Below are 72,089 nucleotides of genomic sequence, written 5' to 3'. Positions count from 1 at the left end.
AAGAGAATATAAGATAAAGGAAAAAAATTAAAAGAATTCAAAATCAATAAAAGTTTGAAATAAGTAGCACAATTTTTAATATCTATATTTCACATTAATTAAACTTTTTTCTATAAAATATAAGATCATGGTCTTTACAAATGAATCTTGTAAATAAACTATAGTCTCTCATATTTGTAATGCAATTTGTTCAATAAAATTACTTATTTAGTTCTAACTTATTATTTTATAGTGTGTGTATAAAAATAAAAAATATATATATACGGGGCGGATCGGGTACCCGCGGGTTTTTAATTATGTGACCCTAACCCGCCCCGCATCTTAGCGGATACCCGACCCTATTTTGACCCGATCAAATAATAAAAATCGAATATCCTAATTTTCGGATCGGATATGACAGATTTTCGGGTTAGCGGATAATTTTACCCACCCCTAACTACAAGGAATGGAAGAAAAAAAGACCACTGGTACCGGTTGGACTTTTGTGGAGGAGCAGCATGTTTGCTATTTGGCTCAATGGAGCTTTTTGAGGTTTTAGGAGAAAGTGGAGAAAGATTGTTATGTTCGTGAAATTTATTGGGATTCGTCCAGACTTTTGTGAATTTTGACCTATTGAAATTTGTTGAGACTTTTATAATTTTTGCCCATTGGGACTTTTGTGAATTTGGCCCATTTGGGGCCTTCCAATTTTGGCCTGTTAGAACTCATTGGGCCATATGTGATCTTGACTGGTTAGGGTCTACCAGAACTTTTGTAGAAAAAGTGAATTGATTGTACTATTTGTCGATATTGGGTACACATTAAAGTGAAGATTTGTTGAGTTTATATTTGTATTATATCAAAAGTTTTAAAATGGTTATAAATATACTGGATTTAACTAAATTCAAGCGTGTGAATGCACCACCCAAGAAAAGTTTCTGGAGGAGGCAAGACCACAGTCTAAGAAAGGTTTTGGATAAGCACTAAACCAAGAGAGCAAGTTAGAGGGTTATTTTGGACATTTGGGCCGTTAAACATTTTGTAATGTTTTAGACACTCCTCTGTTTTTTGAAATAAGTGCTTTTGATTCTAGTAACACTTTCCTAGAGATTGTAGCCTATTCCTTATGGTGATAGTATGTTACTCCTTTGCTCATTGGCATATATCAATTTGATCGAACCAAGTTAATCTGGTGTCTCTCTACTTGTTTAATTGTCATTTCTTATTATTTTTCAGGGTTTTTAGGTACCCCATAAATTTCCTAACACCAGGCGTAACTGTAAGTTTCCTAAGATTCAATAACTATTAATTGAATAAAAAATAAATACATCAATTTCAAAAAAGCAATATATAATAGAAAATTAAAAAATATAGCAGAAAATTCATAAAAAATCTCATTTTTTATGCATTTTGATTTTTTGAGTTTGTTAAATTTTGTGTATTACTCAATTAATAGTTATTAGATCTTAAGAAAATAAAAAAGAATTAAAACATGATGTTTATGACGGAGAAATAGCAATATAATAAAAAGTGGCACAGAGAGTGGCACAGAGTGTGGGACAGAAGATCCGCTGCGCAACATAACTTAGATTTTTTGCCAAAAATGTGAATAACATTTTTTGCATTTGGTCTTGAATAAAGAAAAAGACTTTTTTTTAAACCTGGCAAAATTCCAAGTGTGGAGTAGCATAACATTACTTAAATGTTACTTCATGCTGCACCAACAAAAGCATTACCAGCATTAACTATTGAACGTAGGTCTCCACGGTGAAGTTCAAATTTCGGCCTTGTCCTCAATAGTTGCTTGTGGAGTCTTGGGGTTACTATGGCATAGGCAACGTACCAACAGAAAAAATGAACTTATGACCACATTTGAAGAAAATTGTATGGTTATCTAGAATTAGTTATACATGTATTCAATGATATTAAGTCTCAAAATTAGGCTGAACTCAGAGAGCTGGTTAAGGGTTCAATGCGCAACTTCTCATAATTAATATGAAATCTTATACACAATTTATACATTTTCTTTCAGAAAATATAATTGAGAATAACACTTTGGTGAAAAGGAAACAGTCTAATTAACATAAAGTATTACATACGATTTGATTAAGAATGTAAATTCTTTTTCAACAGGTTACCTCTTTGTAATTGGACAATTCTTTGCAATTATTTTACAACAGCACAGCTTCCCACGTACAATAATTTTAATTTTGACCAGGACAAGGCCTCCATCTTTTGCTCCAATGAAAAATGTTGGCAGATTTTAATCAGTAAAGGATCTCCGTTTGAATGGTTAAACAGCCTGAAGAATTCTCATTCATGTATCTGAATCAACAAGAAAAGTCTTCAATCATGCAAAATAACAACATAACTTTCAGCGCGTCAATGTTCTCTGCCGGGCCTTCATTCTTTGTTTAATTTCATCGATTGGACGCCTAATTGATATGATAGTTGGCAACTTGAATTAAACTAATGAATATGGACGCATTTGATCCAACATTCCGTTTTCTTGAACATGTTTATTTACTTTTCTATGTGATTAAACATTATCTATATAGGTATGACCAACACACTCAGATTAAACCTAAACAACATTATTGCTAAAATTTATAGATAAACACTGGAATCTAATTAAATAAACTCACGGTTAAATATACATGAACTCAAGATGTCTAATTCTTGAGACTGAAAAATTGATGGCTAAAAAATTAAACCAAGGCCTCATTGGCAACTGATAATATTCTGTTGTGTACCATGTTTTTAATGAAGATTTCTCGCCCCATCTTCCTTCGAAAACTTTGTATCATACATAGATGACATTTGTACTTGTCCTTTCGCTTTTCTTTTTTTTTGGTTTGACTTTACACACTCTTTACAATTTTAGGCAAGTGGGGCTGTATCTAACACAAAATATTGCACTTGAAAAGCGGTTACGTGACAAACTTTTTCTTTTTTTCCTTTCCTCTCTCTCTCTCTCTCTCTCTCTCTCTTAATAAATTTCTGTTCTCCCCAACTGCGGTCCTATAAAGTATATATAGTCCTCATCAGCTTTATACTTCAAACCACACCAACTTGTTCCATCTTGCTTCTCCTCCTTTGTTTCGCTTTTCCCCGTAACGAAACAATGGCAAAGAGTTTAGCCATAGCATCCCTCCAAATTCTCAGCCTACTTTTACTAGCAAGCTCGGGACAATCAAGGGCATTGTTCACAAATTTGACGGTGTACGTCCATGAATTTCGAAGTGGAGAAGGTCAGAGTATTTTCCCAGTTGCAGGTCTCTCCAACGTAACTTGGGGCTTTAACCAATTTGGAACTGTTTTTGTCGTTGATAATACCTTGACACAAAGCGTTTCAGTCAAATCCGCACTAGTTGGTCGTTTGCAGGGCATTGCTGCAGTAGCATCCCTTGATAACACCAACATAGAGCTTGCGGAAACGTTTCTGTTCACTGATGGAAAGTACAATGGCAGCACTCTGGAAATGAAAGGAATTCTTATACAGTCTATGCATGTCAATGAAGTTGCAATTGTGGGAGGAACCAAACAATTTCGGCATGCAACGGGGTATATTACCTTTGAGACGGTCCGCACAACAGAAGATTATATTACTGTAAGGTCGAACCTCCACATTAAACAGGACATATAGGATGACTACCCTGGTATCGCTCTTCATTAATAACTGATGCAAATAAACTTGAGCCTGGGCCCTATAAGTCATCAGGTCAAGAATTTCTTCATGTATATATTATTAAAATGTATGCTGTGAGCTGTATTCACTCTATCACTAAAACAGTATGATTAGCAATATTTTTGAATAATTTGGTGTAACTATTGCTAGATCTTTCCTCGTACAATCCAAGGCAAGAATGTGTTCTAAGTTTCTTTTTCTTTACTAATTAAAATCTGAATAGTCTAGCTCAAAAAATTTTTGAATAATCTACATACGATTATAGTTGTTCACCTAGTTATTCAATATGAAGGATCTTTTTTGCTCTTCTTTTCTAGGTAGACTTGAGACTTTTATTATGTTTACCATAAAAAATTTAATACTACTGCAAATTTGTGTCGAATGTTTGTATTCTCAATAATTTAGTGATTTAAATGAATTTTGCTAATATTAGAACCAAGTAGTAACAAACCACCTACGGCATTCAAGTTGAAAGTTTATAGAAGCATAGAATATATTAATGAAATGAAAAGCACTACTGGACTTATTGTGATGCAGATAAATGGTACCCAAGAGTCAAGATTGATGCTAAACTTGTCAAAAATGGATGCTGTAGTTACATCAAGATGTAACCCATGGATGCGAAGGAAAAAAAAATTTGATTCAACGATCTTATTAATTTGCTTCCGACAATGTCTTGCTTCCGTTAATTGAGATGTAAATAGTATGAATAATTCCAGAGAGCATGGTATGAGTTGTAAAATTATTTTCCCCTTGAGCAAAAAATAGATTCTTTCGCCAACAATTTGAATAACAATTTTTACCCCAGATCTTGAATAAATGAAATATATATATATATATTTTACCTTGCAAAATTCCAAGTGTTGAGTAGCATAATTATTGCTTAACTATTTTCCTATCAGACAACCAAAAACATTACCAGCATTAAGTATTGTACATAGGTCTCGATCGTGAAGTTCAAAGCTCGGCCTTATCCTCAACAGGTTCTTGTGGCTCCATTTGAAAGGCAACGCATAGTTTGTTGGATATTAGCCAAGAATTGAGAAGAATATTTTGAGTTTCTCATTCATTGATTTCTTTTTCCGTTAATTATCTTGGAATTTACAGGACTTATTTATAATTGTAAATACATCATTCTAGATTCATTGGAGTACATGAAAGTAATTCTAAACAAGTCACTTGCCAACTAACTCATTAACTTGATTTGCCAACGAACTAATTAATTAAACACATTATTCAACACATTCCCCCCCCCCCCGGATGTGCTATTTTTGAACTCTAAGCTTTTCTCGAAAATAGCTGAACTTGTTTTTTGGAAGTGCAATGGTAAAGATATCTGCAACTTGGTTTTGACTCTTACAAAATATCAGTTCAATTTCGCCATCTTCAATTGCATCATGAATGAAATGATGCATGATAGCAAAGTGGCGAGTTCTACTATCATAGATTGAATTTTTGGCAATGTCGATGGCTGATTTACTATTATGAAATATCACTGTAGTTTTCTATTGCTTTCACCAATGTATTCAAGAATTTTTCCAAACCAAATGACTTGTGATGTTGCCAATCTTGTGGACATATATTCAGCTACAATGAATTATTGTGCCATACATCATTGCTTCTTTGATACCTGATAAAATACTCTCGAATCAAGTGAAAAATAATAGTTTGACGTGCTCTTCATATCATCAACACAACCACTCCAATCACTATCACAATAACCACACAAATTTGTGGAAGCTCCTTTGCTAAATTTGATACCATAGTTGAGTGTCTCTTTGTTGTGTCCTAACATTCTCTTAGTTAATCCAAGATGTAATTGACTAGGATTGTACATAAACCTTGATAATAAGTTTGAAGCAAGCATGATGTTCAACCTTGTAACTGTGAGGCAAAACAAATTTCCCACCAAGGTTCTATACAAAGTGAAATCAGCTCTCTTTTCTCCATTTTCTTTAACAAGTTTTTCACTCACAACAAGTGGTGTAACCATAGGTTTGCAATCAGACATGCTGAGTTTCACAAGAATATTTTCAACATATTTCTTGACAAACAAACACTCCATTATCATATTGATAATTCTCCATGCCAAGAAAATGATATAGCGGTCCTACATCATTCATTTCATATCTTTTCATCATGCCTTTCTTAAGATCAGTCATCTTTTCATTGTTACTGGTGTAAAGCAAATAAACAATATATGAAGCAACAATGAGAATATCTGAGTTACCTTTAGACTTCACATACAATGTTGGCTCACTTTTGCTCTTCTTGAATCCTTACTGCATGAAGTAAAAATCAACTTAGCTATACCAAACCCTAGGAGCTTGCGTCAATTCGTACAATACTTTATTCAACTTATACACTTTGTTTTCTTCTCCTTCTTTGATAAAGTCTTGAGGTTGTTGAACATGGCACTTTTTCCTTCAATTCTCCATTCAAAAATGCAGATTTGATATCAATTTGATAGAGATTCCAACCTTTTTGGGCTACCATGTCAATAAAAGTTCTAGTTGTATCAAATTTTGCAATCAGTGCAAAAGTGTCATTGTAGTCAATTCCAAACTATAGCGAATAACCCTTTGCAACAAATCTTGCATTCTTCTTTTGGATTGAGCCATCCGGATTTAGTTTGACTTTGTGAACCCACTTGACACCAACGATTTTCTTGTCTTGAATTTGTTCAACTAACTTCCAAGTCCTGTTCTTTTCAATTGCATGAATCTTCTCTTCCATTGCCTTCCTCCAATGATTTTCTCCATATGCTTCTTCAAAATTTCTGATTCAAGAATGCAAAAGTTACATCTTGCATAAAACATCACTCAAACTCCTCATTTGATAAATAAATAAATAAATAGACAAAAGTAAACTGTGCATGGAAAATTACCATTTTCTACTAATTTAAGTAGCTGTTGGTGCATGTGCTTACATAGGCATTAAGAGTGTCTATCTAGTCATGGTGGCTTCTTCTGGCTTTCACTGCCAAATAAAAAAATTAAAAACAAAGAATGTTATAGAATATGCGGTATTGTCTATTTATATCAGCTATGATTCAAGTGATCTTGTTAAGAATCTAATGAATTATGGGAGTAAACCCAACTAATCAGACATATAATACCCTGTCAGAGGACATGTTCATTGGTCTCACGTACTTAAATAAGTGTGAAGTTCTCAAGGGAAATATTTGATCAGATACATCATCCATGGCGCCTGAGAAAGCGTCTCCAGCCACCCCATCTTCTTGATCCTTGACAGTTGATTATAAATGTTTATTTGGTAACTTTCTTTTATAGGGCACGTGGGTCCATATCAAATATGACAACGCAATTGCAAAGAGGTTGTCTCGCCAAATTTTTTATTTTGAGAACGTTCGATTTTTTAAAAGTTAAAAAAAAAAGAAAATTAATTTGCTCAACTCATCCGATTCCTGTCAATACATATGATGGCCGAGTTAGGATCTTTATTTAGGGGATGCAATAATTTTATGTTTGATAAGTGACTAATTTACGCTATATTTGAATAATATTTTATGTTATTTTTAGTCACTTTGGCAATATTGTAGGAAGAAAATGGATCATTTTGTCTATAATTAGTGTAAAATACTCTTAAGTGATTAAATGAGATTTATGTCACTTTTTACTTGCATTTTGTCCATAATTTGTATAGGAGCTGGAAATATACTTCATTTGGATGAAAAAGGAAGTTGACAGTTTTGACACATTTTTGTATTTCGGCTATAACTTGAGTTACAATGATCGGATTGAGATGATTCTAAACCATTTTGAAGATAAGAGATAGATCTACAATTCATGTGAAGACATCGAAATCCAGTTTGAAGGTTTTCCAGGTCAAAAAGCTGAATTACAGTAGCTAATTTTCTATGGTCGAAGCCGAGACAAGGCAGTAAGCAGTCAAGGGTATTTCTATCATTTCTCTGCCTACACAAATCCAAATGAGGTGATTCTCAATGAAGTGGAAAGCTAACTTAAAGGGCTACAAGTTTCATGTTTTGGTCAAGAGTTAATTCAACTTCTATCATCAAGAAAAGTTCAGTTGAAATTGAGACAAAATTGGAGCAACATTGAAGATTGGACAGAAATTGCTAAGAATGGCAAGGGAGCAATCCTGCCAGATTCTGGCCGGATTTGTGGCCGGATTCTGGTCAGAAATGGCTGCTCCCCACTTGTACAACTTGTTTCCTCCTCCAATAATTCACAGTTATTGATGAACGTGTGACACCAACTTTGCAGCTATAAAAGTGATGTTTGAAGTCTCATTTCTTGACTAAATCATCTATAAATAGCCATGGACTTGCAAAGACAAAGGAGCTTGGAGAGTACAAGAAATACCATAAAAATGTAGTTCTTACATTCTCTTAGTGTTAGGTTAGTATAGTATAGGATAGTTTAACTAGTAGTTCATCCTTCTTGTTTATTAGCTAGGCAAAGATGAAGATGGAGATGAAGAAGGCAAGGAAAGAACTCATGTGACAAGGGTTACTTTACCTTTCCAACTCTTTATCTTTTGTACTTGATTCTAAGTTTAGTTAATATACAAGTTTTAGATGTTATGTTTATTATGTGTCTTTAAAGTTTATGCCTTGGGTTTGGTTGAACTTTCTATGATTGTTTGTGTTTATTATTTGGCTATTTGATGCTATTATTTTAAGCAAGTTATTTAGTATTTTAACTCTTTAAATCATAATTAACTTGGTACCATTAATTGTGATTATCTAAAGGTGTTGTTTCTTCAATGAAAATTGAGATTTAACACTAGTTCAAGAAGTGCTAAACCTAGGGAGTACACTCACGAGAATAGAGGTGCACCTATGTGGTTTTAGTGATTCATTTCATGTAATTTCATAGAAGAAATGAACTTATAACTAATTTCATAACCAGGAGAGTAGGTATGAATTAGCTATAAGTATAGTTGATTCAGTACGAAAGTAGGTTTCACATACATAAGGAAATTATGCCATAACTAGCCAAGATAGTAGTACTTAATGATCCAAAAATAGCACTTGCATGAGTAGTTAGGGATACCATAACCTTAGGAGCTTTTATTTACTATTTTCTTGCATAAGTTTAGCATAGTTTTATCTCTTTTAATTCATTGATCGTCTAAATAATAGAGAAGATTTAGTAGTGCCGGTAATTGTCCAATCTTCCTCGTGGGATCGACCCGGTATATGCCCTAAACTACTAATTTGACATGTATACTTGCAGTCAAAATGGGTATATTTCGGAATTAAACTTGTACTTATATAAAAATTTCGTCAAGTTTTTGGCGCCGTTGCTGGAGAAGATTTGTGGCAATATCGGCGTGAAAAGTAACTTTATTAGTTTGGACATTTTATTAGTTTTCTAGTGTGTTAATTAAGTATAGTTTGTTGTGTGTTTATTGAGTTAGTCTTGAATGTTATTTTCTTTTATTTTAGTGTTTATTATGTGTATGTGTTTTATAACCTATTCTTCTTACTAATCTTGCTCTTAAGTTGTTTAAAAGCAATTTTAGATAATGAGGAGAGTAGGTCAATATGGAGGACAATGCATGAGAAGTAGAAAATCGACAATGGATGGTTACTACATGCAAAGCTCCTTGAATAGAGATAACCAAGAAATTACCGAAGGTATGTCATTTGAAGATGGTTTAAGGTGCTTAAAGACTAAACTTGATGTTATAACGTTACAAATTCAAATGGATGCCATTATGCATGAAATTGAGCAAAAGAGGAATGTTAATGTTTTTAATTCTAATCATGTGATTTATGACTTGTGTGGAGGTTATCATGCTACTTATACATGTATGCAAGTACAAAATGTGGATTATTATGATGAATTGGGGCATTATAATTCTTGTTTTGATCAATATGGTGCTAATAGGGGCAATTCTTCTACTTTTGGTTGGGATAATCAATGTACTTATAGTGATTCTCCATGTTTTTATGATTATCCACCCGAATGTGTCCATTATGAATCAAAACCATTTTGGGAATTGGCAATAGAAAGGTTAGTTAATGCACTTTCACCTTTGGAATTAGAAAGTGAACCAGTAGCTAATGATTCTAAGCCATATTGGGAGTTAGCTATAGAAAATCTAGCAAATGCGACCTTCAACCGTTTTGATAGGGTTGAGGAAATGTTAGATGAATTAGCTTCTCACTTTGGTAGAATACAAGAACAATTATATGCATTGTGTGAAGTTATTTCCTCTAATGATATGCAAAATTACCCTATTATGAATGGTGGGAATGTTGTATGTGATAATGGATTAAATTTTGATCAAAATAATGAATCTAATTTGAGTTTCAATGAAAAAATATCCATTTCACATGATAGTACCTTTGGAACTAATCTTGAACCTCAAGGGGTGAGCCTTAATGACTCATTTGTCACTCATCTTGAGGAATGTGTTGATAGTATCACTTGAGATCCTCGGTGACATATTTTCTATGCCAACTCAATGCCACCAATAATGTTGTGCCAAGTGTCATGTTATTATTTACATTTTAATTTTCTAATCATTTAATTTGGCTTGATTTAACACAAGGGTAAATAATAACATGACACTTGGCACAATACTATTGGTGGCATTGGATTGGCATAGAAAACATGTCACCGAGGATCTCAAGTGTGATAGTATAGGTTCTAAAGGTATTATAACTCAAGAAAGCCATGTAGATGTTCCTTTGGTGAGTTCTCAAGTGATACACATTCAAGGTAATATCTATGAATCACTTGAAATAGGTAAGTCACTTTCAAATCTCACATCATTAGAACATGTGACTTTTGCTATTAAGCCACATTTTAATGATCCACCACGACAAAAAATGGTGGATTATTCGTTAACTAAACCTCCTTGATAATGAGGTTATATAGTCAAGCTAATGACTATAAAGAAGCGCTTGTTGGGAGGCAACCCAATGATTTCTTGTTTTAAGTAGGTTTTAGTCGTTTAACTAGTGTTTTTGTGTGTTTTATAGGTGGCAATAGCAAGGGTTCATGCAAATTGTTTCAAGTGCAAAAGAGCGTAGAAGGAAGCATAAAGGGAGTTTTCATGTTCATTTGATGCATTTGATGCATTTAAAGTGATTTATGCTAAAATTATATTTATGCATGATTTCATGTTTCTAAGTGCATTTGGTTGAGAAAAGCACCTTTTTGTGGTTTAAAGTGAATTTTTTTCTTAAAGAACATGAAAACAGTCGAAAACCGAGTGAGTGTGGAAACTTGATCACGCAGGGAACTAGAGGAAAAAACTGTAGAAATCAGAGATTTCTGCATGAAATCCAGCCAATTTTAGGCCGGATTCACTGCCGAATTGACAGGGGACTTCAAAAAAAATTTTCTAGTTCTCTGGCCAGTATCCGGCCAAAAATCCGGCCAAAATCGCGCACAACAGATTCCCCATTTCCTTCTTCCTTTCTTCTTCAACTTTAACACACACTCATACCCCAAAACACACACTCATACCCCAAAACACACACTATTCACCAAAATCCCTCTTTTCAACATCAAATTTTCAAACTAACTTCACCAAAACACTTGCCTTTACCTCTAGAGATGATTTCACAGTTTAAACTTCTTCAAAAACAAGATTTAATTCGGATTTGAGCTTGGCAAGAACAAAGTTTCAAATTTTTGAACTCTCCATTTGAGGGCCGAATTAGAGTGAGATTTTAGGGGGTTTCTTCACCATTTGCATCCATAATCATCAAACAGCAAGTTGAGGTAACAAATCTTCACCAAATGTTATCATTTAAATTTTGCCATTTTTCATTTTTTTCTCATTTTTTGGGCAATTTCAAATTTCTTTATTTTAAGATGTTTGGTGCTTTACATTGTGCTTATTGAGGTTATTGATGATTATTGGTGATATTTAACTCAAGGGTTTGTGATTAATTGGTGAATTTATCAATTTTTAGCTAATTTTGAGGATTAATGTGACTTGATAATTATTAGTGATAAGTGACTAATTTACGTAATAATTGTATGATATTTTATATTATTTTTAGTCACTTTTGCTATATTATTGGAAGAAAATGAATTATTTTGGCTATAATTGGTGAATAAATGTTTTTAAGTGATTAAATGAGGTTTTTATCACTTTTTTTACTTGGATTTTGTGTATTTTGACAGTTTTGATACATTTTCGTATTTCGGCTATAACTTGAGCTACAGTGATCGGATTAAGATGATTCTTGAACCAATTTGAAGATAAGAGATAGCTCTACAACTTTGGTGAAGACATATAAATCCAGTTTGAAGGTTTTCCAGGTCAAAATGCCGAATTACAATAGCAAATTTCTACTGGTCGAAACTGAAACAGGGCAATGAGCAGTCAAGGGTATTTCAGTCATATCTCAGCCTACACAGATCCAAATGAGGTGATTTTTGATGCATTGGAAAGATAACTCAAAAGGCTACAACTTTCATGTTTTAGACATGAGCTGGTTCAGCCTCTAACATCAAGAAAAGATTGGTTGAAGTTGGGCCAAAAACAGAGCAAGTGATCCACACTCGGATCCACTATTCATCCGAACCCTCGGTTGTTTCTGGGTTAGTGGATCCGAGGCACTATAGCAGCTCGGATCACTGTAGCAGCCCAGATTTATTGTAGCAATCCGACCGGAATTTGGCCGGATTTGTGGCCGGATTCCTGGCCGGATTGTGGTCAGAAAAGGCTGCTCTGTACGCGTAAAACTCAATTTCACTCCCACCAACTCACATGCGATGCTAGACATGTGAGAAACATTCCCAGCTGTAAAAGGGTGATGTAATCCTCATTTCTTGACCACCTTTCATGATAAAAGAGCCAAATTCATTGCAACAAAAGAGAAAGATCATACGAAAGAGATGGAGTTCATAGCAGAAATAGAGAGTGAGCTACGGGAAAAAGCTTGAAGAGTGCAGAAATGTAGCTCTTCCATTTCTTTAGTGTAGGATAGTTTAGCTAGTGTAGTTCATCCACTCTTGTATATTGCTAGACTAGGATTAAGATGGAGATGAAGAAGGCAAGGTGATGAGCTCAAGTGACATGGGTTACATTCCTTTCCAAATCTTTATCTTTTGTACTTGATTCCAAGTTTAGTTAATATACAAGTTCTGGATTTTGTGTTTAATATGTGTATCTAAAGTTTAAGCCTTGGGTTTGGTTGAACTTTCTATGATTGTTAGTGTTTATTATTTGGTTATTTGATTGCTATGATTTGAGCAAGTTATTTAGCACTTTGACTCTTTAAATCATGATTAATCTGGTACCATTAATTATGATTATCTAAGGTGTTGTTTCTGCAATGAAAATTGAGATTTAACACTAGTTCAAGAGGTGCTAAACATAGGGAGTATACTCACGAAAGTAGAGGTGCACTTATGTGGTTTTTAGTGATTCATTTCATGTAATTTCATTGAAGAAATGAACTTGTAGCTAATTTCATAACCATGAAAATAGGTATGGATTAGTTATGAGTATAGTTGATCCACTACGAAAGTAGGTTTCACATGTTTAAGGAAATTACACTATAACTAGCTTAGATGTAGTACTCAAGGATCCAAAAATAGCACTTGCATGAGTAGTTAGGGATACCACAACCTAAGGAGCTTTCATTTGTTATTTTCTTGCATAAGTTCAGTAAGTTTTACTTGTTATAATTCATTGATAGTCTAAATAATAGAGAAGCTTTAGTAAGACCGGTAATTGTTCACTCTTCCCTGTGGGATCGACCCGATATATACCCTAAACTACTAGTTGATCTGTATACTTGCAGTGAACGGGTGTAATTCGGTATTTTTTAGCTTGCACGTATGTAAAATACCCGTCAATTAGCTAAATTCTTGAGCTAATTGGATTGAAGGAAAATTAATGAGATTAATGGATTGCTCTAGGATATTTGCACGCTAAATTTAGGCTTAATTTACTTATCTCTTGATTTTTGGCATGTTTATTCTAGAATCTTTGGTGAAAAGTGAATTAATGACCTTTTAAAGCTTTAAACTCATGGTTAAGGTGTTATTTAGCATTTAATTATGCTTATTTAAGTCATTAAGATGGGAGTGAGTTATGTGTTTGCTTAATTACTTCCTTTAATTATATGGACATTATATGTTCAAATGTTTCATTTGGGAAAAATATAAGAGCACTTGTCGTTGATAATCGATTTTAATACTTACTTATGATGTTGATTGCTACTTATTATGTAAGTAAGTTAATGAGTTTGTCTCTTTAAAGATAAAGGTAAATGCGACCAAGTGTTCGTTATGCTTTATTTAACAATGTACCTATTAGTTGAAGTTAATGCTTAAAAATTTTATTTAGGTGCAATGGCTCGCACTAAGAAAGTCGGAGTGAAATCTCCACCTCCCAAGAGGAAAGGAGAAGCCTCTATGTCTACTTCTAGACCACCGCGTATGAAGAGAAAAGAAAGGAGACGACTTGTGCTTGAAGATGAACCATCACCTGAAGAGGAGATTCAATAACACGAAGAGCAACAAGTGGAGCAAGTTCCTTATGATAGGTCGCGCTTTACCTCCGCCAAAAATGAAGCTTGGTATAATTCGAGGAGGGGAGCTAAGGTATTGGTGGAGAAAGATATCACTCCGGATGTTGAGGAGGTCTACCATCTCAAGGCCTCCTTTGCCAAATTGGGATGGGAGAATTTCTTCAACATCCCAAATATTTATTACGAGGAGCTTGTCTGAGAATTTTACGCCAATGTGGAGGTCAAGCAGGCTTTTCACTTCGATATGGAAGTGATTACAAGTACAATGCGAGGAACCAGAGTTCGAATCCATAGAACTCATTTGGAAAGCTATCTTCAAGTTTCTGACGTTGGGTATAAGGTAAATTTGAAGAAAGCATTCAAACCCCGTGATTTGGACTCTTGGAACATGCTAGAGGCACTTTTACGCTTGGGAGTTGAGTACAAGTCTATTTGAAAGATTGGGCAACATTCTGTGTTGACTTCTTCCTTTTCGGAGTTGCATCGTCTTCTTATCTACTTGTTTGCCTCCAATATCATTCCGAGAGCAAGTGGAACCAATAAGGCACGCACAAGTGACATCTATTTTTTGGATAAAATGGAGCATGGTTTAGGCAACATCCAAGGTATTCCATTGGGAAGTATTATCACCAACCACATGTGGGCTATGGTTTGAAATAACGATGTCAAACATGCTTTCCCATATACTCGGTTCTTGACCTTAGTGTTTCAAAAGGCTGGAGTTAATTTCTCTAATCCTATCCCTACATGCCTCAAGAAGAAGGACATCTTCACATTGGATTGTTGCAGGTTTCTTTTGAAAAGTAAAGATGTGGGTAGTCCTTCAACTCAAGGAGATGCTCAAGGTGACATTCGGCAAGAGGAAGAAGCTGAAATTACACGTATTGAGGAAACTCAAGGGGTCGAGACAACTGTCCCGCCGGTCTCAACTGATCCATCCTCCTCACGTCGCCCATCTTCACCTTAAGACACTCGGTCATTTCTCAAGAACATAATGGATAAGTTGCTTTGCATAGAGGCCGAAGTGAAGAAGGGTAGACAAGAGAACAAACGAAATTCCGAGCGTCTTCGTCGCATTGAGGCCAAACTTGGCATTGAATCTCCTCCCGACTCCACCCACTTCACCTGATCAAGCGGCTACTTGAGGGAGTGCTAGCACCACTTGACATTGTTGCTATTTTTCTTTTGTTTTCCTTAGTGCTTTTGATGTTTATCTTTTAGTGGTTTTTCTTACTTCTTTTGTATCAACTCATCCAAGTGATCTTCATTTACATTGTGATTTTAGTGCTTCAAGACTTCTTTAGGTTGGAAATTCATCACTTGGCCATGGATTTGGATAACGCAAGTTCATATCGGGAGTATTTTCTCTTACTCTTTATTTATTTTCCTTTTCTCACACTGAAGACAATGTGAAGTTTAAGTGTGGGGGAGAGAAATATTTGAACTTGCATTCTAATACCATGTGATGATATTTTATGGATTTAAATGCTTAGAAATGTTGGAATCGTGCTTTGAAATATTACCATGTGGATAATTTTCTTGAAATTGGGTTTGTTGGCAGGGAGTTTCGTCCATTTATAAAGGGAAACTCTATCAAAATTTTTCTAAAATCTTTTTCAATATTTCACTATGGCCCAAAAATTCTTCAAATTTTTACACTTTTATTTAAAAAAGGGCCAAATTGTTTCAACTTTAAGTGTCTAATTCTTCCACTTGTTGAAACTTTATATGTATTTTGGAAGATTTGGTCCTCATTTGACTTGGAAATGGTTATTATGCAATTAGGATTTTTGCATTTTAGAAAGTATATCTAGTAAAATGAGGAAAATTATATTTATAATTTTGCATGTTTAACGAGATTTCTCCTCTTTACTTAATTTTGCAAGTAAATTATTGATATAGTCAATAAAGGCTATAATCTTCCTTTGATTATTCTTGTGTACTTGTTAAGAGGGAATATCTATTTATTGTCTTTTACTTTTGTAAATGAAGAAAAAAAAGGAAAAAAGAAAAAGAGTTTTTGTTCAACTCCAATGACTCATGTACCGAGTAACCGAGGGTTGGCATCTACAAATGTTGATATTCATGTAAAAAGGTACTTGAATTAAGAGTATGCATAGCAACTTAAATATGTGAAATGTTGAATAACCGGGGATCTTCACCTAAAAGTGTTGATTTTCACGTCAAAAGGCATTTTCACTATTTGAGTAAAAATCAATGTTTAAACATAGAATATGTGTTTTGTGGGCTTTTAGCGCAATTAAATGTTTCTTATATACAAATTTATTCAATATTGCAAAAATAAGATAAAAATTTGTATATATTGTGATTCATTATTTGTAGCAGTTATCAGGGTCATTTAATGGCATAAAATTGTAAAATCGTTAACATAAGATGTAAAACTATAACATGTATATGCAAATATATAGAATAGACAATCAATGTATATTTAGTCAAATAAATAAATGAATATTTACTTCACTAGTAAATTGTATAGTTAGACATATAAATGGAGTTCAATATTAAGCAAATAAGATTTATCAGAAAGGAAATACAAATAGCATCATTTTTTTTAAAGATTTTATCATAGAAATGGTGAAGGAAACTATAAAAAAATTTCAATAGTTTTGGGGGTGCAGTAGTGGAACAAGATAGAATATTTTGAAAATTCTAGAGGGAGAGGGGAGGAAGGAAGGGTAAAAATTTGGCAATTATAAAAACCTAAACTTTGTATAGGTTGTTTTATAGCTTTTAAAAAGTGAACGGGTGCAATTTCAACCCCTAAAAACAATGTGTCTCTGCCCCTAAATATATAGTCCTCACCAACTTCTACGAACTAGGGGTAGATGAAGTTGATATTTGGTGGGACTTTATGTTTGTTAAATTCTTTGCTTGATTTAGTGCATCATCAAATAACTTTGTTGTACTCTAGCAAACTAACTTAATGTACAAAAAAATCACTTATTCTGTAAGTAATACTAAATGTAAGTGTACACTAAATCTCAGAAGAAGTGAAACAACAGTATACAACCGTATTGAACTCAATTGCACCTACATCCCCAAACTTATATTTTGTGAAAATGGGTTTACAAAATCAAGACCCACTTTGATGAAACTGTTGAGTGTTACGAAGCTTGCTTAGTAGCCAAAGGGTACACTCAAGAGTATGGCATAAACTATATAGAAACTTTTGTTCCACTAGCTCGATTGACATCTATCCGCAGTCTCTGAGCTATTGCTTCAGTTCGTAAATAGAAGCTTTTCCAAATGGTTGTTAAAATCGCCTTCCTTTATAGTCATTTAATAGAAGAGGTTCATATGCATCCTCCTGGCTATCATTCTCCTCATAAGGTTTGTAAACTTTGACGAGCCTTGTATGGACTAAAGCAAGATCCCAGGGCTTGGTTTGCCAAATTCAGTTCCACTCTTGCTCAATTTGGTTTTGTTTCTAGTTGATAGGGTGTAAATTGTAGTTCATTTATTGGTATAAATTGCTAGTTAATTATGTTATTTGAGCTTTATATTGGATAGAAATTACTTAATTTTTCTTGTATATTTTTCTAAAAGGTTAAGAGCTCAATTGAAGAGAAAATGGACTAAAAATGTGGTGTGAAGTAGCAATAAAAAGGGAAAAAGTCAAGAGGAACGGGTTTGGCAGGATTGATATGTTTTAGGATTTGGTGATAACTTGAGCTACACAAAGCGGGTTTAGATGATTCTTAATTCAATTTGAAGCTAAGAGAATGCTCTACAACTCGTATGAAGACATCAAAGTTTGGTTCTCTCATTTTCATAGTCAAAAATGCAAATTACTGAAGTACAAGTGCGCTGCGATGCTCTTACAACCAGGTCTCAATATTTTAGGAATATCTTAGTGTCTAGACCTCCAAATGACTTGATTCTTATGGAATTGGAAAACGTGTTAAAAGGGCTACAACTTTCATGTTTTGATCAAGAACTGATTCAACTTATTTGATTGAGCTTTTGAGGCTCAAAGTCAAGCATTGGACTTGGCACCGGATTTCACGCCGAACATTGCCAGATTCTTTTATGCTACTTGCTTGGCCCGAAGACCAGCGCCGGATGCTGGCCTATCATCGGGCTTCGGGCTGGTCTTCATTGAGAAAAAGTGTGGAAATGTGATTTTTTTAGTGTAATAAAGCTTATTCCTATCCTAGTTAGGATATATCTCCAAGAAACTATAGATAGGGGTTCTTTAGATCATTTTTAGGGTGGAAAACATTAGTCTAGACAAGTTTTAACATCTTTTCCTAGTTTCTTCTTGAGAGATCAAGATCAAATAAAGGCAAATCAGGGAGCGCGCAAGAAGATAAGATTGGAGCGAGCAACTGAGAAGTTTTCTTACTCTTTCTCGCATCTTTGCAGTAACTCTTTGAATTTGTGGTTATAATTGTCAAATCATGTTGAACTAAATTGTTTCTAGAGTTAGAGTTTTTATGAAAGAATTTGATTCATTCTTTTAGTTTAATTCCTTGTCTTTTACTATGATTTATTTATCTTGTTCTTAATGCGTATTTATGCCTGATCGCTATGATTATAAATGTTGGGTTTGTGTCAAATTGAGAAAGGAGATACAACCATGCACTAGATAGATAAATACACGTAGACTAATCACAAGAGTAGGTTAAGATATGCATGATGCATCTATATCACTGAGAATCTTAATAGGTTTAATTGAACTTTTATGACCATCGAGAGAGGCGTAGGATTTAATTAAACATACTTTAGATGCATCGAGAGGTGGTCTAAAATATATTCATGTGATGCATTTATAGTTTATTAAGAATTTAACTAGATAATTGATTCAAATTCTAGATTAAAACATGAAACCTTAAACTCGCGTCTATTGTTTTCTCATCACTACTTTATTTGGATTGTTAATTTTATTGTTTAGTTAGAAAATGAAACTCTTGAATTTGAATTTTATTATTTTGTTAGAATAATTAAAGTAGAAAATTAATTCGTCCTGTGGGTTCAACCCTGGAATACTCCAGATAATTTATTACTTCAATCGACCCTGTGTGCTTGCACGAATTCATCGATTAATTTTTTGGCGCCGTTACCAGGGATTATTTTATTTTATCTTATCTTATTTTATTTCTAGTTCTTCACTTTTAGTTTTGACTTTTCTTGTTTAGGTGTTTGGTGTATGACCCGATCTCAAAAAGGTAATTTGAATTTTGACCCAGAATTTGAAAAAACTGCGAAGTACTTGAGGAAACAAACTCACTTGCAAAAATAAACTTTTGTAAGGATCGAAGACAACCTAAGAGGGGGGTGAATTAGGTTTTCTAAAAACCAGCTGAGATATAAGTCACTCTTTTTTCAAGCCTACCCTGCTATTCTCAAAGACCACTCAATGGATCAGATTACAAGAAAATACTGATGTTCGTGAGATGAAAGTGTGAACAGATTATATAGTTAAAGCTGTAAATGAAGATAGAGAAAAAAACAAACCAGACTTCAAACTCCACTTGAGTTTGAACAGAACTTTATATAACCAGCTACTTCAAGTTGAACAAGCTTGCAACCAATTTCTTGTGTACAAAGGATGGATCACTTCCTTGTTGCCCCAAACCACACTTGGTCAAGTAAGGAAGTTTTACACACTTTGAAAACCCTCACAAAGCTACACTATTGAAGAAGCTTAGACACACTTGAAAAGCTACAAGAAAATTGAACAAGCAAGGAGTACAAACGTTCCTTTGGAGTATTCTAGCACTTGAATCACTCACTATCTGATGTAGACTTGATGTGCAAAGTTCTTTTTCGGTGGTTGACTTTTTCCTCTTTATAGGAGACCAGAAAATTCTTCAATTAATGCTGTCAACGGATAGAAGGAAACTGAAGAGTCAACTAGCCGTTGGTGCTGTCGGACGTCCGACACTCAGTTTTCATGCGTCCGAATGAGATCAATGATTTCTGGAAGTTTTCTTGAATCTCTTTAGAACGTCCGATCCCTCATCACCATGCGTCCGAGGGTAAGATGCACACTGGGATTTTTCTCTTCAATACCTTCGGACGGCCAATGTGTCCAGAGTGTTGCGTCCGAAGTGCAGCAACGCTTGTCGGACGTCCGATACATAGATGTTGAGCGTCCGATCCTGAACAGTAATCAAGTAACTCCTGGCTTGTCTTCTTTGAACATCCGAGTCTGAGTTCTTTACTCGTTCGAAGATACTCAAAGAATGTCGGACGTCCGATACTCTCCTTTTGTGCGTCCGACATCATTCTCAGCAGACTTCATTCTTTTTTGATCTTCTTTTTCTGCTTTAAATCCACAGACCTGTTTGGTTTATTTCTGAAAAGGATCTTTATAAAAGGTATTAGAAACATCCAATTGTTTTGTAATCATCAAAAGATATGAGTTGAGATAAACAATCTCCCCCTTTTTGATGATGACAAAACAATTGGATAGAGCAAAAATATAACAGCTCCCCCTAACGAAGTGCATGAGTAGTATACAGGAAGAAACGCAATCCACATCATCAGTGCTGATCCAACTCAACTCCCCCTGAGACTGACTCCCCCTAACTAGTTACTCTATACCATTTGTGTTAAACCAAATCCAATCCAATTCCAATTCTCCCCCTTTTTGTCATCACAAGATTTAGTATCAATTTAGGTACCAGCAATGTATCTTATCAGAAACAATATCAGTATACACATTTACAATGTACAGCACAGTTTGGAATCAATCATTTAGCTGATATCAATCAGAACCATTCATTCAATCAGCAGATTTCACAAACACATAACCAATCATATCACCCATTCAAAACATTCATAACAAAACACTTAGTTATAACATTCAAGAGCAGTAAAAAAATATCCAGTTGTACAGACCATGTGTTCAGCACTTAATACAAAAGTGCAATGCAAAAGATGAACTATAGTCCTAGATAAAGGTGCAGTGACCTAGTAGTGCCTAGATGGTGATTTTAGATGATCCAGGCCTTCTCCTTGCCAGACGATACTGTGCAGGATCCTCTTCTTCTTTAGTTTCCTCATCACTATCTTCATCTGATTCCTCAGTTGCTGGAGCCTTGCCTTTATCCTTGGGCTGAGAACTGGAAGCTGGTGTAGTCTCAGCACCAGTAGTTGGTCCTGTGGGCTCAGTTCTTGGCTCATTTACATTGTCCTCAGGTGTTGGAGGGACAAGAAGGTTTCTTTTTTCAATGAAGGAGGATTTTTGGTCAGAGGTCATGGTCATCATGAGACCTTCTTCAATAAGCAAGACATGCTGTTTAAGGTCTTCAAGCAAGGAGATGACTTCAGAATTTGATGCGAAGGACCTGCTAGTAGACTTCCTAGGATGAATGGTGAAAGGGGAGACAAAATCTGACTGATCACGAGGAGTCCTAGGAGTGACAGGGGTTTCATGAAAATTTTTTCTTTTAGACTCAGCAACAGTCTCCTTATAGCACCAATGGCCTTCAAAAAATTTTAAATTCTTTCGTTCAAAATAAGCTTTTGAGAAGACTGATGAAGCACTGTCTTTGGGAGATTTTTCAGAAAAAGGAATTTCAAAATGGGCAAAGATAGGGGTCAGAAATCTGCCATAAGAGAGCTTCCTACGGCTATCAGTGCTAATTTTGAGCAAAAACTTGCACATTACAAAACCAAAGTCAACGCGAATTTTTTCAACAAAGCAGTAGAACAGATAGAGTTCCATTTTGTTTGCATCTGTTCTGTGGCCATCAATCAGCACTAACAGATTTGAAATGATGGTGAAGATGATCAGGTTCTGAGGACTAAGATCATTCAGTCTTGCCTCAGCAGGAGTATTGAATGTGGTTTGAAAATATGTCATGAGTTTAGCATTGTAAAAATGATAGTAGGTAGAAGGAAATTCCTCATATGAAAAGAAATTTGTAATTTTTCCTTTGAAGCTAGGTTCAATACTGGTTTTCAGAATGGAATTCACAATGTCAGGAGTTAACATGATGTCTACAGAATTGACCCTAGAGATGAGTTCAGTGTGTGATTTACCCTTTCTAAGATTAGCAAAAAATTGATACAGCATGTCAGGGTAAAAGACATTAGGAATGGTCAAAAGATGAGTCCATTTCTGGAAATCAAACAGTTTGATGACAGGTTCAAGATCAAGCTTACGAAATTCAAAGGGAATGATGAGTCTTTGGGTGATGAACCCTTTTTGAGAGACTAACTCAAATCTGTCTCTGGCTTCATCATCAATGAACTTTGGTAGAGGACTGGGTTCAGGTATGGGCTGAGATACTGGATTCTTCCCAGAACGTGTCCCTTGTGAAGTTTGTGTGGCAGATGCCTCAGCATTTTGAGTCTCAGTCCGTGTTCTTGGAGATTTCCTAGTAGAGGGTTCAGGAGTTTTCTGACTCCCAGTGGTGTTTCCTTCATTCTGCTGATCATCAGAGGGATCAGCAAACTGCTTTTTCTTGGATTGAGGAGTGCTCTTCCTCTTTGCAGACCTCTTTCTTTTAGCAGAGGACTTTGTGACAGCTTTATCACCCCGGACAGCCTGTTCTGGTTCCTTGTTTCCACCAGCAATGTTTTCTTCAGAGCTCTGTTCTTCCAACTGTTCATCAGATGATTCAACAGTTGGAATATCCAGTTTTCTTTGGGCAGTTTACTTCACCTTACCACCACGGGTTACAATCTTCTTTTTGGGAGCCACAAGAGGTGGTTCCAAAATTTCAATGTTTTCATCCCTAAGTCTAAAGGACCGCCCGGCACTGGTAGATCCGCCTCTAATTCTAACCATGATACAATGTAGATATGATTTTGAATAAGGAATGTGGTGTGCAAAGAAAGAGTGCAGTAAGAACCAACTAATGTGCACTGAGATGCCGCAAGGAGGGAGTTATGGGAAGTTAGGGTTTCGTATGTAAATTGGGAGTTTTGGGGTAGTTGGGGGTTAGGAGTGATTTTTATGAGTGATTGAAGAGCGACAGAGGTGTAATTGAGTTGGTTGGTTCAATTCCTCGGAACTTGGTTTGAGGAGAGAGGAATTTGAATTTTAAATATTGGAGGAAACTGAACGGTTGCGTCCGAGACTTAAGAAAAAATGAACTGAGAAGAATGGGTAACTGCCTTATAAGACTCAAGTTTTTGAGTGTCGGACGTCCGAACGAAGTGAAGCGTCCGACACAACCGTCCGAACCAGGGTTTTTTCTGAATTTGGACGAAGAACACTGTTGGACGTCCGTTCCAATTCATTGGACGTCCGATAAAGATTGACTAAAAATAAAACTTAGAATATTTTTTTTGAAACACCCAATTTTGTTCTCAAGGACACGAATTGATCTAACGGAAGAGCTTTTGTGAGGATATCAGTGATCTGATCTTTAGAACAAACAAACTCAACACGGATTACCCCCTTGGAGACAAGATCGCGAATGAAATGATGCTTTACATCAATGTGCTTAGTCCTAGAGTGTTGAATGGGATTTTTTGTCAGATTAATTGCACTAGTGTTGTCACAATACATAGGTACACATTCATATACTAAACCAAAATCATTCAATGTGTTTTTCATCCATAACATTTGAGCACAACAAGCACCAGCAGCAACATATTCAGCTTCAGTAGTGGACAATGAGATAGCATTTTATTTTTTACTAAACCAGGATACCAAGCAATTTCCAAGAAAGTTGCATATACCAGTAGTACTGTTTCTATCTATCTTACAACCTCCAAAGTCAGCATCTGAAAATCCACATAAAGGAAGTTCATGACATTTTGGATACTACAGGCCAAAATTTAAGGTTCCTTTAAGATATCTCAAAATTCTTTTTACTACAATCAAGTGAGATTCCTTTGGATAGGATTGAAATCGAGCACATAAGCATACAGCAAACATGATGTCAGGCCTACTAGCAGTTAAATAAAGTAAACTTCCAATCATACCTCTATACTTCTTTTCCTCAACTTTTGTACTTTCTTCATCTTTGTCAAGTTTGGTAGATGTGCACATAGGTGTTCCAACAGCCTTTGAGTCCTCCATTCTGAATCTTTTCAGCAGCTCCTTGGTATATTTTGTTTGATTTATAAATGTTCCATCTTGTGTTTGAGTTACTTGGAGTCCAAGGAAGAAGTTCAGTTCTCCCATCATGCTCATTTCAAATTCTTTTTGCATTATGATGGAAAAGTCCTTGCATAAGCTCTCATTAGTAGCACTAAATATGATATCATCCACATATATTTGCACAATTAAGAGATCTCGTGAGCTTTGTTTTGTGAAAAGTGTAGTGTCTATAATCCCCCTTTTAAAACCATTTTCAATCAGAAATCCACTCAGACGTTCATACCAAGCTCTAGGAGCTTGCTTTAATCCGTATAAAGCTTTTGAGAGTTTAAAAATATGATCTGGATAAGATTCATTTTCAAAACCAGGAGGTTGGTCAACATAGACTTCTTGATCTATAAAGCCATTTAAGAAAGCACTTTTAACATCTATCTGAAATAATTTAAAATTCTTGAAACATGCAAATGCTAAGAACATTCTTATGGACTCCAGCCTGGCCACAGGTGCAAAAGACTCATCAAAGTCTATTCCCTCTTCTTGAGTGTATCCCTTAGCCACCAACCTGGCCTTATTTCTAACAACCTCCCCTTTATCATTCATTTTATTTTTAAAAACCCACTTGGTGCCAATGATAGGATGACCTTGTGGTCTGGCAACCAGGGTCCAAACCTTGTTTCTTTCAAATTGAGTTAACTTCTCTTCCATAGCTAAAATCCAGTGCTCATCACTCAAAGCATCAACAACATTTTTAGGTTCAATATGTGATATAAAAGCAAGATTATCTACTAGGTGTCTAGAGGAACGAGTTCTGACCTTTTCAGATGGATCACCAATTATAAGCTCCCTAGGATGATTATGAACAAATTTTCCAGGCTCTTGAAAGATCATTGGGAGTAGTGGTATCTCTGTCATTCACTTCTTCAGCTGGACTGACCTGAATATCAGCATCCTTTAAATCAGTCTCTGGTGAAGCAGAGTCATGATCATTGACTGCTAACTTCTTTAGTTCTTCTTGAACATCTGTATCATCATCTTCACCACCATTCATAGAAATGTCACCATTAGATTCATCAAAAGTAATATGTATAGTCTCTTCTATAATCAATATTCTACGATTATAAACTCTAAAGCCTCTTTTGTTTTCACAATATCCCAAGAAAATTCCCTCATCAGATTTCTTATCAAACTTTTCAAGATGCTCCTTGATATTCAAAATGAAACATTTACAACCAAATACTTTGAAGTAACCAACAACAGGCTTTTTGTCAAACATGAGCTCGTATGAAGTTTTGTTCAAAATTGGTTTTAAGAGAACTCTGTTCATGGTATAACATGCTGTGTTTATGGCTTCAGCCCAAAAATATTTTGGTAAATTGCATTCACTAAGCATGGTTCGAGCAGCCTCTTGGAGAGTTCAATTTTTTCTTTCTACAACTCCATTTTGTTGAGGGACTCTAGCAATAGAAAATTTATGAGTAATGCTATTATGATCACAAAATTCTGGAAAGCCACAGAACTTGAATTCTGTCCCATTATCGCTTCTAATCCTGACAATTTTCAATCCAAGCAGATTTTGCACTTTAGCAAATAATGAAGTAAAATTCTTAAAAGCATCATCTTTATGAGCAAGGAATATCACCCAAGTATATCTAGTATAATTATCAACAATCACAAAACAATATCTCTTACCACCAAGGCTTGTAGTTTGTATAGGACCAAACAGGTCAAGATGTAAAAGTTCAAGAGGTTTTGAAGTAGACACACATTTCTTGGGTTTAAAAGATACTTTGATTTGTTTTCCAAATTGACAAGCATCACATATCCGGTCCTTTTCAAATCTGATTTTTGGAAGACCTCTAACTAGTTCCTTTTTAGAGATTTCTTTTAGCAAATCCATATTGAAGTGACACAGCCTTGTATGCCATAACCATGGGTCCTCATTTGCTACTTTAAGACATTTAAGATAGGAGGAATCAATTTTTTCAAGAACAACTACATAAACATCATTAACTCTTTTTCCTTTGAAAACAATGTTGAACTTTGAGTCAAAAATGAGACATTCAAGCTTTTTGAACAATACAAACAGATTCCTATCACACAATTGGCTAACACTTAATAAATTGTAGCTCAGATTGTCAACGAGAAGAACATTATGAATAAAGGTTTGACCATTCCTACCAACATACCAATGCCAACAGTTTTGGCTTTGTTATCATCTCCAAACGTTACCTTTTCACTTGCTTTTTTCTTGAGTTTAACGAACTGTGATGCCTCGTCAGTCATATGTCTAGAACATCCACTATCAATGAACCATTTTGATTCTTTAGTAATGTTATCCTGGTTCACCTACACACAAATTCACAAGATAATACTTGGTACCCTTTACATGTTGGGTCCTTGAGAGTTAGTCTTATGTCTAACTACCCACATGCATCTCATGCCATTCCTCATGTTTTTCTTAACATAACAATTGCTACTCATGTGACCAAATTGACAACAAAAGTTGCATACAGACAATGGATCAATCAAATGAACAGGTTTAATGAATCTGACTTGCCTTCTCCTGTGGATAGCATATTCATTTGCATTTTGATTCAGTCTTATTTGATGAATATTAACATAAGGTACAGTGTCATTCTTTTGAGAGTGGTTCTATTTTATATGTTGCAACACTTGACACAAATCATTCATTCTTCTTTTTAGACTGCATCATTCTTCTTTTGAGTATGTTACACAGTTTTTCCCTTTTTTTAAGATCAGCAAGCACCTCAGTTTCAATCCTTTTCAGATTCTCATTTTCATGCTTAAGACACTTGTTTTGTCGAAAAAGATTTGCATTGTCTTGTATTAAAAAGGTAATTTTCTGCTTTGGTTCCTTATTTTTAACATAAGATTCTTTTAAGCTGTTATGCATTTTTTTTAGAAAAGAGTTAACATCATCATCAGATTCACTATCACTGTCGGTTTGAGAGTTGTATTGTGTTACCTCTTCGTCTCCAATGGCCATGAAAGCCACTTGAGCAGATTCCTCTTCTTCTTCAACTTCGCCTTCTGAGTTGCAATCATTCCAGGTAATCTGGAAATTGTTGAACTTTGATTTTCGTTCAATCTTGCTCTCCTTCTTTTTCTTCATTGGACACTCATTCGCATAGTGTCCTGGTTGGCCACAATCGAAACACTTATCAGTAAGCTTCTTGTTGAACTCCAGTTTCCCTCTGTTTCTGAAGTCATTAGACTGATTTGGGAAGGAATTGCTGGATCCGCCTTTCCTGAATCTTCTCTTGTTGAGAAACCTTTTGAAGCCTCTTGTGATGAGTGCAATATCACTCTCATCACCTTCCAAGTCATTTTCATCCTGTGAGGCAGTTTCATCTTCATCTTGTGAGGCTTTTAGAGCAATGCTCTTTCTCACCTTGGTGTCTTCTTCATCCTGCATCTTAGATTTAAGTTTCAGTTCGTAAGATGTTAGAGAGTTAATCAGAGATTCAATGGATAAGGTGTTTAGATCCTTGGCTTCCTCTATGGCAGTCACTTTGATTTCCCAGTCCTTTGATAGAGCATTCAGAATTTTTCTGTTCTTTTCACCTAGAGAGTACTCCTTCTCAAGCACCTCTAAATCCTTGATCAGATCATTGAATCTACAGTACATTTTGTCAATATTTTCATGAGGTTCCATCTTAAAAGATTCATACTTAGTGACCAGAATGGATTTCTTCTGCTCTCTCACATTTTCGCTTCCCTCATGGATCTCTCTAAGTTTATCCCAAATTTCTTTTGCAGATCTGCAGCCTTTGACTCTAATAGATTCATTTGAATCTAATGCACTGTATAGAACATTCATAGCTTTGGCATTTAGAGTGAGATGAGTTCTATCTTCAGCAGTCAGCTCACTTCTAGTTTTTTGTCTCGGCCTATGAGTAGCTTCATCAATAATAGTTGCGTTATATGGACCCTCACTGACAATAAACCACAACTCAATATCAATAGATTGCAAGAATATAATCATCCTTTCCTTCCAGCTCACATAGTTTGATCCATTGAACATTGAAGATCTAGTGACAGATTGTCCCTAAAAGAACATGCATTGTTGGTTGTCATGTTTACTCCCAAGCCGATTGAGCTTAATCTCTAGGAGACCAAGGTCTGATACCAATTGTAAGGATCGAAGACAACCTAAGAGAATTAGGTTTTCTAAAAATCAGCTGAGATATAAGTCACTCTTTTTTCAAGCCTACCCTGCTTTTCTCAAAAACCACTCAATGGATCAGATTACAAGAAAATACTGATGTTCGTGAGATGAAAGTGTGAACAGATTATATAGTTAAAGCTGTAAATGAAGATAGAGAAAAAAACAAACCAGACTTCAAACTCCACTTGAGTTTGAACAGAACTTTATATAACCAGCTACTTCAAGTTGAACAAGCTTGCAACCAATTTCTTGTGTACAAAGGATGGATCACTTCCTTGTTGCCCCAAACCACACTTGGTCAAGTAAGGAAGTTTTACACACTTTGAAAACCCTCACAAAGCTACACTATTGAAGAAGCTTAGACACACTTGAAAAGCTACAAGAAAATTGAACAAGCAAGGAGTACAAACGTTCCTTTGGAGTATTCTAGCACTTGAATCACTCACTATCTGATGTAGACTTGATGTGCAAAGTTCTTTTTCGGTGGTTGACTTTTTCCTCTTTATAGGAGACCAGAAAATTCTTCAATTAATGCTGTCAACGGATAGAAGGAAACTGAAGAGTCAACTAGCCGTTGGTGCTGTCGGACGTCCGACACTCAGTTTTCATGAGTCCGAACGAGATCAATGATTTCTGGAAGTTTTCTTGAATCTCTTTAGGACATCCGATCCCTCATCACCATGCGTTCGATGTGCAGCAAAGCTTGTCGAACGTCCGATACACAGATGTTGAGCGTCCGATCCTGAACAGTAATCAAGTAACTCCTGGCTTGTCTTCTTCGGACGTCCGAGTCTGAGTTCTTTACTCGTCCGAAGATACTCAAAGAATGTCGGACGTCCGATACTCTCCTTTTGTGCGTCCGACATCATCCTCAGCAGACTTCATTCTTTTTTGATCTTCTTTTTCTGCTTTAAATCCACAGACCTGTTTGGTTCATTTCTGAAAAGGATCTTTATAAAAGGTATTAGAAACATCCAATTGTTTTGTAATCATCAAAAGATATGAGTTGAGATAAACAACTTTGTAACCATCTTCACTAGGATTCCATATTACCTTAGAGCTGAGTCGGCAAGGCTGACAATAAAGAGATGGCTGAGGAGAATAGAAATAATGACAGCAATCAACAGCAGGTAGTGCAACCACCCGTAGGACTTCGTCTTCGGGACATCCAACATCCTGTGATTGCGGCTTCTTCCCACTACATCAGACTAAGTGAAGAAGCAAGGAACTATGAGCTCAAAACGATATACTTTAGCATTTTGCCTGCTTTCCATGGTGTAGCCAATGAAGGATCCACTCTTCTTCATAAGAGAATTTTATTCTGTGGTCCAAACTTTCCCTTTGAGTGGAGTACCCGAAGATGACTTACGAATGAGGTGCTTCCCTTATTGTCTAAAGGATTGTGCAAAGTCTTGATTACTTCATCTACCTAAAGGATCTTTGAGGACACGGGAAGATGTTTATAATATCATTATGACCGAGTACTATTCACCTCAGAAAGGAACAAGATTTACACATTTTCTCAAATAGAAGGAGAGCCAATACATTAAGTATAGGAGCACTTTAAGTTACTACCCTCTCCATGTCCTCATCACCAATATTCATTGGTGTTGCAAGTTTAATTTTTCTATGATGGGTTGACCTTAACAACCAAGAATATGGTGGATATTGCTGCAAGAGGGTATATTGGTGACCAAACCCTGGAGGAATTAGTTAGTCTCTATGAATTGTTAGCTAGCAATTCTCAACAAAAGGCAATTCGGGGTAAGAGAGTAGGAGTGCATAAAGTGAATGTGTCACAAGATTTGAGTTCACAGGTAGTTGAATTGAGTCATCAGATGCAACAGCTCTTAAATCGGGTAACTCAATCTTAGTACATGTATAGGAATTCTGCCGTTGGTTGCTATAATAGAGATCCCTCCACCATGGTAGAAGACATTAATTTCACTGAAGCATAAGGTGGGTAGAAGTTGCAGCCAAGGAATGATCCGTTCTCTAATACATACAATGAGAGGTGGAAGAATCACCCTAACTTTTCATGTAAGGATCAAGGAGTTAGACCTATGGGACCACCTGGGTTCCAAAATTTGCAGCAACTTTCTCAATATCCTCCTCAACTTACTTAGGAGAAAAAGTCCAACCTTGAAGAAATGATGCTCCAATACATGCAAAAGTTGGACCAAAGGATGGACCAATTCTATAGAATTGCCCAATCTCAACAAGCCTCCATTCAAAATCTTGAAAGGCAAGTTGGTCTGCTGGTAAAGGCAGTAACTGAAAAGGTACAAGGAAAATTGCTTAGTAGCACTGAGGTGAGTCCAAAAGAAACTACTGTGGCCGTGACTTTTCGTTCAGGTAAAGTATTGGATTATCCTATCATTAAGCCCCAGACTAATCCAAGTGCAAAGCAAGATAGGAGTGAAATTGCCATTAATAGTGAAGAAACTGGAGATTTGGAGAATGGTTTAGGTGAAAAGAATCAAGGGGAAGATAGCCAACGCCTGAGGTGAAATGTTATGTACCGCCTATCTCTTTTCCCCAGAGGTTTAAGAAAAAGGCAACTAATGAGTAATACCAAAAGTTCGTAGAGATGCACATGACACTTCGAGTGAACATGCCTTTTTCTGAAGTTCTTGATAATATACCTGCTTATGCAAAGTTCTTGAAGGAGATAGTGTCTCCTATAAAGAAGTTAGAAGACTTGGCAGAGGTGTCTCTTACTAAGGAATGCAGTGCAGTACTACAAAATCGTCTTCCTATCAAGATGAAAGATCCAACAAGTTTTACTGTGCCTTGCCAATTTGAACATATTCTTGTTGATAAATGTTTGTGCGACCTTGGATCTAGTGTTAATTTGATGCCTCTATCATTTTTTAGGAAATTGAAGTTTGCCAATTTGGGGCCTACTCAAGTGATTCTACAACTGGTTGATCATTTAGTATGTTATCCTGTTGGTATTGTAGAAGATTTGTTAGTTAAAGTCAGTAAATTTTATTTTCCTCCTGATTTTCTTGTTCTTGACATAGAGAAAGATATTTCTGTGTCAATTATCCTTGGTAGAGGGTTCTTAGCTATGGGGGAAGCTAATATAGACTTATTAAAAGGGAAATTGACTTTAAGGGTTGGTAAAAAGAAAGAAGAATTTAATATCTTTGAACCCTTAAAATACTCTTCATATGAGGGGTCTTGTTCCTATATCATTGCTTCTAATGATTTGCATGCTGAAAAATATGTAGTAGAGCAGGATGTAGAGGTCATCCCTTTGCAAAATCATCGTGCATATTCTTCTTCAATAGTTGCACAATGGAGATGCGAAAAATCATGCAAAATTGTAGGCACACAATAAGAAAACTATGAAATCATTTGAACTATTTCATCTACCACAATCATATGTGACCCTGTTTGGCTGAAGACGTTAAACTTAGCGCTTCTCGGGAGGCAACCCAATTTTCTTTTTAATTTCATTTAATATTTTTCTTTCATTTAGGATTAATGGTGGTGTTTATTTCCTTACAATTTTATTGCTTTCTCGTTTGGGTTATTTGGTGGTATAGTTAACTCTTATTTGTAGTGTTTTCTTGTCTTTTTATAGGTTGGTAGGATGGCTTCTTGACCTTGACTATTGGATGGTAACTAGCAACTTCTCTCACCCCATTTGGTCTTTGGCACTTCATTTGTTATTAGAGAAGTTTCATTTTCATCTCTTTTCCTGTTGTTATTTCCTTATTTTATCCCTAACATTGAGGACAATGTTGTCTTAAGTCTGGGAGAGAGGTAAATGGGTGAAGCGAAAATTTTGAATATTTGGGACAAAATTTTTCAAATTTTTATTGTTGATTCCCTGATAAGGCAATGGCTTGCATTTCGAGTGTTATTATTGTTAAAGCGATATGTGTATGAATGTGTTAAGTGTTAAAAGGTGTTGCTTTAAAGAGCTTCTTTGGTGAATATTTGGTATTTTGAGACTTTTTCAATTTTTAGCTAATTTTTCTAGGCATTGTAAATATTTTTCTAGCATTTTTCTTGTGAATTTGGCCTAATTATTAATATTAATTCTCCACATTATTGGGATATGAAGCAGACTTTTATGTTCTTATTCGTGATATATACTTATTTTATTTAGTTGAACTATACTCCGCTAGTTATCGTTGCCTAGTAATCGGGGGTCTCCACCTAAAAATATCGACTTTCATGTCAAAAAATGATGATAGCTATGACTATATGATTTTTGAGCGATGAAAAGTTGAGTAACTGGGCTCTTTCATTTAGAAGATGTTGGAGTTCACGTCAAAATGCTTGAACGGCTAAGAATTAAGTACATTCCCCCTGTTAAAATGTGAAAAATCTTAAGTGTGGGGGAATTTGAAGAGAACTAAGAGAAAAATATGAAAAAAAAAAAGTAAATAAGTGGATATAATAATAATCTACAAATCCATATGATTATATGTTTAAGATTTTGCTTAATAGTTGGGTCATTTGCAAGAAAATGCTGGCTAAATATTTTATATTCCTAGTTTAGTTAGCCAAAGTTAAAGGGTCGATGGGGTTAAAAACAAACCGAAGAAGTATCATTTTGGTTTTCACTATTAAACGCTTAACACTTGTGTAGAATGGTTGCTTTAATATTGATACCCTTGAATATAGCAATTGTTTGGATTTAATTAGTTTTGTTCTTGTGCTTGAGGACAAGCACAGGCTAAGTGTGAGGGAATTTGATAGGATGTAAATTATAGTGCATTTATAGGTATAAGTTGCTAGTTAATTATATTATTTGAGTTTTATCTTGGATAGAAATTGTTTAATTTTTCTCGTATATTGTTCTAATAGGTTAAGAGCTCAATTGAAGAGAAAACAGACTAAAAATCTGATGTGAAGTAGCAATGAAAAAGGAAAAAGTCAAGAGGAACGGGTTTGGCAGGATTGATATATTTTAGGATTTTGGCAATAACTTGAGCTACACAAAGTAGATTGAGATGATTCTTAATTCAATTTGAAGATAAGCGAATGCTCTACAACTCTTATGAAGACATCAAATTTTCGTTCTCACGTTTTCATAGTAAAAAATTCAAATTACTGAAGTATAAGTGCGTTGCGATACTCTTACTACTAGGTTTCAATATTTTAGGCATATCTCAGCGTACAGACCACCAAATGACTTGATTCTTGTGGCATTGGAAAGTTATTTTAGGCAATTTTTTATTTTGAACAAGAACTGATTTGGCCTATTTGATAGAGTTTTTGAAAAATCCAGCATCAGACTTGGCACCGGACTTCACGCCGAACATTGCTAGATTCTGTTATGCTTCTTGCTTGGCCCGAAGACCGACGCCAGACATTGGGCTGGTCATTGGGCCAACCTTCATTGAGAAAAAGTGCAGAAATGTGATTTTTTTAGTCTAATAAAGCCTATTCCTACCCTAGTTAGGATATATCTTCAAGAAACTATAAATAGGGGTTTTTAAGGTCATTTTTAGGGTGGAAAACATTAGTTTAGGCAAGTTTTAACATCTTTTCCTAGTTTCTTCTTGAGAGATTAAGATCAAACAGAGATGAATCATGGAGCGTGCAAGGAGAGAAGATTGAAGCGAGCAATTGAGAAGTTTTCTTATTCTTTGTCTTATCTTTGTAGCAACTCTTTGAATTAGTGGTTATAATTTTCAAATCATATTGAACTAAATTGTTTCTAGGGTTAGGGTTTTTATAAAAGAATTTGATTCATTCTTTTAGTTTAATTCCTTGCCTTTTACTATGATTTATTTATCTTGTTCTTAATGCGTAATTATGCCTGATCACCACGAACATGAAGTTGGGTTTGTGTCAAATTGAGAAAGAAGATACAACCGTGCACTAGGTAGATAAACATATATAGATTAATCATGAGAGTAGATTAGAATGTGCGTGACGCACCTATATTACTGAGAATCTTAATGAGTTTAATTGAACTCTTATGACCATTGAGAGAGGTATAGGATTTAGTTAAACACACTTTAGATGCATCGAGAGGTGGTCTAAAATATAGTCGTGTGATGCGTTCATAGTTTATTAAGAAATAACTAGATAATTGATTCAAATTCTAGTTTAACATATGAAACCCTAGACTGGCGTCTATTTTTTCTCACCACTACTTTATTTGCATTGATTATTTTATTGCTTAGTTAGAAAATATAACTCTTGAATTTGAATTTTATTCTTTTGTTAGAATAATTAAAGTAGAAAATTAATTCATTCCTATGGGTTCAATCCTGGAATACTCCAAGTAATTTATTACTGTGATCGACCATGTGCACTTGCAGGAATTCGTCGATCACTAGTCCATATAATTCTACATTATTCATTCGACGAACTGATGGTGGAATTGTCCTTCTATTACTCTACGTTGATGATATGATAATAACAGGAGATGATGCATCTGGTATTTCAGAAGTACAACATTATTTTAGTCATCATTTTGAAATGAAAGATCTTGGTTTTCTTAGCTATTTTTTGGGTCTTGAAGTTTGTCAAAATTCTGAAGGTTATTATCTCTCTCAAGCCAAGTATGCATCTGACTTACTTTCTCGAGCTAGCATCACTGATAACGAAACGGTATCAACTCCCTTGGAACTCAATTGCAAACTTACACCTCTCAATGGCATTCCCCTTGCTGATCTTCCGTCATACCAACAACTTGTTGGGAGTCTTGTTTGTCTCACTGTTACTCGTCTTGATATCCTATATGCTATTCACCTCGTTAGTTAGTTCATGTCTACTCCTCACTCATCTCATTTCTCTACAGTACTTCGGATCCTTCGCTATATTAAAGGAACTCTTTCATGGTTTACACTTCTCTGCTAACTCATCTTTAGTGCTGATGGGGCCAGTGATGCAACAGATCGTTGCTGTACAACTGGTTACTATTTCTTCTTGGGTGAATGTCTTATATCTTGGCATAGAAAAAAAGCAAACTACCGTTCGCCGCTCTAGCATAGAATCTGAATGTCGTGGTCTTGATGATGCTGCATCTGAATTACCTTGATTATGGTGGTTGTTAACCGATATAGGTGTCACGCATTCTTCTGCCACTATGTTTCATTGTGATAATAGAAATGCCATACAAATATCTCACAATGATGTATTTCATGAGCTTACAAAACACATTGAAATTGATTGTCACTTTGTATGTTATCATGTTACTCATGGCAGTGATTGGATGGTGTATTACAGCAGCGGGGACGTCCTTTGGCGTCAAGGTGCTCATGTTGTGGGGGTGCGACGGAGACCACTGGCCATCTCTTGGTATCTGGGCCAGTGGCTGTGACAGTGTGGAGGTTTTTTGCAGATCGCTTTGGGATTATGACACAGGGGCGGGGGGTGCAGGCTAGACTCTCCAGCTGGTTCTTCTCCCACTCCTGTGTGAGCAGGAATCATATTCGTGTCCTTCTTCCTATGGTGATCCTATGGTTTCTATGGAAATCCCGTAATGCAGCTCGTTTTGAGGGGACGGCCATGTCCCCAGGGATTATCATTTTGCAGGTTAGCGCTTTTATCCAGCAGCTGGGAAGGGGCGGTCGGTTACGCCGGCAGGACTTCCAGGGGGATGCGGATTGCGAGTGGGCGATATTTGGCATAGACAATCGACGGCAGGTTATACCCCGCGCAATTACTTGGGCATTGCCACCCACGTCCTCAGTGAAACTGAATACCGATGCTAGCGTCACCGAGGGGCTGGCCACCGGGGGGGGACTGGTGCGTACCTCAGATGGCGACCTGGTTTTTGCATTCTACAAGGAGTTCGGGGAGTGCGATGTGCTCACAGCAGAGGCGTTGGCGTTATTGGAAGGTTTGCGGTTATGTTATGCTCGGCACATCATGCACTTTGTGGCTGAGGTGGATTCGAGTGTTTTGGTGCGCATGGTCTCCTCTTGCGGCCCTGCCCGATGGCCTTTGGTCAACACTCTACGTCATATTCAATGGCTTTCAGGGCAAATGGGGGTCTCAGTGGCACATATCTATCGAGAAGCAAATACGGTAGCGGATGCCCTTGCGTGCTCGCGGCCTCAACAGGATGGCGTTTTTACTGTCCGGGCTGAGCTTCCTCGGAAGGCCCGGTCCGCCCTCCAATTGGACAGGCTCTCAGTTCCCTCGATTCGGCTAGGCAGGTTCCGACATTAGTTTCGTGTAGTTTTGTCTAGGCTTTTTTGGCTCTGTGTATCTTTGTTCGATCGGTGGCAATAAAAGTTGAGTTATAATAATAATAAAAAAAGGCAGTATAAATGTTACTCATGGCAGTGAATGTTTGGTAACTATTTCCTCTAATTAAACAGCTGATATATTTACCAAAACACATCTTCCGCCTTGCTTTCAAGATCTCTTAGACAAACTCAAGTTAGCATCTACTATACCATCATGAGTTTGAGGGGACATGTTGGCATAATTATAGGAGATTTATTTAGCATAATTGTAGCATAATTATAGGAGATTTTATTTAGTATAATTATGGGAGATTTGTTAAAGAGATTTTCAAGTATAAATAGATGTTGTATCCTTGTACAGAAAATATAAGATACACAATTCTTCTCATGATTCGCTATCCTTTTTCTGTTAACAGTCTGCTAGGGACAACGGCAGAGGATGCATGACTTGTCTTGAAGAACCCCCTCGCTGATGAGGGCACTAGTGTTCATTGGGTTACTAGTAATCACAGGTTGCATGCTATCGCTATCATCATTGCTGTCAAAGATATTACTACTTATTGCCCCACTTTCCTGCTTAGAGGTTCTACCCATGTATACAAGGATACGGTTGAGAATGCCATTGTTATCTGAAGCAGGACTACTATACCCAAGATTTCTTGAATCCCTGGAGGCAACTGCATGTTGGCAACTTTTCACAGCCTAGTGGTAAATTTTCTTCTTCTTCTTGTAAACACGGCAGGCGACCCACTCTTCTTCTGGACTTATTGGGTCTCCTACTAAACTAGAGGCCTTTACATATTGTATTTTATTATTTTTTTCCAAAAAGAAGATGAAATAAGTACTCTATTGTCCTGATCGGTGGTAAATCCGGAAGTCAATGCAACATGAAACTAAGTAAAAATATCATTAGCAGCATGAAATCAATTGAGGAAGCGAAAATATAAAAGCATGATGACAGCTTTCATGTCAAGCATTTTCGTTACACCTTTTCAACATATATAGAATAAGAGCGAGTGGGGGGTTTTGGTCTGAGGCTCTTTCGTCGGCCTGAGGCTCATTTTTTTTCGTCGGCCCTCGTGCTCCTCGCGTGCCAGGCTTTTTTTCGTCGGCCCTCGTGCTACTCACGCCACTCTCCATTCCTTCTCTCTCCTCCTTTTTCCATTGTCTTCTTTTCAACCCTAAACCTCAGCCGCTTTCTTTCTTCTCCCTACTCTCCATTTCTTCCTCCTTTTTCCTTTGTTTCCTTTCAACCCTAAACCGCAGCTCCAGCTAGGCAGAATTCCAACAAAAAATTCTCTCATATCCCTCCAGGCCGCAACTCCAGCCCACTTATACCCTCTCCTCTACAAAGAAGTTGTCAATCACCTCTCTCTCCTTCTCCGATCAACTGCAAAGCTAAAGTTTCCTGGATTCTCGCTTAAATTTTAGAAAATTTTTGGGCAATTCTTCTCCATTTCCCACAAAAAAAAAACATGATTTCAAACAGATATCCATGGCCATGATGTAAGCATTTCTGATTTTGTTCTGCTTTTTTAAGGTATTGCCTCCATTGTTCTGTTTCATGCTTTTTGTTTTTTTTTTGTGCTATTTTCCCAGCTGTTTTTTAGCTTCTGGTGGAAAGAAAAGGGGGCGTTTCTTACTGTTTTTTTTTGCTTCTTGTTGTAACAAGAAAATAATGACTCCTTGTTGGAACTTGTTGCTGGTTTGATTTTCCTTCGATTTTTCCCCTTTTTTGCATCCAGCGTTGTATGTATGTTTTGTCGAATGAGTTTTTGTTGTAGTTTTTTTGGGACTTCTACGATATAGATTTTGTCTTTCTTGTTCGATGGTTTTTTTGAAAATGTATTTTCGTCTTTTTTTTGCTTATGTGGATTTTTAAGGCCAACTATATGTTTTGTTGGTGTCCGTGGTTCTTTTTTTTTTTTTTGTAGTTGGATGTTGCCTTTTATGAGAATTTTTTCCCTTCGAAAGTGGTCTTTTTTTTGTATCTGTTTGTTTTCTTATTTCTTTGTCAATGTATTTTTTCTTTGAATTTATTTTTTATTCTGTGTCTTTTGTAGCTTTCTGTTTTTTTTTCAGGTTTCTTCTTTGTATTTTCTTATGTGGGGTTGTAACGCTGGCTTTTTTAGTGGTTTGTTTTCGCAGTGTGAGGCTGGTTTTACGTTTTTTTTAGTGGTTTGCTTCTGATTGACAATTTGTTTTTCTTTTTTACTTTGGTAGCATATTGTTATCTGCTTTGCTTTGTTATTGTACTTTTGTGATTTGTAAATTGTTTTTCCTTTCTTCATTTGTTTTTTATTTTATTTTTTTTATGGTTTGGTTTGTTTGCTCCATTTGCTTCTGGTATACCTGTGATTGTTTTCTGTTTTTTTTTTTGGAATTTTAGCTTTGTGGTAGTTTCTTGTTTGGTGCTCTCTTGAAGTTTAGTGTTTTTGCTTTTATTCAGTGTTTATTTGTGGTGGCTTTTATTGTGTGTTGCTGTTATTTTTTTGGGATACTCTTTTTCTAATTGGTTTTTATCTTTGATTCTTGCCTGGTTCATTGGACATGTCAAGTTCAACTTATCGAGGCATCGCATGTAAAGACAACCTGTGGAAGCGATTTACCGAAAAAATTCCGCTACTTTGTTTTTTGTGATTTCCAGGTATAGATTTCTGCTGATCTGTTGTTTTACTTTCCTTGATGCTTTCACTGACTGTGCATTTGTTTCTTTTAGGGCGTGAAGGTTACTGCACTTGCAATTGATGGTAACATTGATTGTGTTAGCCAGTTACTTGTACCGTTTAGAAAGTACCGTATATCCAAGGCTCGTGTTTATAAGATCCCTGATTGCGTGGCTGTTGGATCTTATCCTTATTATTGGGTTTTGACCGACGAAACTGTGCTTGATGAAGTATTTGAAATAGAGGCTCCAAAACTTCCATATTATTTTGCGTTGGCTTCTATTTCTTCTTGTCACACTGTTGCTGAGACAGAAAAGTTTATAAGTAATGCATTATTGATTAATCTGTTTTCTATGTAATGGATACAACTATATCTGTATGTTCTGGTTTTCACTGGTTTTTTTTTTTGAACTTGGCAGATATCATGGGAATTGTTCTCTGTGCTTTTCCTGCTAGGGATGTTTATTTTGAAGGGGGACCATCTGTTGCACGGGACTATGTAATTGTTAATTATGAGTATGTGTCGATTTTATTTTTGTTCTGTCTGTTATTGGTACTTGTTGTATTTGATTTGATAACTTTTGTTTGTTTGGCCCTGTGATTGAAGCATGAAGCCTATTATATTGACACTCTGGAATGAGTTCGAGGCCCTGGAGGGGACTGAAGAAATTGATGCTTTTTACTGAAAGATCTCCCTGGAAAACATGAGGATCTAGAGTTTTCGAGACCACGGGATCATACCAAATTTGCCTTCAAAGTGGGAATTTAAAATTGGGCATAAGAGATGAAGCTTGGTGGTGATGCCTTGTCGGCTTTCAAGCTCTGTCATCCCTTTTTTTCTTCCAAGAATAGTGAAAGGTGAGAATTTTTTGTTTTAATTTTGATTCATCAAGTTTGATAGGTGTCATTGTTTGTGTTGTTTGCAGTTGGTTTTTTTTTTGGTAATATTCTATGGGATTTTACTTCATCTGTTTGGTAGCTTGCTGTGTTGGGTTGAGGTTTTGGTTTGTGAATTTTGTGATCCAAGTCCCATAATTCTGGCTTCAGACGTTCTGAAATAGGTTCATGTTTTGAAATCTGAAATGGGCTTTTAGAATTTTTTTGATTTTAAGGAAATTTATTTGCTTTTGATGATGAAATTGATTATATCAGGCTCAAGGTTTTGAGAATAAGTTCCGAATATGTTGCTTCATACTGATTGCTAAAAAGGTTCCCATTTCTGAAATGATCTTAGTGTTGCATTGTTATAGTTCTGTTCCTATTTAGGAATGTTTCCTCAGTATTTACTTCCTCTTTTGTTGTGTTTTTCATGATTCAGCCATGCATAAAATAGGTTCTCATTTTTTCTAAGGTCGAGATGCTTATGTTTCTTAATTACCATTGGCATATCCCTTCACTGAATCTCTGGACAGGATTCATTGCAATTAGTTTTTTCCCTTTAAGGAATGGATTCTAATTTGTTATTCCCTATGTTGTTGCATGCTGAAGATTTTTGAGACTGGTGACAAAGCATGAGGAATGAAAAGTTGGGCAAAGAGCAGAAGATGGCTCAAGTTAAAGTTAAATTGCGAAAGGCCATGAATTGCCTCTGCTCAGGGGAACTTGCAAAAGCAGATGAAATGATCCCTTCTTCTGAATCACTTGCAACTAAAGATTGTTCCACAAGTGTTTATTCTTCTCAAGCTAGAGAAGCTGAAATGAAGCCTGATGCAGGCAACATTGAAGAGGTTGAATTGTCTCTGCGTGAGAGTGGTTCTTTGAATTATGAGGGGTTGTCAAAAGCTTTCTTTTCTGAACATCTTTTACTTAAGTTTTGCAGTTTCTTGCTTGTGAATGCTTTCTTAATTTGTGTTTTTTCAAAGTTAAACGATTTCTTGGCTGATCCTTTGCTTGCACTAATTTGTCCTTACTTTTCAGGAAGCTAGAGCACTGTTAGGAAGATATGAATATCAAAAGGGAAACATAGAAGCTACTTTACATGTTTTTGAAGGAATCAATATTGTTACAGTTACTCTGAAGATGAAAATCACACTTGCCAGACGAGGAGACCATCCCAGAAAACAATCTCAAAATTATTCCTCGCTGCCCATGTCATTACATGCTGTTAGTTTGCTCCTGGAAGCAATATTTCTAAAAGCGAAATCTCTTGAGGCTCTCAGGAGATATAAAGGTAGTTTTCAACTACTTGGTGAAACTTCAATCTGTTTTCTATAAGTCCATATCATACATTTCTGCTGGTTTTTTGGAGTTTTGAATGTCTTTACCTACTTTTGCTGCACTCTGATCATTCTTCTTAGATGTTCTTTTGATAGTGATGTCATGTTAAGACTACAGTACATTTTTTATTGCTCATAATTATTAGATTTTACGGTCACTTTCTTAAAATGCTTGTAAGACTTTTCCTGACATTTATTGCCCTTTTGCCAGATTACTTGGAAAATAGAGATTGCCCCCTTATTTTGTTATTCTCCCAGTACTGTCCCATGTATTACTATAATTTTCTGCTTCATGCAATTGAAAATTTGAACTTGGAGGGCTACCACAATCAAAACACCTTGACTCAGAAGTTGGATTCCAAAAGACTTTCTATAATTTCATGACAGAGATGGTGGTGTATTTCATTGTACTGGAATTTGTGGGCAATAGATTTACTACTACTGAAATTTTTAAATTTGCAATGCAATGGATATATAACTATTTAATTTGGTCTACCGACTGATGTAAGCGAGATCATTTCTATTGAATAACACTTATGCCTAGCTTTTGTACTTCCCTTTGTGTTTTGGGGGTTTGTATTCTAACACTGACATGCATGAATGTAAAGCTCTTGCTTTTTGCAAATTTTCCAAGTTTTCCTCTGTATTGGTGACAAAGAGAAGGAGGATTTCCAAGGCCAACACATAAATTTTTATTTTCTGGCTAATACATAATTCCTATTATCTTGCAGAAGCTGTTCAATCATGCTCAGTTATTCTAGACATAGTTGAATCTTCATTAGCAGCAGACTTGCCTAAAAACTTTGCTGCTGATTGTAAATTGCAGGAAACACTGAGCAAGGCTGTTGAGTTACTTCCAGAACTGTGGAAACTTGCTGATTTTCCCAGTCATGGAATCTTGATGCACACACTGTTGCCAGGATTCAAAAAGAGCTTGTTGTCTTTCTTCTTTACAGTGAAAGTGAGGCAAACCCTCCAAACGTGTGATCCCAAATGGACAGTTCTTTGTTCCTAGAAACAATATTGAAGAAGCTATTCTTCTTTTGATGATTCTATTGAGAAAAGTTTCTCTCAAAAGAATTGAGTGGGATCCATCGGTTTTGGATCACCTTACTTATGCATTGTCTGTATCAAGGGGTTTAAGGGCTTTAGCTTACCAAGTGGAAGAATTGCTTCCGAGGACAATAGAGCAGAAAGATAGGTATGAGAAGCTAGCCCTCTGTTATTATGGAGAAGGCGATAAATGGGCTGCTTTGAATTTGTCAAGGAAGTTGTTGAGTAGGGCGGTTGATCCGACATGTGTTCTAGCTTTGCTATTGGCTTCCAAACTTTGCGGGGACAGGAACTCTGCAGAGGAGTTTGGTTGAAGGGGAGATGGAGAGGAGGGGACTGTTGGCGTTGAAATGGAGAGGTACCTTTGAGAACCCAAATGGAAAAGACGGCGAGAAAGGTTAAAGAGGAAGAGATTGTAAGAGGAAACACCAGAAATCTAGCAGGCTTCATTGAAGGACTTCTCTGCTTCTCCATTGTAGTGGGTACTAATCATTGTAACTTTAATTAGGAAATAGTAGGATATATACTACACATTAAATGGTTTGGATTACAGCATTGCAGAGAATCAGTAGTCAAACTAGATTTGGTACCGTTAATAGGGAAAGGAGGACATTGCAGTGTCAACTTGAGAACAACTGATGCTTCTTTTACCAAGTCTCTTTGTGGGTTATATTATCAGAATCATTGCCAAATTCATGTAATGGAATAGATTTAAAGTCTCTGCACTTCCTTGAAGTTTATAGCACTTTGGATTATCAACCTTAATCTATATGACACAGTTCTATTTTTCCCTTTGTCAACTGCCATGCAAATTCATATTGATATACAAAAAAATAAATAAATTTGCATAACATGCTGGATAAAAGAAGAATGCACCGAAATTCAATCACTCCCTTGATCCTCATACTTGGCAGGGCATATTGTCTTTAGTTACCTACGCGCATCGCGCGTTTTATACCTCCTAGTAGTAAAAACAAGATGACTGCATGGAAAGGCAGGATATGGCATATACGTGAGTAGGAACAACAATATCATGGGAGGCGGTGGAGACGTTGTTTTTGTTGGGGTTGTCATCTAGTCGATATTCGTGTATGATCGAATCTGATAGCTGCCCATGGGGTGCTCGACCTTACTAGAAAACAATAGTCTTCCGTATTCCAAATCTTTTAGAGTTGCTGTAAATGACCTTGTCCCGACCCGTTGCCTTCCAAAATCCAGCCGCAATTGCGCAATTTAGTCGAGTCCCTGTGGGGTACCTTTTGCCTTTCTGACTGAAGAAGTACCAGTCGTTTTGTGGGGTGGATCCTATTCTGCATCTCTCTGATCCCATAAAATTAATTAGTTAATTAGTGGGCAAGCAAAATGTAGTTAAGAAATTAATTAAGTTTATGTTGAGCAGGAGCATCCCTTAACTACATTTTGTTTGCCCACTAATTAACTAATTAATTTTATGGGACCGGAGAAAAGCAAAATAGGATCCACCCCACAAAACGACTGGTAATTCTTCAGTCACAAAGGCAAAAAGTTCCCCCACGGGACCTGAACAAATTGCGCAATTGCGGCTGGATTTTGGAAGGCAACGGGTCGGGACAAGGTCATTTACAGCAACTCTAAAAGATTCGGAATAAGGAAGACTATTGTTTTCTATAAAGGTCGAGCACCCGACGGACAGCTATCAGATTGGATCATACATGAATATCGACTAGATGACAACCCCTACAACAACAATGTCTCCGCCGCCTCCCATGAGATTGTTGGTCCTACTCATGTATATGCCATATCTTGCCTTTCCATGCAGTCATCATGCTATTACTAAAAGGTGTAATGAAAATGCTTGAAATGAAAGCAGTCATCATGCTTTTATATTTTCCCTGCCTCAATTGATTTCATCTTGCATGCCAATGATATTTTTAGTTAGTTTCATGATGCATCAACTTCCAGATTTACCACTGATCAGGACAATAGAATACTTATTTCATTTTCTTTTTGGAATAAAAATTAAAATACAATATGTACAGGCCTCCAGTTTAGTTGGAGATCCAGCAAGCCCAGAAGAAGCGTGGGTCGTCTGCCTTGTTTACTAGAAGAAGAAGAAGAAAATTTACCATAAGGCTGTGAAAAGTTGCCAACACGCAGCTGCCTCCATGGATTCAAGAAATCTTGGGTATAGTAGTCCAGCTTCAGATTACGATGGCATTCTCGACGGCATCCTTGTATACATGGGTAGAACCTCTAAGCAGGAAAGTGGGGCAATAAGTAGTAATATCTTCGACAGCATTGATGATAGCCATAGCATGAAACCTGTGATTACCAGTAACCCAATGAACACTAGGGCCGTCATTATAAGATCCACATCATCGATAACATCTGGATCAATCTTCTTGGAGCCAACTTTCTTCTTCAAGTAGTAACGAAGGAGCTCCTCCTCCGTAGGATGAAAACGGAATCCTGGAGGTACTTGAGACTGACCATTCACTGAAAGATTAATTTCTTCTGAAGGCACTTGAAATATATATATATATATATATATATATATATAGACACACACATATTACGAGTCTGTAATCGCAGCAGAGACAATGAGAGCTCTGAGGTGTGAGTGAAGTACAGAAAGATATTAAGAAGGGGGAAAAGGAACAACGACAGGAAATAGTAGTAAACAAGAAAGTGAAGCGATGCAAGTGAGAAAATAAAAGGCAAGGAGAATTATTATTTTGTTATGAAATAACAAGAATGTGGATGTCCCTTTGTATTCTCAAGGGGATTAATTCATGATTTTATGGCTACTTATGTATAGAAGTTACAATTCATAAATCCATTCATGTAGTGGAGAAACCGTTTCATAGGTTTCTTCATATTATTGTAGTAATGGATGTTTAATAAGATTTATGTACCTTTAATCTTGTAGTGCCTATATATAGAGGTACATTGAGACCCTTTGGGATGACTTTTGTATCTTGTTGAAATATAAGGATATCATTATCCCTTTCTCTACTCCTTTCTCTAATACTTCTTCAATTTCTATTGTAGTATTTCATTTTATTAATTTTATAACACGTTATCGGCACGAAAGCTCTTCTTTTGAGCAAAAGGTGAAAACGGAGGCGCTACTTTGAGCAAAAGTGAAGCACAAGATTTTGCCGAAATTCTGCCCGTATTTCTTCAAGTAACTTTTGAGGTAAATTTCTAAGTCACAATCTTATTTCAATTTTTTATGGCTAATCTTACAAAACAAGAGTTTGTACCTCTTGATATTTCTGGAAAAAATTATTTATCATGGGTATTAGATGTTGAAATCCATCTTGAGGCAATGGGTCTTGGTAATACTATTGTGGAAAAAATGAATCCTCAAACCAAGACCGTGCCAAAGCTATGATTTTTCTTCGTCATCATTTAGATGAAGGATTAAAATCAGAGTATCTTACTGTTAAAGATCCTCTTGTCCTTTGGCGAGATTTGAAAGAAAGATTCGACCACCTGAAGTTGGTCGTTCTTCCAAAAGCCCGATATGATTGGTTTCACTTACGGCTGCAAGATTTTAAAACTGTCAATGAATATAATTCAGCCATGTTCAGAATCACTTCTCAATTATCATTATGTGGCGAAAAAGTCACTGATGAAGATATGTTAGAAAAAACATTTTCTACTTTTCATGTCTCTAACATGCTCCTGCAGCAGCAATATCGAGAAAAGGGGTTTAAAAAATATTCTGAACTTATTGCATGTCTTCTCTTGGCTGAACAAAACAATGAATTGTTGCTGAAAAATCATGAGTCCCGACCAACTGGTGCAAGCCCATTCCCTGAAGCGAATGCGACCCAATTTCAAAATTCTGGTCGAGGTCGTGGACGTGGCCGTAGAGGTGGCCGTGGAGGATGCCGCGGACGTGGTCATGGCCGTGGACGTGATCGTAGTAAATTTGTGCCCCGTGAAAATTTTAACCGGGGCAAGCAACAAAATGTTTCCCAAAAGAAGGAAAATAACTACGATCAGAAAAATGGAGAAAAGAAAGTTTATGAAGAAAAATGCTACCGGTGTGGTATGGAAGGTCATTGGTCTCGTACCTGTCGTACGGCCGAACATCTTGTTGACCTCTATCAAGCATCATTGAAAAAGAAAGACAAAGGTGTTGAGACAAATTTCATTGATCAAAAGAATGATTATGATGATGGTGATGATGCTGACATGACACACTTCGATGTTGCTGATTTTTTTGAACATCCTGAAGATGTCAACAAATATCCCATGATTATTTAGATATTTTTATGATGCTTTATATCTTTCATGTAATTTCCTTTCCATTGAATATTTATTTTCGCATCTTTATTAATATTTATTTTTGTTTGAAATTTTCTTCCTGAAGAAGAAATGGATGTCAAATATTTGGGATTAAATAATGGTGATGATGATAGTTGTCTCATTGATAGTGCGACTACGCACACCATATTGAAAAATAAAAAATATTTTTCTTGTTTGAAAATGGGAGAGACAAATGTTAATACCATTAGTGGTAGTGCAAAATTGATTGAAAACTCCGGAAGAGCCACTATATTTCTCCCTGAAGGGACTAAAATTATTGTAAATAATGCACTATTCTCTCCCAAGTCTCGAAGAAATTTATTAAGTTTTAAAGATATCCGTGAAAATGGATATCATATCGAGACAATGACTGAGATAAATGGTGAATTTTTATTAATCACAAGTATCATTTATGGGAAAAAATGCGAAATAGAAAAATTACCTTCTTTTTCTTCTGGGTTATATTATGCACAAATTAGTGCAATTGAAATTCATCACCTAGTAGACCAGAAGTCTACTCATCCCGATGATTTTATGATTTGGCATGATCGTCTCGGACATCCTGGATCTATAATGATGAGACGAATAATTGAGAATTCACATGGCCACTCATTGAAAAATAAAAAAGTATTAAAAGCCAATGAATTCTCTTGTGTTGCTTGTTCTCAAGGGAAATTAATTATTAGACCATCACAAATTAAAGTTGGGACTGAATCCCCTGCATTTCTAGAACGAATTCATGGTGATATATGTGGGCCTGTAGATCCACCATGTGGACCATTTCGATATTTTATGGTGCTAATTGATGCATCAACTAGATGGTCACTGACAAGTTGTCGAAACCTGTACAATAATAAAACCTGCTCAAACTAAAATTAATTTCTGTAGATAGTGGTGAGCAGGGTTGAATCCACAGGGATTGGGAGTAATTGTTTCTTTTCAAATTCACAGTGACAAGGGGGGTGTTTTTGTGCAGAAGGTGACAATCCAAGAAGTTCAACTAAAATCTAAAAAACTACTAAAAATTAAATAAAAAATTACTAAAATCAAATGAGTGATAATTAAGGATCTAGCCAAGGAATAACTTCAGCAATGGTTCACCTAATTGATCATCGATAAGCAAAGGCAATTCCAATTATTTACTAATAAATAGGTTATAACTGCCAAACAAGCGATGACAGTCAATCCCTCCTTACTGTGTCGATGATTAAGGTACGCCCGTTAATCACTGCTCTAATTGAAAAACAATCTTAGGTACGCCCATAGAATTTAATTCCCCAATTGCCTTACGTATTAGAAGAGCCCTATTCTAACCAAATAACGCACTACCAGGGTTATTTTAGATTAGCCCGCATATCCCCCTGACACAAACCCAATCATGTCAGTTATCACTATTTTGAGACAATTAAACAATTACGGATTTAACGTCCCAATTGACAATAGATTATCAAATTAACCAATTATCCGGATCCAAAACAATCAATTAATTAAACAATCATAAGCACTGCAACCAAGGAATATGCGAATACCAATAAATAAAAGAAAAAGATAAAATTAAATCGATCTCACAATTTTTAGGCGAATCAGAGCCTTCGTTGCTCCTTGACCAGAGTAATGAAATTTAATTAATCTCTATAGAGAAAATTCCATGCGAAAATTCAGCAATAATTGTCGAGAACATCCTTCTCTATATGATGAAGGAATCCGAATAATTAAGAATGAAAGAAAAAGTACAAAGTGGAAGAGGATGCTAATGTCTTCTCCCTAGCCTCTAGCCAGGGGCTTACGGGATTAATTCCCCAAGTGAAGTCACGGCTGCCCCCAACTCCATTTGTTGCTTTTATTTGTTTCGCTCTTGCGGCCGACCCTACTCCCAAAAGCACTAGAGTCCTAATCAAACTTTGGCTTTTTTCTCTCCCGCTGAGCTGCCAAAGTAAGTTTCCTTTCTATGCTAAACTTCTGGACTTGTGAAGACCTGAGTTGACACGACCCCGCCAGACAGCACTTGGAATGCGAGATTTTCACCCATTTTATTATATTTTGCTCCTAGTCCCTATGATAAGTACAAATGCCAAAAATGAATAGAATCTGACAATTAATCCACATTGGATCAAGTAATAGGGGAAATTAATAATAAAATAAATAATAAAATTACACCCTATCAATTCCCCCACACCTAAACCATGCTTGTCCTCAAGCATAAGAACAGTAGACAAATACCAATATTTGACAATGGCTATTGCTCTATCCAACAAATTGCCAAGATACCAAGAAAAATAATAATCAAGCATCAATGGTCAAGTCCAAGAAACATCACTCCGGTTAGCTTCTAAACCACAAACTTCTCTAATTTCAGGTTAACTAATCTAAGAAAAAGGAATGACGCACAACGTTTATCAGCAAATGGTCCAACTATTAACCAAAATCTCAACATTAAATCCATAATTCGGCAAGCTGACTTTTATTACACACTAACACAACCTTCACTTTTTTTCACATTTTTTCCTACTTTTCTCTCTTTTTTTTATTCTTTTTTTTTTCAATAGTAACAAAAGACTTAGTCGCTAGCCATTTGAGCCTTTTGACGCGAACTCCAACATTGGCCAGATGAAGGAGCCCGGTTACTCAGCTTCTATCGTCACGTGACCACGTACTCATAGGAATTACTACCTTTTGACGCGAGAATCAACACTTTTAGGTGCAGATCCCCGGTTACTCAGTAGTAACTAATAGCGGAGTACAGTCAAATTTATTCATAACTAAAAATCATAAAAACTTAATATAACACACGAACCAAAAGAAAACTTGCATCAGCTAGCCTCATTTTCAAACATGGAGAGCTAAAATTAATAACCGGACCAATTCACATGAAAATGCCAATAATCATTCCCCATGCCTAGGAAAGTTAACCAAAAATTATAAGAGTAAAACAATCATCGATATTCACCAAAGAGATGTTCTTGGATTCAACCACATTAACTTGATACCCTTTTATTATTAAAACTTGGCAAAAGTAGAAATAGAGGCAATAATCCAACATCAAATTTTGGCATGCACTTACGAGCCAATCACTAAAAAGAAGAAAAAATGAACAAGAGGTGGACAAATAACAAACTAAAAATAAAAAACTAGTATAGCTGTCCCCCCCACACCTAGATCCTACATTGTCCTCAATGGAAGGATTAAAGCAATTAAAGCGAAGAGGGCAACGGAACTTCCCTCACGAGTGGCGAAAGGATAGGAGGGAACAGTGGAGGGAAGCCGAGTTCTGAGACATCCTTGCCACTTGGCGGGTGATGTTCGTCATTCGTTCATCTACGTTGTGAACCTGTGCTTGTAAGTGGCGCCACTCACCATTGACGCCAATTATCACCCCAAACAACAAAAGACAGAATATCCAACAAAGATAGCAATCACCAACGCACATTCATAGTCACCGGTGCTCTCCAACTCAACAATTAAAGGCAAATACGGGCCATCCAAGCCCAAATATGGTCAACAAAGCAACAGTTGCACTCCAAAACTAACAACCAGCAATTATCATCAACAACTAAAAACTAGCAAGGTCACGTCAATAAGCACAGGGGCTACCCAAATCAGTCAGTCAACAAGCAAACTCGGGCCATCCATACTCTCAACAAATGCATTCTAAAATTTCAACAAATGCCTCCACCAGTCAAACCATAACAACTGCCCCAATAATATGTTAAATTCAGCAATAGAAGTGTAGAAAATTAGCAATAGCAACACAGTCACACAGTCTTGCCAATTGATCAAATATCCAACCAACTAGAGTTAACAAGTTCCAGATAAAATATTCCAATAATAGCACTTAAAGACTCAACAAATGCCCCCAGCAGTGGACCTTAAGAAGTGAACAAGCCAAGCAATAGTAGTGGAAAACTCTGACATTAACAACTGAATCTCAAACCCCCCAGCTTCCAAGCAGTCAGCCAGTAAAGTCGAATTAATCTAGTGGAGTCAAAATACCCACAGAGTTGATGAAACAATTCCAACGGCTGGCCCAAAGTAACGAGAACTCCAACTCACAGTCAAAAGTAAACTCGGTCCAACTAAAATTTCAACAAATATCCCTAGAAATTTCAACAAATGCTATAGCAGATCAAAGCAGTAGTAAAACAATAGCCCCAAGTATGTACTAATCCACCAGTTGGGAACCCCGGCCACTGAGGTCACAGACAATGGTCCCAAAATAGCAATATTAACCAATCACTAGGATGTCCCCAACAATTAAACGAAATTCTACTACCCTCAACAAGCAAATCAAGCAGCATAGGCTCCCAATTCAACAAATAAAAGCAGGATTGATCAACTCAAAGTCCCAACAGAAAGCTCAATTGATTCCAATCATCAAACCCAGTAACATACATTCCAAATAAACAAGCGAGTGTTAAGGAAAGGAGGTACCACCACGTTGTGCGAAAGAGGGGGCGTGAGGTGAGAGCGTGTGCAGCGAGGTGGAGGCTGCTGCTGCGGAGGTGGCGTGCAGTAGCGGGGGCAGCGGAGCTCAGCAGAGCTAGAGGGAGATGGAAGGAAGCCGCGCAGTGGGCGGCGGATCGAGCTTCAGCGGCGAACAAGCTGGAGTGGAGGCGGCGTGGGTTGCTCGGCCACGGTCTCGTGAAGAGAGAGAGAGAGATGGGAGGGGCGCGCCTCGTGCGTTGAAGCAGCAGTGGCTGCGCAGAGGGTAGCAGCTTGCGATGGCGCGCGATGGCAGCTCGCGATGAAGATGGTGGTGGCGCGACTGTGGAGACCGAGGAGGAGCCGACAGTGGGGCACTGGTGGTCTGGGCAGCGGTGGAAGAAAATAGCCGCGGCTGGCGGCAAGAGCAGAGGGGCGGCGCGCGGCCATCAGCGTGGGCAGCATTTGCGACCGAGGGGGAAGAGAGCCACGTAGTGGCGGCGCGCGGCGAAGAGGGAGGAGGTGCGGCGTTAGGCTGCTGCGTGATGGGGGTTGCGGCGCAAGTGGGCGGCGAGCGAAGGGATTCGGGCAACAGAGAGGGAGCAGGGGAGGAAGAAAGAAGAAGAAGAAGAAAGAAAGAAAAAAGAAGGAAAAGAAAGAAAAGTAAAGAAGGAAAAAGAAATTTTTTTTTTTTGTGAGAAATATTTGCTACGGTGAGAAATATCTTTTTTTTCAGTTTTTTTTCTTTTTTTTTCCACAGAAAATAAATTTTTTTTTTTGAGATTGAGAAACCTAGCTACGGTTGAAAATTGTTTTTTTTTTTTTAATCCTTACCTTTCCCACGAACTTGACACGGGCACGTCAAGAGAGCAAGAGATCTCCCAGGAGTTTCTGATCGTGAGCTTCATGCACGTCACCACGCAGGCGCGTCATGACTGAAGGTCACCTACAAATCAGCAAAAACGAAAATTAACACCCAAAATCAGTCAAATTCAAAGAAGACAGATTTAAACTAACAAATAAAATCAAACAAACAACTAAAAGAAATTGGGTTGCCTCCCAATGAGCGCCTTTCTTTAATGTCTTTGGCTAGACATTATCATGTTTTGTTCATGGAGGATAAAATCGTGTGGCTCGTTTTAATGCTTCATCCTCTATATAGTCCTGATAACCCTCGTAAATAAAATAATCCTTGAGCATACGAGCTACGGGCTTCCATGGACTACTGAATGGCGCCAAACGAGTCGATGATAATTTGCATTCTCCATTCACTTCTCCCTCACTTGCATTTATTGGTTCAAGATATCTCGCCATCGCCACTCTTAATTTATTCCTGTCATGAAATTCAAAATTGTCTGGTATAATAAAGTCAATTTCGTTAACAGGAATTGAAGAGTAAGAGTCAGGAGAATATTGATGAAGGAATGGAGAAGATGTCACCGTATTTGGAGATTGTTCACTGGATTCATTCACTTGAATGAGTTGATCCTGGAGTCTCATTTTTTGCACTTCAACTTCCTTTTCAACTGCATCTTTAAATCCGTTTCTTTGAAACTCTTGCAATTCCATGTCATTTGGCCGGATAATTGCACTCTCATCTCCTTCAAGATTGATATTGGTTTGTGAGGGCAATTCTTCAAGGTGAGAAGCTAATCGCTCTATCCTGGATGTCAATTGATGCATTTGATCCGCCAGGTCGCGACAGCTCGCTTGTGTCTTCTGATGAAATCGATTTAGGCTCGCTTGTGTCTCCTGATGAAATCGATTTGAATTAGCAATTAGTAATCCCATCATTTCTTCAAGAGACATACCTGACACGGAGGATGATTGCTGAGACTCTTGCTGTTGAAAATCCATTGGCCCGGTCGCATAATCAAAATTGGAATTATCCCACCATCCTTGATCATACTCGTTTGAATAAGGGTCATACCACGTTTGAAATCGAGATGGAAAATCTCCAAAAGTATCAATTGGAACGCTTAAATTATCTTGAAATGCGGGGCATGTGTCAGTTGAATAACCTGAATCAAAATAAGTTCCACAATTTGCAACAGCCCATTGATCATTAGGAAAAACATGAGTCTCATAACCATATTCAGGAACAAAGTCCAGTCTATCATCAAAACATGGAATGTTAGCAGCCATAAAAAAATAAAAAAAATAAGAGAAAAATAAATTAAAAAAAATGAAAACAAGATAAACTCAAAAAGAAACAAATTAATCTGGCACCAGTCCCCGGCAACGGCGCCAAAAATTGACAGGTTGTCGAAACCTATACAATAATAAAACCTGCTCAAACTAAAATTAATTTCTGTAGATAGTGGTGAGCAGGGTCGAATCCACAGGGATTGGGAGTAATTGTTTCTTTTCAAATTCACAGTGACAAGGGGGGTGTTTTTGTGCAGAAGGTGACAATCCAAGAAGTTCAACTAAAATCTAAAAAACTACTAAAAATTAAATAAAAATTACTAAAATCAAATGAGTGATAATTAAGGATCTAGCCAAGGAATAACTTCAGCAATGGTTCACTTAATTGATCATCGATAAGCAAAGGCAATTCCAATTATTTACTAATAAATAGGTTATAACTGCCAAACAAGCGATGACAGTCAATCCCTCCTTACTGTGTCGATGATTAAGGTACGCCCGTTAATCACTGCTCTAATTGAAAAACAATCCTAGGTACGCCCATAGAATTTAATTCTCCAATTGCCTTACGTATTAGAAGAGCCCTATTCTAACCAAATAACGCACTACCAGGGTTATTTTAGATTAGCCCGCGTATCCCCCTGACACAAATCCAATCATGTCAGTTATCACTATTTTGAGACAATTAAACAATTACGGATTTAACGTCCCAATTGACAATAGATTATCAAATTAACCAATTATCCGGATCCAAAACAATCAATTAATTAAACAATCATAAGCACTGCAACCAAGGAATATGCGAATACCAATAAATAAAAGAAAAAGATAAAATTAAATCGATCTCACAATTTTTAGGCGAATCAGAGCCTTCGTTGCTCCTTGACTAGAGTAATGAAATTTAATTCATCTCTATAGAGAAAATTCCATGCGAAAATTCAGCAATAATTGTCGAGGACATCCTTCTCTATATGATGAAGGAATCCGAATAATTAAGAATGAAAGAAAAAGTACAAAGTGGAAGAGGATGCTAATGTCTTCTCCCTAGCCTCTAGCCAGGGGCTTACGGGATTAATTCCCCAAGTGAAGTCACGGCTGCCCCCAACTCCATTTGTTGCTTTTATTTGTTTCTCTCTTGCGGCCGGCCCTACTCCCAAAAGCACTAGAGTCCTAATCAAACTTTGGCTTTTTTCTCTCCCGCTGAGCTGCCAAAGTAAGTTTCCTTTCTATGCTAAACTTCTGGACTTGTGAAGACCTGAGTTGACACGACCCCGCCAGACATCACTTGGAATGCGAGATTTTCACTCATTTTATTATATTTTGCTCCTAGTCCCTATGATAAGTACAAATGCCAAAAATGAATAGAATCTGACAATTAATCCACATTGGATCAGGTAATAGGGGAAATTAATAATAAAATAAATAATAAAATTACACCCTATCAGTCACATGTATGTTTATTATCTACTCGTAACTTGGCATTTGCGAGATTACTTGCTCAAATAATTAAATTGCGAGCACAATTTCCAGATTTTTCAATAAAGAAAATTCGTCTAGATAATGCTGGTGAATATTCGTCGCATGCTTTTGACGATTATTGTATGTCCATTGGAATAACTGTTGAATATCCTGTAGCCTATGTTCACACACAAAATGGTTTAGCCGAATCACTTATTAAACGGCTACAATTAATTGCTAGACCATTGTTGATGAGGTCTAAGCTTCCTTCATCTGCTTGGGGACATGCTATTTTACATGCAGCAACACATGTGAGAATTAGGCCGACAAATTATCACACTTATTCTCCTCTACAATTAATTTTTGGTTATGAGCCAAATATTTCTCATTTACGAATATTTGGTTGTGCGGTCTATATCCCAATTGCACCGCCCCAACGTCGTAAATTGGGCCCACAAAGAAGATTGGGGATATATGTCGGATATGAATCACCTTCAATCATTAAGTATATGGAACCATTAACAGGTGATTTATTTACTGCGAGATTTGCAGATTGTCATTTTGACGAATCACATTTTCCGACATTAGGGGGAGATAAAAATCAACCGAAAAAGGAAATCACTTGGAAAATATCATTGAATTTCCTTGATTCTCGTACTAAAGAATGTGAATTAGAAGTTCAAAGGATTATACATTTACAAAAAATTGCAAATCAATTACCGGATGCATTTAATGACTCCAAAAGAGTTACTAAATCACATATTCCTGCTGAAAATGCTCTGATTAAAATTGATGTCCCTGAAGGACAAATCACAAGTGCTAATGAGTCTAAAGCACGCCTGAAGCGTGGGAGACCTCTTGGTTCCAAAGATTTCATTCTCTTCAAGAATTGGCTCTTTAGGAGCGACCTCTTCAGGAGGTTGAATTTTGTCACTTCAAGAAAAAGTTGGAACCGAAAAGAAATAATTATTGATAATATTTTCGCATATAATATAGCACTTGATATTATGGCAGAGGACGAGGATCATGAACCTAGATCGGTTGATGAATGTCGAGGTAGAAATGATTGGCCAAAATGGAAAGATGCGATCCAATCTGAATTGGACTCACTGGCTAAAAGAAAAGTTTTTGGACCTGTAGTCCAAACACCTGAAGGTGTAAAGCCAGTAGGATATAAATGGGTATTTGTGAGAAAAAGAAATGAGAAAAATGAAATTGTGAGATATAGAGCAAGACTTGTAACCCAAGGATTTTCACAAAGGCCTGGATTTGATTATGATGAAACGTATTCACCTGTAGTGGATGCTATCACATTTAGATATCTTGTGAGTTTTGCAGTACATGAAAAATTAGATATGCGTCTAATGGACGTCGTTACTGCATATTTATATGGGAATCTTGAAAATGATATTTATATGAGAATTCCCGAAAGATTCAACATGCCTGAAGGATGCAAATCAAATCCTAAAATATTTATTCTATTAAATTACAAAGGTCTCTGTATGGGCTCAAACAATCTGGACGTATGTGGTATAACCGTTTCAATGAATGTCTGACAAAAGAAGGTTATACCAATGATCCAATATGTCCATGTGTTTTTATCAAGAAAAATGGATCAAATTTTGTGATAATTGCGGTATATGTTGATGATCTAAATTTAATTGGAACTCCTGAAGAGATTCAAAATAGTGTTGAATATTTAAAGAAAGAATTTGAGATCAAAGATTTTGGAAAGACAAAATTCTGCCTTGGTTTACAAATTGAGCATTTGAAAGGTGGAATTTTTGTCCACCAAACTGCTTATACCCGGAAGGTATTAAAGCGATTTTATATGGACAAAGCACATACATTGAGTACCCCAATGGTTGTCAGATCATTAGATCCTAATAAGGATCCTTTTAGACCACGAGAGGAAAATGAAGAGATACTTGGTCCTGAAGTACCATATCTTAGTGCAATTGATGCACTAATGTATCTTGCTAATTGTACAAAACCTGATATATCATTTGCAGTAAATTTATTAGCAAGATTTAGTTCCTCGCCCACAAGACGACATTGGAATGGTATTAAACATATTTTTCGCTACCTCCAAGGAACAATAGATCTTGGTTTATTTTATTCAAATAAGTCCAAACCTGAATTGGTTGGTTATGCTGATGCTGGGTATTTATCTGACCCGCATAAAGCAAGGTCTCAGACTTGTTATTTATTTACATATGGAGGCACAGCCATTTCTTGGCGATCTACAAAGCAATCACTAGCCGCCACTTCATCGAATCATGCTGAAATAATAGCAATTCATGAAGCCAGTCGAGAATGTGTTTGGTTAAGATCAATGACCCACTATATCCGGAAGAATTGTGGGTTATCCTCCGGAAAAGAAAATCCTCCAACTATATTATATATGAAGATAATGCAGCTTGTATAGCTCAATTGAAAGGAGGATATATTAAAGGAGATAGGACGAAACATATTTCACCAAAATTCTTTTTTACTCATGATTTGTAAAAGAATAGTGAAATTGATGTGCAACAAATCCGATCAGATAATAATCTGGCCGATTTATTTACCAAGGCATTACCAACTGCGACATTTGAGAAATTGGTAAAGAGTATTGGAATGCAACGATTAAAAGATCTCAAATGACGTTTGCATCAGGGGGAGAAATTATTACACAAGAATAGTGTACTCTTTTTCCTTCACTAGGGTTTTTGGTCCCACTGGGTTTTTCCCTAGTAAGGTTTTAACGAGGCATATTCTTTGTGTAATGGACATCCAAGGAGAAGTGTTATGAAATAACAAAAATGTGGATGTCCCTTTGTATTCCCAAGGGGATTAATTCATGATTTTATGGCTACTTATGTATAGAAGTTACAATTCATAAATCCATTCATGTAGTGGAGAAACCGTTTCATAGGTTTCTTCATATTATTGTAGTAATGGATGTTTAATAAGATTTATGTATCTTTAATCTTATAGTGCCTATATATAGAGGTACATTAAGACCCTTTGGGATGACTTTTGTATCTTGTTGAAATATAAGGATATCATTATCCCTTTCTCTACTCATTTCTCTAATACTTCTTCAATTTCTATTGTAGTATTTCATTTTATTAATTTTATAACATATTTATAGTTGTGTTACGTGGTGTACCGTGTGGAGGAGGATAGTCCCAAAAATGTCTGAAAAGCCTGTGGCACCATGGCCCATTATGGATCTTCTGTCTCATATCCTGTGTCACTTTCTGTCCCATTTTTTATTATATTGCTATTTCTCTTTCATAAATATTATGTTTTAATTCTTTTTTATTTTTTTAAGATCCAATAACTATTAATTGAGTAATACACAAAATTTAACAAACTCAAAAAATCAAAATGCATAAAAAATGAATTTTTTATGAATTTTCTACTGTATTTTTTAATTCTCTATTATATATTACTTTTTTGAACCTATTGTATTTATTTTTTACTTAATTAATAGTTATTGAATCTTAAGGAAACAAAAAAGAATTAAAACATGATGTTTATAAAGGAGAAATAGCAATATAATAAAAAGTGGGACAGAGAGTGGGACAGAATATGGGACAGAAGATTGGTTGTGTATATTGCTTCGAGAAGGACCAACCAACATGAAAAGAACGCAGAAGGAGGAAGTCGCTGAAGCCAAAAATAGGGCTGTACTAGTAGAATATAGAGGACTAGTCTACTCTCTAGAGAATTTCACTTCATTGCATCTCAATAAAATTAATTAAAAATTACTTTTAGAAATCAATACTGTTAACAATATATTTCATTGGTTATGTTAGTTAGACAAAATCTAATGCGAAATAGATTAAATTTTGTCATCTAAATAATCATTATAAATTTTATCACAATTTTAGCCCATTCTTCACCGTTCAAATATTTAGTGTAAATTAAATCAAAAATACTTTTTTAATATAATAACACTTTTTAGTATATGTATCTAGAGCAAAAGAAAAATAATGATACAATTGGATGATTTTATATTATTATAATAATTTAGAGATAAATTAATGTGAAGAGAATCTCAAATGGAATATAGAGGGATCGGGGGTCGGGGCCCTCAAGGTTTCATAGTCTAATCCAATCTCAGGACAGTGACTCTTGACCTTAAAATCTCTAAGAAAAGTACCAGCCAAACTGCCAATGCCAACGACAAGAAGGGCAAACAGAGAGAAGTTTATTTGAAGTCGGGAGGGGGCGCTTTCATTAGGGAAGAAAGAAATAAACCCATATGATCATGCCTTCATCCGAGTAACCATGTATGTCTTACATCAACTTTGTCAATAGTACTCTAGATAAAAGTAACAAGCATATATAAAATTATTTGTATTGCTTGGGATGTAAAACACTTGTCTAGAATTCAAGAGTTGAAATACCTTAAAATAAAAGAATAACAAGATATAATAACGATAGATTTAGTTTGAGAATTTAAATTGCTAAAGCTGGTCTAAAACTTTCAAAATCACAGTTTCTGTAGATTCATTGTTTGTAACATTTCTTTTTTTTTTCTTTTTTTTGAACAATAATGTCTTATTAATAGCATTTGCAAATCCACGAACCCAACAAATGGGAGTACATGCATATTCAAACGACTACGGTCTAACCCTTCTAACCATAGGCATCCCCCAAGCATCCATTTGACAATCCCCTCTAACCAACAATGGAAGTAAAGCCAACGTCTCATACACCCTATCAGAGCCAGAGTCTGCTCCAACATTAGACAATCTGTCAGCCACCCTATTGACCTCTCTAAAACAATGAGTCACCGCATGTAAATGATGCCGGAATGCAATCAGCTCCTCAAACTCTCGTCGCAAAAACCAAGGAACCCTGAGCTCCCCTCGCACCATCCGGACCAAAAGCAAAGAATCAGACTCCACATGAATAGGAATAATGCCGCGTTGCACACACAGCTTCACCCCATATAGCATAGCTCTTAGTTCTGAATGCAAACTAGTCACATCGCCAGAAAAGCAAGAGAAAGCAAAGACAAAGCACCCCGCCGTATCCCGCAAAATACCACCCCCGCCAGATGTACCAGGATTACCCCTCGAACAACCATCAACATTCAATTTGGGAAGGGGAATAGGAGAAGTCCTCCATTTCACCCAACGTACCGTACTCGCTCTACGACACCTAGAAGCCAACCCAATAAGCTCCTCCCAAGACAACCTATGACCCGCCAGGCAAGGAAAGCGGGAAGAGAGAATATCTCGGAGCTCCCCCACAACCCTCAAATGAATGAGATGGGAGGAAATTCCCTTACCTTCAAAAACCCTCAAATTACGAGCCCTCCAAAGGTGCCAGCAAACCAAACAAGGAAGAAATTGGAAAATCAACCGCAAACAAGGATTAGATGTGGGATGAAGCCACCATACCGCCAGCGCATGCCGCACCGTGGAAACACAGGAACGCCCACCCACCCCACTTGTAAACGAATTCCAAACTCGTTTGGGCAAATCCCCATTGCAAAAAATATGATCTAAGGTCTCTTCCGCAGGAGCTTCACAGCAGGAGCACCGAGAGGGGCCATGCACCGCAAAACGGCGAAGCGTCTCCAAGACGGGGAGCCGTGCCGCAACCAACCTCAACATGAAAAAAGACACTTTAGAGGGAAGTAACGCATGCCAAATAGCCGCAGAAAAAGCCGACCTAATAGCAGGCTGCCGCACCAACTGATAAGCAGATGCAATGGAAAACACACCCGACTCGGTTAAATCCCAAACCATCTCATCTGGCCGCTGTGAGACAGGAGGAGAGATACCCAGAATGGATGACACAATAGCAGGAGGGAGCCAATGACGCAACATAGGAATATTCCAACGACCTTGGTCAACAAAGTTCGCCACAGAGTGAGTCCCAAAAATCTCAACCTTATCGCATAACGGACCAGATCCCATCCAATTCTCATGCCAAAAATCCACTGCTCCATTGCCCAAAACCCAGCGAACATGAGAATCCGCTAACGATTTGACGCCAACCAGCCTTCTCCAGATACCAGACTGCCCCCGAACCACATCTGCCTGACACGGGAGCCTGTCACTGAGATACTTAGCGTGCATGAAGGACGCCCATAAGGAGGTGTTACAGCGAAAAGACCACCAAAGCTTTAAAGAGAAAGCATCAAAAATCGACTGTAGCGATCGCAATCCAGCTCCTCCCTCCTCAACAGGCTTAGTCAGGGCTGCCCATTTAATCCAGTGAAACCGAGGGCCGAAATCCGAGTTACCCTATAAGAAGCTACTAAAGATTTGTTCCAATTGGCGGACTACCCCTTTAGGGACCATAGAAGCCGCCATAATATGAATAGGAATAGAGGAGAGAACACTTTTGATCAGAACCAGCTTACCACCAGACGACAACAATCTACCAGACCAGGATAACACACGCCTCGACACCAAATTGCAGAGCTCTGAGAAAAAGTACAGTTTCGCCCTCCCAACATACAACGGACACCCCAAGTACTTAATGGGAAACGACCTCTCCTGAAAACCTGTAACCCGAGCAATAGCCCGTTTACGCGCCAAAGGCAGTTTCCGATCAACAAGAAAGCAACTCTTGTGATAGTTCACCTGCTGGCTCGATATACTGCAATAGGCATCCAAAGTACGCAGGATTACTTGTAAAGAGGCCTTCAAACCGCTACAAAAAATGATGACATCATCTGCATACGCCAGATGGGTAATCGGCGGGCAACCCCTAGGAACTTTGAATGGAACAAACGCTCGAAGACCCAGTAAAGCATTTAATGACCTAGACAACACCTCTGCACCCACAACAAACAGTGCCGGTGAGATAGGATCGCCCTGCCGTAATCCCCTGGTCGACTTAAAAAACCCCTTGGGAGATCCATTAATGATCACCGAGAACCACACATTGGACACCAACCGCCAGATCATATCAATCCACCGTTCACCAAATCCAAATCGACGCAACACTTGCATTAAAAAAGGCCACGAAACCCTGTCATAGGCCTTAGCTATGTCAAGTTTGAGAACAACATTACCTCCTCGACAAGGCCTCTGAATGCCAGAAATTAACTCCTGAGCTAATAAAAAATTATCGGCCATTTGCCGACCTTGAACAAAACCACTTTGGTTAGGAGAGATAATAACCGGCAACAGCTTAGCTAGTCTCCTCGCCAGTAATTTAGAAATAATTTTATTCACAAAGGAGCACAAACTAATTGGGCGAAACTGCGAAAAATCCTGAGGAGAGCTAACTTTGGGGACAAGAACAATTGATGTGGCGGCAATACTTTTCGGCAACTCAGCTCCACCAAAAAAACGATAAACAGCTGCAAAAACATCCTCAGCAACAATCTCCCAAGCAACCACAAAAAACTTCCCGGAGAACCCATCAGGACCAGCCGCACTATCCGCATCCATGGAGAAAACGACTTCCTTAACTTCCTCTAGAGAAGGGAATCGTTCTAATTCATCATTGTCCCGCTCCGTCACCACTTTGGGGATCACATCTAACCCATGAAAATTATTCGTACCCGACTGATTCGAAAACAAGCCCTGAAAAAAACTAACAGCCTCTCTCCCAATATCCTCTTCACTGCAAAGCCAATCCCCGCCAGAAGATTTAATACGATGAATAACGGATTTACTCCTACGTTCAGCCACCGTTGCATGAAAAATTTTTGAATTTTTATCCCCATCCGCTAACCATCTGATTCTCGCCTTCTGCCGCCAAAACGAATCCTCATTTGCCTGCGCTTGAATCAGCCTAGCCCGCCGCTCACTTAAACAAATTCGATGCTGAACCGAAGGGTCCTCATCAAAACAGTTTTCCGCCTGTATCACCTCCTGCTCTGCCACCTTAACCATCTCAAAAATATCTCCAAATTCATGCTTAGACCATTCCCGCAGCACTTTCTTCAACTTTCGCAGCTTAGCTGCCAGGACATATAGAGGGTCACCCATAAAATCCACCTGCCAATTATGCCGAATGACCTCCAGGAAACTCTGATGAGACGTCCAACAATTCAAAAACCGAAAAGGCTTGGGCGAGTTATCCAAACGAGAAGACGCCGCCATCAATAAAGGTGCATGATCAGAAGGAGCCCTACCCAAGTGCAGGACCTCGTACATAATCCCCAAATCCAAAGCAAGTTGATCATATAGCAACCTGTCTAACCTTTTCCAAATACGAGCCTGACCCTGTCTATTATTACACCATGTAAATCTGGACCCCGAAAAACCCGCATCCAACAAGCCAGCAGAGGACATAAACGTCAACAAATCACCCCCCTCCCAATTTCTAAATGGACGACCCCCTCTCTTTTCATCATCTGCCACAATCACATTAAAGTCACCCACCACAAACCATGGAAGTGAAACAGATCTATCCTCTAGCAACCCAGCCCAAAGCGATGCACGGTCCACCACCGTCCATTTAGCATGGGCAAAGGAAAATATAACGGGAGCCACAAATAAAGTAGACTGAATTTGAACCGACACATGCTGATCCGACTCCCCCACTACATTACAAGAAACTGATCTATCGTAGAAAACCCATACCGAACCACAACTATTAACTATAACCGAGTCCATACTAAGCTTCAACTTAATAGAGTTTACATTAGATGGGGTAGGAGCCAGTTTCGGCTCACACACAGCAACCACCGGAATGTTGTACTGACGAATTAAATGTTTTAACCTACGTAAATTAGGGGCGTGAGACACCCCACGAATATTCCAAAAAAGGTAATTAATCATCAGATAGTGCAGAAAAAGAGTTAGAGGAAACTTTACTCTTAGAGCGCAACTGACGGTCAGACGGAAACATAGCACGCACACCCTTGTGCTTCCGATGAGAAACCAACTGGAAATTCTCCTCATGCTGCAAATCTGTTTGGACCTTTTGAATGATCGGGTCCAAGTTGAATATATCCACAACCAGGGACCCATGTAGAGGTTGAATGTGGTCGGAGCTTTGCCGAGGAGACAAACTCCCTCCTACAACTTCCGCTTGCCTAACCTACACCTCGTCTATCACCTCATGCAGCTCAAATTTCTGCAGGTCACCAGCCCTGTCATCAGCCAATGGAACCTTTAGCATAGCCGACTCAGCAGCCTGCTCCTCCATCACCCCACCTGCTGGAACATCCACTGACACACTAGCACCAAGGCAAGGCTCCGCCCCAATCACCAAAGGAGTCAGACCAGCCCCCGACTGTTGCACAGGAGAGTCCGCAGCTCCCCTGACCAATTGCGAGACTCCCATACCAGCCGTCCCCACAAGTTGCTCATCAGGCTCCAGGGGAAGAGAGCTAGATGGGAAATCCCCCGCCACTTTAGAACCCACACCTGGTGAATTCCCCCCAAGGGCAGGATCCAAAGGACGATCCTCCATGGTGGAGTTCTTCTTTGGACGGAACTGCAACTGCACAGGCCGCTTCTCTGCACCAGACTTGACCACATCAGGAGGCCTTTGTTTTAGAGCTGGGTTCAGAACATGACACTCAGCTTGAGTATGTCCCTGCTGAAAGCAATGGCAGCAGTACTTGGGGAGGATTTCTGGGATTAACGTTTGCCAAAACCCATCACAGTCACCATTACCAATCCACACTCGCGGAGGCAGCGGTTTGAGCAAATCAATCTCTACACACACTCTTGCAACACTTGGGCGAGACCCAGCCATAGTAGCAGCATCCATAAAAAGGGGAATCCCCAGGACACTCACAATCTGAAAGAGGCAATCTTTGTGGAAGTAATGCAAAGGCAGTTTAGGAAGTTGGAACCACACCGGTACCACCGAAGGCTCCTTGTCCACATGGAAGGATAGTGCCCACTTAAAAACCCTCATAGGAGACCCAGAAACATACCAGATCCCTCTAGACCACATTCTATGAAAGTCAGCTTCGTTTCCCATCTTGAGCAGAACATGCCTGGAATCTAGCAGACCAACAGAGGCCATCTCCTTCAAGTCTAGCGTTTTTATGAATTTTCGTAAGTTCTCCATGGACGGACGTCCCTTGGAGAATTTCCCCACCAAAGCAAATTTATATGGAAGTGCAAGGGAGGTGAGATCTGCTTGAGAGAAAACCACAGCCGGTTCCCCTCGATGAGTCGTCTGCGATGCTCTAAGAGTTGCAAAAAGAAAAGGGAAAACTGAAAAGAAAAAAAAATCTGCAATAGGGTATTTAAGAGACCTGCTCTACCCCGCGCTGAGGAGAAAAACCGAAAACTAATAGACAAACAAGGGTTGAATGTACCCCTCTACCATATCTGTACAAATAGAATAGCCGATTTATACAGAATGGTAAAAGGGACTTCTATGATCGGTGATCATAGAATAGAAATCAAGGGTTAATCCTTACCAACTTATTTTCCTTCTCAATATACATAATCTAACTGTGATGGATGTAAATAAAGGTGTCAAAATAAGTGATTTGGGCAAGTTTAAGAGTGTCTCATAATTGGGTTATAGATATAATTAAGTCAACCTATTTATACCTATTTAATAAATAGGTATGGGTATAGCCAATTACCCATTTATGAGTCGATCAAAATTCTACTTATTTTTTTATTTTGCACATGTTGTTTAACAAGAAATAATAATATTTTATTATTATTAGATTGGTAAGAAATTCAAATTTATTTTCTTAACACTTACTAAAAGTTGAATTTAAATATATAATTTTTTTAAAATTGGTGAATCGAGTCAACTCACTATCTATCAATTAAATAAGTTTTGCTGGATACCCATTTAGGTCCATTTAAAATTAATGGACAGATTTGGATGAATTATTGATAGACGAATTTAGATGAATAAATATAATTGGATTGTTATTGACACCAGTAAACGTAGATACATACATATTCCATACGCACCTTTTGTGGTTAGAATGAGTACACATGACTGCCAGCCGATCAAATGATTAATAGTTGTGTTGATGTATAATGAGAAAGAACGAAGTCGGTTTTAGAATTTCTCATGTATCGTCCAAGACTTGCGTATCATTGGAGAGGGGCAGTATAATTGAGCCTATTGTACAATCGATAGAGTTATTGTACTTTTTTTTAAAAGGTGTCGTACATTTACAATCGTAATTGTATTAAATTATTAAATTTGTGTACAAGAACGTAAATTAAATGTATAACAAAAAAAATATAAATATACACTAAATCATGTGAAATGTATTACAACCGTGCAATTGTACGAAAATCTGAATTGTACTGGCCCTTCTTCCCCATCATTAAGCAATTGCCAGCTACTATGCCCTGTTTATTTTTTTTTTCAGATATTTAGAAATAAGTAGTTAAACCTAACTCCCAAGTTAACCTCAAAAGTCACGGTGGTTACTATGCCCTGTTGAGTCGTTTTTTTTTTTTTTTGTCCTATGTAGGTAAGAGTTTCTTCTCCTCCGTCTTGCTCCCTGTTAACTCTCCTCTAGATTTATAAAAGAGAAATTTGCCAAATTGGTTCCTAACATTTGCCAAAAACACTTTTTTAGTCCGTAATATATAAAATCAGCCAAAATGATCCTTCACATTTTAATTATGAGCCAATTTGGTCCTATTGCTTGTTTTTGCTTATTTCTCCGGCTAAAAATAGCACGCCCCCCTCACGTGGTCATATTTTTAGGGGCAAAATCGGAAAACACATTTCATTACCGGTTGAAGGCAAAAGGATAGGGGACCACCAGCAAAATACACATTTCACCTTTGGCCCTCAAATTACAGTTTGAAGAAACCCTAATTGCATCCCCAAATTAACAAGCATAACTTGGAAATGTACTGCCGATGATGACGACGACAAACCTGTAAGGTGTGATTGAGAAACGATTGAAGGTTTGGCCAGAAAATCGTGAAGAAAATCTTCGAAAAGATGCAGAATGAATCGGGAAAATGGGACTTCACAAAGGGTTACGGTAAGTTTTTTTTTTTACCAATGTGGTTAGCAATTGTTGACGAATCTTGCTTAGGACTGTATTTTATGTTAATTAATTGAAGATTGTTCATTATTTTACTTAGTTTTGCTGTGGTCCCCAATTTTTATTTAGTTTTACTGTGGTCCCCATTTTTATTATGAAAGCCTCCACCTTTCTGTCTTGGTCCAAAGTAATTGTCATTTTAATGGCTGACAGGGGCCAATGAGATGCATTTTTCTATTCGTATACACTTTGGAGGTGAACTTAGAGATACAGGAAATAGAGACTATGTAGGAGGTTCGGTTGACATAGTCGATGATTGTAATCCAGAAAAATGGTCTCTGTGTAAGTTGGACGAAATAGCTAATAAACTTGGATTTGAGCCTTATACAGTGGGTTACTACTACCTGATTCCTGGTAGGAATATGGCAGATGGATTAGTGTATATGTTGCAAGAGGATGATGCTGCTGAATTGGCTAAATTAGGGAGTATGTATGGGTTAGTTGATGTGTTCTTCATTCATCGAAGAACATATAATTTGCCTCATTTTGCTGTTGATGATGAAGGAAGAAGGCATGATAGTAACAGAAATAATGAAGAATCTGTACGTGTGGCCACACCAGAGAATGGTCAAGAAGAATCTGTACATGTGCCCACACCAACACCAGCTACTGATGGTGGTTTTCAAGACTCTAACATGGATGGAGGAACTCCTTCATGTGCTGGTAAGAGGATGAAATAGATTGCGAAGAAGAGAACTTCACCTGCAAAAAGATTGAAAATGCAGTAGAGGAGAAAGAATGTTGGCCATCAAGATGTTACTGCTCAGAGTGGTGTTAGTGGCAGGAGTGGATCATACCAAAGTGCATCTCATGCTGCTGAACATGAGAGTGGAGAAACTACAAAAAGTCATGCTGTTGATGATAAAACTCTTGATGCTGCTGAATATGAGACTGCTGAGGCTGTAGAAACTGATGTAGGTGAACATGCAACTGATGGAGTTACAAAAATTGATGGTAATGAAAATGAAAGACATGGCAGAAGCAGACAAGGAAGAAGAGCACGAACTAAGTCAAGGAAGACATCAAATAGAAAGGCTGAAGGTAAAAAGTCATTCAAAAAAAATAAAGAGCAGATCATAGAGGATATTGTCTCAAGTGATCCTGAGAGTTTGTATGATAGCGAATATGCTATAAGTGATGAGGAAGAGCTAATGAAATCTATTAGTGAAATGCCTCCAGATTGGACTAATGTTGCTAAACAGTTCAAGACAGCAAAAAAAGGTAAAGAAAAGGTACAGGAAACTGCTGTTAATGAAGAAGATAATGAATGCAGCATGGAGGAGTCAGATAATTCATCACATGATGGGCTGCACAGCAATGAGAGTTCTGAAGATGAAGGAGGGATTAAGGATGTGGACAAAAAGAAGTTTAGAGTATTCAATCCTGCAACAAAGATGGATGACCCAAAGTTTGAACTTGGGTTATTATTTAAGTGTAAGGCTGACTTTATCAATGCTGCAAAATCACATGGAGTGAAGTATGGAAGAAAAATCAGGTTTAAGAAAAATGATTCAAACAGATGCAAAGCCATATGTAGAGGCAAGAGATGCATGTGGAACATATATTGCTCAGTTAGGAGTGATAAAGTGACATTCCAAATCAAAAGCATGTTGCTAACTCACACTTGTGGTAGGACAACCTATCGTGGCCTGGCAAGTGTGACATATTTGGCCAACAAGTATTTAGAAGACATTAGGCTGAACCCAAATTTTAATGTAGGTGATTTTATGATAAAGGTCCACAAGGACTTGGGAGTTAGTATCACACCTAATGTGGGGTATAAGGTAAAGGCAAAAGCTAAAGAGATGATACATGGTGATGTCATGTCCCAGTACAGCAAACTTTGGAGCTACTGTGAAGAACTTCAAAAGGCAAATCCTGACTTTAATGTGTTCATGACTATAACTGAGAATAATGAAGGTGATGATGAGTTTCATAGATTCTATGTGTGTCTAGATGGTTGTAAAATAGGGTTCTTGCAGGGTTGTAGATATGTTGTAGGTCTTGATGGATGTCACTTAAGAGGCTGTCACAAGGGAGTTCTTCTCACAGCCGTTGGAATTGATCCAAATAATCAACTATTTCCGATAGTATATGCTGTAGTTGAGACTGAAAATAAGAACTCTTGGAAATGGTTTGTAGAAAAGCTAAAGGGTGACCTTGAAATTATTGATGAAAGCATTTGGACATTTATAACCGACAAGCAAAAGGTAATATATAACTAATTTTATCAGTCTTGTTGTTATGATAATACTTAGTGACAGTAATATAAGTTTGATTTTTTATTTCATTTATACAGGGGCTAGTTCAAGCTATTCAAGAGGTACTGCCAGGGGTTGAGTATCGCATGTGTGTACGGCACATGTATAATAATTTCAAAAAACAACATCCAGACCTGGCTCTTAAGGAAAGGATATGGGTTGCAGCACGAGCTTCTTATAGGGACAGATTTGCTGGATTGATGGAGTCACTAAAAGAGGTTGATAAAGGTGCTTACAATTGGTTGGTAAGTCATACTTATCCAAAGGAGTGGACAAGATCACATTTTAGAACAAGTGTACAATGTGATATTTTGTTGAATAATCTGTGTGAAAGTTTTAACTCCACAATCCTTGATGCTAGGCAGAAACCAATTCTTGACATGTTGGAGACCATTAGATTTTACTTAATGGTTAGAATAGAAAAAAAGAGGGAATGGAAAAAGAAATACACTGGGGAGATATGTCCTAAAATTCTGAAAAGTTAGAGAAAAATAAGCTTGCTGCAAATGACTGCATTCCTAGCCACTCCAAGGACTGGAAATTTGAAGTTAGGTGCATGTATGGTGATAGGTATACTGTGGACCTTATTAGTAGATGTTGTAGTTGTAGAAAGTGGGATCTTAATGGCATTCGTTGTGCACATGCCATTGCTGCAATTTGTGACACTGGAGAGGAACCCGAGAAGTTTGTACATAATTGCTACTCCAAAGAAGCTTACATGAGGGCATATGAACCCATGATAAGTCCAATGAATGCTGAGCACATGTGGAAAAATTCTGACTTGCCGCCCGTGCTACCTCCTGAGAACATAAAACTTCCTGGTAGACCACGAAAGGCTAGACGAAGGGAGCCAGAGGAGCCAGCATCAGGTAAAAAGCAAAATAAGCAGCAGCAAAAGCTGTCTAGAACTGGGCAGATGGTGTATAAGTGTCAAAAATGTAACAAGACTGGCCCACAATAGTAGGAAGTGTCCAAGCCAGACACAAAATGCCTCTGCTGAGACTGATTCACATGGATTTGTTACACCTACACCTCCAGTTCCTAAGTCAAATACTCAGATGTCTGAGGATGTCATGGCAGATGCACCATTGGGAAGTCAACAATCTACATCAAACCATTCTACTGCTGCAAATACTCCAGTGAGTATCATAAACATCTTTTGCTTGTCAAATACTTATATTTTACCTTTATGTTATCTAACAAGCCTTCGTTAAAATTGTCAAGATGGAGAATATTGGGAAGTACAAGTGCTCTATCTGCTACCAATATGGTCACACCAAAGGTTGGTGCACTTTCACTGTTGCAGAGCTTTCTCGAGGGCAGGCACATGAATCTTCAAAGATCGGTAAAAAGCAAAAGAAAAACTGAAGTGCTGGTGGCTTGTTTAAGCATCTTTTGGTGGCTTTAGTTACAGCTTTTATGTTGTATTTTGCTTTTGGGATATTATAGTTCATGTATTACGACTTGAGCTAAGACTTTAGCACTGCTGTAAACAGCATCTTGGTTATTAGTTTTTGCTATAAATATTTTACTGTTAGTTTTTGGCATTTCTGTAAAAAGCATCTTGGTTTCTTATCTTTTGTGGAACTGAGTTTGGCCAAGTTTCTTTTCCCTCTATTAAGTATTTTGGACGGGTATAATTCTGTTCTTGGCTAGTCTAAAGCAAGTAAATAATTTCTGTGTGCATGTTATGAGAGATCAATTTTGGTGCCTCCTTAGCCTCTGATGTTTTGAAAAATTTTGCATACTGTATTAGGTTCAGCAAGCTTGGCTCCATAGATCAAGGAGATGGACAAGATGTTACCATCCTGCTATATCTGATCTTATTTTTTATGTTTGTACTGTTATGTGGTTCCAATATCTGGTTGATATGATACATTTATGGGATCACCTGAAACAGTTGGCAAGAGAACTTCCATGCATGTTGCTGCAGTATCTAGATATTTGCACTATTGCTACCAAAATGGGGTCCTTAAGAAGTTGATAGTACATTTTTCTTTGTTGTTGGGACTGGACCAGCAGCAGAAATGATCAATAACCATGTAGCTCTTTAAGATTTGACTAGCTGTAACAATTTTATTTAGATCATATTGATACTTTTAACTTGGTTTAGTAAACATACATTTGGTTGTAAAGTTTCCATTAACAATATCTTGTAGGTTTTGAATTTTCAGTTTCTGGAATTTTATATTTGTTCCTGTGAAATTGTTAGTCATGAGCAACAAGTTACTAAAGAAATCTCTGAACAGAGTTATACACAGAATTACATTTGCAATGCACAGTAGAAAATGGAGCAAAAGGCACCTTAATTATCCAAGGGATTGATTCTCAGTCTTGACCACAAATTTCCAGTTTTTTTACATCCATTCTTATCAATTGTTGATGTTTAAATTTGAGTGTATCTGCAGCTTATTGTCTTCAAATTCAATGTTAAGAGACATGGCCATTCATCATCTTCACTTTTACATTAGCAAATTTCCCTTTCCGACAATCAATTGACCAAAAAGCAGCTTTGCATTCATAATTGTTAATGGTACAAACATGAGCCTTTCCTATTACACAATAATTACCAAAAGTGCTGCTGTTACTATTACACAACCATTAACAAAAGTGCAGCAAGTACAACAAAGCCTCCTCATATTTTGGATGCTGCTACATGCTCTCGGATTCACATCCTCCATAAAGCCAGACAGAATTAAAACAACCTGTTAGACCCACCAATAACTATCTTCCAATTTTTGTTTAATTCCAGCTTATTAACAACAGCAAAGTGCACATCCAAGAGGCAACCAAAGCAGCCCAAAGCAATTTCTCTCTTCGAATTCTCTGTTCTTGATCAGCTTGTAGCCGGTTGATTGATTTTAATAGACCAGGTATTATTGACACAGATCTACTACACATTGGCGGGTCATACCACTTGAAGTAGCCACAAGCACGAGTTACCTAAAATGCATGAAGAACATCAGATATCAAGACCAAATTTTAACCCCACATCCCAAACCCAAACTGACCTGAAATTTCAAGAAAACTTACTCCATAATTTGGA

At 37.2% G+C, this 72,089-nt stretch overlaps 1 protein-coding gene and 2 pseudogenes across 1 annotated transcript; 2 read left to right on the top strand and 1 right to left on the bottom strand.

Moving 5' to 3' along the window:
• The first annotated feature begins 30,971 nt into the window (after positions 1-30,971).
• Positions 30,972-31,727, top strand: LOC113689385 (uncharacterized). The gene has a single exon (XM_027207164.1). It carries the CDS (start codon positions 30,972-30,974, stop codon positions 31,725-31,727), a length of 756 nt encoding a protein of 251 aa, XP_027062965.1.
• Positions 31,728-36,972: 5,245 nt separating this feature from the next.
• LOC140007316 (NAC domain-containing protein 43-like) lies at positions 36,973-43,817 on the bottom strand (annotated as a pseudogene).
• Positions 40,730-42,802, top strand: LOC113689384 (protein NPGR2-like; annotated as a pseudogene).
• Positions 43,818-72,089: the final 28,272 nt, after the last annotated feature.

This window comes from Coffea arabica, chromosome 5c (genome assembly GCF_036785885.1).
Source record: "Coffea arabica cultivar ET-39 chromosome 5c, Coffea Arabica ET-39 HiFi, whole genome shotgun sequence".
NCBI classification, from domain to species: domain Eukaryota; kingdom Viridiplantae; phylum Streptophyta; class Magnoliopsida; order Gentianales; family Rubiaceae; genus Coffea; species Coffea arabica.
Note: the sequence above shows the minus strand (reverse complement) of the source record. Positions and strands in the feature narration are given on the sequence as shown.

Bases quoted from the DNA above. Each gene is read 5' to 3' on its own strand.
- LOC113689385 (XM_027207164.1), top strand. From the start codon at position 30,972: ATGCACATGACACTTCGAGTGAACATGCCTTTTTCTGAAGTTCTTGAT.